We start from the raw sequence: 72,089 nt of genomic DNA, 5'->3' as shown, positions 1-72,089 counted from the left end.
TTCAAATATTACTACATGTGTTCAATTTATAATTATTTTCTCATAAGTTCTATCTTGCATAACGAATTTATCATTATTCAATATGTATAACTATGCCTTCTTTTACATTGTCAATTTTTCTATAGTATTTAACATAAGTAGTTTTACAATGTGCTGTATTTTGGTTAAGGAGATCTAATAAACAATTCGGTTTTCCTCGAATTTGACAAAAATTATCAATAGTTTTATTATTACATTTTTGTAACAATTTAAAGTGGCTTTCTTTTTTCTAACAATTCCGTAATCAAACTGTAAATTCTTATCGTTTTGTATTACAGGTGTTATAAGAAATTTCTGATAAAATCCAATTACTCTTTGATAGTGTATTGTGAAAAAAACCGTTTCGTTATTTTGCAATACCTAAGTAGTGGCGGCCGCCGTGGCCGAATGGGTTGGTGCGTGATTACCATTCGGAATTCACAGAGAGAATGTTGGTTCAAATCCCGGTGAAACACCAAAATTAAGAAAAACATTTTTCTAATAGCTGTCGCGACTCGGCAGGCAATGGCAAACCTCCGAGTGTATTTCTGCCATGAAATAGATCCTTATAAAAGTATCTTCCGTTCGGAGTTGGCTCGAAACTATAGGTCCCTCCATTTGTGGAACAACATCAAGCACACACCACAAATGGGAGGAGGAGCTCGGCCAATCACCCAAAACGGGTGTACGCGCCAATTATATACAGGGTGAACGATATGAAGTGTTACAAACTTCACACTGCTTGTATCTGTAAAACTATTCATGACATCAACGTCAAAATTGTTCTAATGACACTTCAATATATTGTTTATAAGCCACCAAAAGCATTTCCGTCTCAGTTTTGTTCAATTTTTTTTCCCGTGATTGAATTCAAACGTAATAGTTTGATTTCGTTATATTTGGCTGGAATATCACAACCAGCCATTGTTCGTGAGCTCAGTCACCTCAAAGTGAATAAAATGTTGTGCGCACTATAAAACGTTACAATGATACTGGTAGCATTGCAAAACGCTATGGAGGTGGACCAAAAAAAGCCGCAACAACGCCAGAAATGGTTCGGAAAGTGAAGGCTCCACTTGAACGAAATCCACGTCGAAGTGGAAGAAAAATGGCCAAAGAACTGAAAATATCGCAAGACAGCATTCAACGCATATTGAAAAATGAGCTCAAGTTCTAAAAAGCACACGATCTTTCACCCCAGGAAAAAACGTTCGGTGCATAAGAGCAAAGGAGTTGTTGCGCTTGCACGAACGTGGCGAATTTCCTAACATTGTGTTTTCTGATGAAAAAAAATTCCCAATTGAGCAGTTGATAAATACTCAAAACGATCGTGTTTACTTGACCGTACGCTCATAGAAGAATTTGAGCCTACGTATGGCCACTCGAAATAATTTCCCATCGCAAGTAATGGTTTGGGCCCCAGTGACCGCTGATGGACGCTCTCCAATCGTTTTTATCGAGCCTGGTGTCAAAGTGAATGCGACTTTTTAACGGGAAAATGTTTTGGAAGCTGCTTAAGAGCCGTGGGCACGCAAACATTTCGGTCGCAGACCATGGACGTTCCAACAGGACTCGGCACCGTCTCATAAAGCTCGTGTGAACCAAGAATGGTTAAAAAATCATGTTCCGCACTTCATTTCGTCCACACAATGGCTTTCGAATTCCTCAGACGCAAGTCCGATGGACTATTCCATCTGGTCCATTTTGGAGAGCAAGGTGAGAACTAAACTATATGCCAGTATGGATGCGCTGAAAAAAGCGATTATACGGGAATGGGCCAAAATACCTCAAGATCACATTCGAGCAGCATGCAACTCATTTTTTGACCGTTTGAAGGCTATAGTCATGGCAAAAGGTGGTCATATCGAGCTAAAATGAATATATGTTAAAATTGTAATCATTTTTGAACAATTTTGAATTTGAAATCAATAAAAAAAAAATTTCCCACATTCATTTTTGAACAATGTTGTCTTTGAAATCAATAAAACCTAATTTCACACAAAAAAGTGATGGTGTTTTGAAAAGGTAGCACTTCATATCGTTCACCCTGTATATAATATAGATATATATTGAATGTATATACATATATATTCTAATATGATTATATTAATTCCATGTGAAATAAGTCCAAATATTTTATTTTCATTAGTTATTGAACTATTGTTTTTTAGCTTTTCGTTATCTGATAGTTTTTATTTAAAATTTCTGCATGTATGATTAGCTGTTCGTTATTTGATGCGATTAGTGACTCAGTTTTTATTTTAATTTGGTTAAAGTCATAGAAATCCGGTGTACCGGCGACAAATTTAAATGCCGATCCCAACAAGTTTATACTCCGTGCATACTAATGATGCGAAGACACTGATAAACAAAGCCTAGGGATGAGGCTTTGTCATGAATATATATTCAGTATTGCCAACGCGATAAAGTGATAAATAGCGCCATCTGTGTGTCACCTTTAAAACTAATTCAACCTCCCAATAATATATTTACTAGCCTAATTATTTGTTGTTATTTCGATTGCTTTCTGTTATGCTGGAAATGAGAAACTTTCTGATATCACTGTGGAACAAATTCAGGTTAGCAAAAATTAGGTCCATTCTGAGAGTGGCGGGTGAAAATAGAGGCGAAATTAGAAGACCTGTATCGCGCCGTTTTTTTATGTTAGTTCGAATTTTTTTTTAATCGGCCTTCGAAGTTCGAAATCGGAGCAAAATTGTTTATATGGTTTTTTGGCTATAACTCGTCGACTAAGTGATATTTTTTCAATCTGTAAAAGCCAAATTATTGCTAGAGACCTGTGCAACAATTACAATTTTTGAAAAAATTGATTTCGAAAATTTTTGTGGTTGGTTGGTTGGTTGGTTAGAGTGGTGATTCATCCAGAATCCAACTAGCGCTTCCGCACCATTTTGTTGCCACATCCTCGTTACCAAATTGTTTAACAGTTATTTGCAGCAGGACTATATCCAGTCTGTGCAGTTTAGGAACCTTATTAGGTTGTTGACGTCTACGCCAGATAGTTGCTCGAGACTCTCGAACAGCGGTTTGCCCAGGGTTAACATTCTGTCCTTCCATAGGGCAGGGCATTCACAGAGAAAATGGAAGATTGTTTCTTTTTCCTCCGGTTGTTTACAACTATGACACTATGTGCTGTGAGGGATGCCCATTTTGGCGGCTTGTTCTCCGATAGACCAGAAGCCAGTTATGACTGCCGTAAGTCTGCAGGTGTCCCGTCGTTTCATGTTTATTGATGTCAACGATTGCTTGAGGTTGTAGGTGGGCCATAACGTTCTGCTGATTTTACATTTCGTCTGGTCTCTCCATCTACAATCTGCAATTCGAAGGAATTTTAGGGAAATTGCATTCTTGACCGCACCTAGTGGAGTGAATACTGGTACTGCAAGAGCGCTATTCATGGCAATACGGGTCTTCTAATTTCGCCTCTATTTTCACCCGCCACTCTCAGAATGGACCTAATTTTTGCTAACCTGAATTTGTTCCACAGTGTATTTGAAGGTTTCCGTGGGCCATTTCCACATAATCATTTAGTCGCGTTTTATGTATTAAACATTTGGTGCCATTATAGACTGCGATTTCTCCATCCTCTTTAGGTTTATAAAAAGACTTAGATTAGTCCATAATCTTCGCCGAAGCAATTACTCTCTCTACGGAAATACTTACCTATTTCCTAACCTCTTGTTTACTTTCAGGTAAACAATATCTCCATTTTTATATGTTTCGTATTTAGTTTTTTTCTTATGAAAAACAAAATCACATGCCTGTGTTTTTCTAAGCTTTTCCTCTATACCCTTATTTGATGTTTCTTTCCCGTAAATTACATCGATTACCTATGGTCTGTGACCGAATGAATTTAATTATTATATTTAATTGTTGATAATAAAATCATTTCCATGGCATCGCTCGAGTTCCCTTGGTGTTTTATGCATCTGGTAATATGTGTTAATGTGCTATGAAAGCGCTCCACTTGCCCATTTCATTTGTTATAGTAAAGTGAAACCTCATATTGTTGAATACTGCAATATGTATAGATATATATTCCTAATATAATTTAATGGTTTCTGACTTAAGAGGTGGCTCGTTGTCGCATACTATAATTTTTGTGTTTGGGAATATATTTACTAGTATTTCCATAAGACATACTTTTATAGTACATCAAGCATAGTTCGCGTTTCTAATTTTTTTACTATTGCAAATTTGGACAATTTGTCAACACATGTTAACAAAAATTTTTTCGACGTCGCCGTAAAATTTGGGATGGGAGTTTCTTCTATTTTGTGTGTCTCTGATTTCCTATTATATTTTGAGAGTAAACAGGTTTTGCATGATTAAGATAACTTCTTCTTCTTAATTGGCGCTATAACCGTTTACGCGATTTTGGCCGAGTTTAGCAAAGCGCGCCAGTCGTTTCTTTCTCGTGCTAACCTGCGCCAGTTGGACACACCAAGTGAAGCCAAGTCCTTCTCCACCTGATCTTTCCAACGCAGAGGAGGCCTTCCTCTTCCTCTGCTACCACCAGCTGGTACCGCATCGAATACTTTCAAAGCCGGAGCGTTTGTATCCATTCGGACGACATGACCCAGCCAACGTAGCCGCTGGATCTTTATTCGCTGCGCTATGTCTATGTCGTCGTAAAGCTCATACAGCTCATCGTTCCATCGTCTGCGATATTCGCCGTTGCCAACGTGCAAAGGTCCAAAAATCTTACGCAGAATCTTTCTCTCGAACACTCCAAGCGTCGCTTCATCGGATGTTGTCATCGTCCAAGCTTCTGCGCCATACGTTAGGACGGGCATGATGAGAGTCTTGTAGAGTGTTAGTTTTGTTCGTCGAGAGAGGACTTTACTGCTCAGTTGCCTACTTAGTCCAAAGTAGCACTTGTTGGCAAGAGAGATTCTACGTTGGATTTCAAGGCTGACATTGTTATCGGTATTAAGATAACTGGTTTAATCTTTTCCTAATATTTGGGAAAAAATCCTTTTTTATTTGATTTTAGTTTTCCCCCGAGTTTCTATGTGCCCTATTGTGCTCCGTAACTAAAATTTCCTCCTGATCGTCTTTGTTGGTTACATCCATTACGATTTTACATGTGCGCCTAAATCAAATTCCCGGGAAATTTTGTCGTAGTATTCTCTGCACTTGTACAAAAATCTCTGCTTGACAGTAAATTGCATTAGGGTAAGGCTTTCTCAAGTGGGTCAGAGCGAATATTTTTCGATGAAATTCAGCCAGCACTGAGTTCTATCATCCAAAAGCACACTCAGAAAATTTTGTTGCAAAGTTCTAAATAGTTTTGTTTTTATTAACTATCGAAGTTTTTTTAAGCGATTGAATAATTATCACATTTCTCGTAAAGTAAGTATCCGATTACAACGATTTTTCAACTGCAGATTGATAAAAGATGATATTTCCCAATACTTTATTTTTGTTCCGAAACTTGATGTTTTGTTGTTGTAAATAATTTTTTCTGAGTGTGCTTCTGGATGGTAGAACTCAAAATATTCACTTTGGTAATTTTGTGGCCCACTTGAGAAAGCCTTACCCATTAATAACGTTTGGTTTAACTATTTCCCTTAGCAGTTGGATTAGGTTCTGTTCACCTACAAAATTTTTCTCATGTCGAATATATTTTTGAAACATAATTTTCGTGTTATTTCTTTTTCCCTCCATATGGTAAATTAAAATCTAATTTTTAAATCAGTTTAGGCATGTTTGCACCATTTTTATGGATATCTGATTTTTATCTGACATCGATAACGTAAGATGTCCATATAGGTAATTTCTTAAACTTTTAATAGCCCAAACTATAGTCAGTAATTCTTTCTCATTTACTGCACAGTTGACTTCTGTTTAATGTTTTTGAAACAAAGGTGATAGGTCGATTATTTTGGGATTAGACCGCACCAATAGCCTGAGATGACGCATCAGTCGTCAAGTCAAAGGGATTATTAAAATCTGGGTAGATAAGTATTACTTCTTCACAAGTGAGAATATTTTTTAATTTCTGAAATGCCTTCTATCCTTCTATGTCTAATTCAACCGGCATTTTCTTCAACTGGGTTGCACTTACATTGCCGTTTTCGCCTCTAAGGAATTTTGTGAGAGGTTTTGCTATATCAGTGTACTCGTATCCTTTAATGAATATTCTATAATAACCTGTCAGATCTAAAGAAGCTCGGAGATTTCGAACCGTTTTTGGTTCTTCATATTCTAGGATAGCCTTCACCTAATCGGGTGATGTTTTAAGCCCATCCTTCGATAAAACAAATCCTAAAAATTTCGTTTCTTCTCTAAAACACTTTCACTTTTCTAGATTAACCTTCATGTTTGCATTATTCAGTAATGTCGAAATTTCTTGCAAATGCTTGCTTCTTCCGTATATATTATTATGTCGTCTACATAGACATGACATGTCTTTCCTATTTTGGATCTTCACACATCGTCTATGGTGTACTTGGCGTATTTTTGAGCTCTAATTGCATGCGGCAGTACTCATATTTCGTGCTATTTATATTAAATGCAGTAGTTTTCCTATCTTTTTCGTTTAGCAATATTAGATGTTATCCTGCTTTGAGATCCACTGTAGTGAAAAATTTTGCCTCACCCAAACTAGACAGAATTATCGATGTGTCAGGAATAGGATATTTTTCATTTACAGTAATGCTATTTAGTTTCCAAAAATCAATAACCAATCGTGGTTTTCTTTGTCCATTGTCATCAGCTCCTTTTTTTTCTACCATACTACCGAAACAGGGTTATTGTAAGCTGATCTGGAAGGTTGTATGATTCCATCCTTTAACAGGTTTTTAATTTCTTTGTTAAAAAATTCTTTAACTCCCACTGAGTATGCATAGCCCTTGCTATAGACTAGCTCACTATTTGTGGTATTAATGGTTGGTATAACGTTGATATTATACAACAATTTAAAGTCCGGGTTCGCAATAAGGAAGTTCTTATTTTCTTCTATAATTGCATAAAATCTTTCGTTTACACATGAAGGGAGAGAATTAGCTAATTCTTATTAATTAATTTCAGCACAGTTTTTAAATTTAAGTGGTTCTACGCCATACAATATCACACGACTGTTTATTTAAGCCTGATATAAACACTCGAAGTGCGTCCGCCCTCAACAAGTCCATTGTTACCCGTGCTGTGTGGTATGTGGCACCGTCTTGCTGAAACCACATGCCATCCAAGTCAAGCTCCTGCATTTTGGGCAAAAAAAAAGTTGGATATCATTTCACGGTAGCGCTCACCATTCACAGTTACGTTACGATTCGCAGCATCTTTGAAGAAGTACGGTCCAATGATACCTCCAGCCCATAAACCGCACCAAACTGTGACCTTTTCTGGATACATTGGTAGCTCTTGCAATTCTTCTGGCTGATCTTCACTCCAAAATGGAAAATTCTGCTTATTTACGTTCCCATTGATCCAAAAATGAGCTTCGTTGCCGAACACAATTTTTCGATAAAAAAGTGGATCTTCGGCCAACTTTCTAAGAGCCCATTCAACACAAATTCTGCGTTGCGGTAGGTCGTTCGGCTTTATTTCTTGCACCAGCTGTATTTTGAAAGGCTTAACACCTAAATCCTTTCGCAAAATTTTCCACGTTGTGAAGTAACAGAGAGCCAATTGCTGCGAACGGCGACGAATCGATAATTGATGGTCATCGTTACCACTGGCCGATACAGCTGCGATATTTTCTTCAGTTCGCACTCTACGTAAGCGTGTTGGTGGTTTGATGTCCAATAATGTAAATTTGGTTCTAAATTTAACTGACCATAAAATGGAAGAAGCGGGCGATAAACTTTCTTAACAGAACACGCGTTTTTATAATAAAATTCAATGATTTGCAAGCGTTGTTCGATTGTAAGACGATTCATGGTTAAATTAAATACCAAACTGAAGATGTTTGAAACAGTGAAGAGTGAAACAAAACACGAAACGTGCGTCAGTTAAAAAATCACCCGTTACATATATCATCCGGCGGCTGTTAAACATCACCTATCCTTACGTTCATATCGCCCATTATGCAAAGATTTTTCTTCGTGCTTTCTTTCAAGTACTCCCTTAACCTTGACGCTTCTTCGTGCCAATCTGCTCCTCGGATACATTGAGGTATGAACGAGAAAAATTTGTCTTTTATGTTGATTCTTAAAATATCTGTACGGTTTTTATTTATAAAATTATACTGGATTCCTCTTTTCTTCAATTCCTTATTATCGCCATACAGACACCCACCACTTGCTCTTCACAATATACTGTTATGGCTTGCTGCCTTCCAAAAGATATGGAAACCCATGAAATATTTTTTAGCCTGGTTGATTTTTTCGTCAGCTAAATGTGACTCTTTCAGTAGGAAAATATTATGATTTCGAATTTTGTCGAAGAATTCGAGACCATTAATGTTGTACTGGGTTGCACATATTCGACGGACCCATGTGCTTCGTAACGTAACCCATGCATTTTCCATAGTTTTATACGACGTTTCCACCAAAAGCAAACACGGTGTTTGCAGGAGTTGTGTTTGGGAGAACTGTCAACTGTTTCCACCGAAAGTTTGGGAGAAACTGTGTTTGAACTGTCTTTTGTTGACATTGTGAAATAAGAATTATAAAAATTGATAAAATTATAAAATGGTGCATAAAATTCAATTTGTTATGTTGATTTTATCATTTTATTTTAAAATAATTGATAGTGAGTTGGTCACATATTATTTAAAAAAAAGGTTAAGGGAAAATAAAATAATTTTAAGCGTTGCTGCCAATTTAATGCGTTCGCAAAGTGTATGGTCTTTGGTATGGTAAACAGATTTATGATAAATTATTTGTGTATAATGTACATGTATATTTTAGGAACATTCCAGTACCTTTTGGGAAGTAGACTGCCAGAGTAATGGGGACAAGTTTTTCAAAGATAATTTCCGAATGGAAAGATCCTGCTTTGAAAAATTGTGCAGCAAACTTGAAAAAATAGCCAAAAGAAAAACGAACTATCGAAACCCGATTTCACTAAAAAAGCGCGTGGCAATTGCTCTGTATGCACTAGGATCTTCTAGTGAATACAGATCAATTGGACATTTGTTTGGAGTAGGCAAAGCAACTGTTTGCAAAATACTCATCGAGTTTTGCAATGAAGTTGGGACATCTTTGGCTCCAATATATTTGAAAAATTTTCCACTGACAAGGGCGCAAATTGAGAATGGAGTCGCAGATTTTAATGCAATGGGCTATCCACAATGTATTGGAGCAATAGGTAGGTTTATAAGTAATGCGATAAAAATAACGTTTAATCAAAAGCATCTTTATTATACAGATGGATGTCATATTGAAATTCATCCAAGAAAGGAAGAAGCCATTGATTACTACAACTACAAAGGGTGGTATTCCGTAGTACTATTGGCTTTGGTAGACGCAAAATATAGATTTGTTTATATACATTGCGGCAGTCCTGGAAGATGCAACGACTCCGGAATTTTTGAAAAACCATCGCTAAAGCGCGAGTTGCAAAGTTGTGCACTTCTTGATGAATTGAGCTTGCTGTATGGATCCACAAAAATACCAGTCCATATTATAGGGGACTCTGCTTTTCGTCTCTCTCAGCATTTAATGAAGCCATATCCTACAAAGAGTCCAATTGGTTTAAATCTGAAAAACAACTTTTCACCAGAACAATAAAATTTGTAATACATAATTTTATAAAATAACATTTTATTCATTTTTGATTTCTTTATTGAAAATAATTTGTTTATATCGTTAATCTGGAAAAAGCGAATTTAATTATGCATAGACTCATGGATACGAACTTTAAATCAGACGGCAGACTATTATCCTTTTAAATTTGGTGTTCATCTGGTTGCCCGATTGGCCACTTGATAATGCTTCCACTCTTATGATACAATTTTCTAGAATTCGTGATCTGAGCATCCATTGACAGTGTATGAACCATATTGTAAAAAAAATCGCCACAACTGCTCGTACACATATGTAGCGTATAAAAATAATTACTCTTATTTTCATATTAATTAGCTTTTTTCATTTTTACTCATTATTAATGTCTTATTTTATTATGTTTATTCTTTTGGTTCCATTTCTTCCATATGAAACTATGTCATTCCTAAATGGTTAGCAAACAATAATTATGCTTTTATGTCTAGAATGAAACATAAAAATTGTCTCTTCTTATTGCTCGTTACATGACATACCATACCATATATCTCTTCATTTATTGTATAATCATTTGGCTTTTGAAGAATGCCACAATCTCTGTGCAAAGCGCAATGGTATGCCCATTTTAAGCAGCTGTGAGTGGCCATTCAATTTGAGATTTGGTCTGTAATGTAACACTGCCTCCCAGCAAATTTCACTTAATAATGGTATGGTCATCCACATTTTATAAAGGTCATTGCACCGTCGTATACGTTTTTCATCATATTCAATACCACCGAATATGTACATACAACCATTTTGACTGTGCGCTGCGGCATGGAAGTACAAAGCTTTTGGTAGAGAGGCTGTTTTTATAAGTGTCCATTGCTTAGTAGTAAAATTTAATCTCCATATATCTGAAAAATATACTTGATCGGCCTGCAAATGGAAAAGGGATATCCAACTTCAAATATAATTTAATAATACTAAATTTAATTATTACGCACCTGCAAGCCTCCCGTAATGAATGCTTCGACCTCACCATTCGATTTCGTGTGCTGTACGCAGGAAAAGCACTTTCGTGGGTTTGGATATCCGGAATTTTGTCGCTCGATTGTTAGATTTGTTTGTGATGTTCGATCGGGTAATGTGACGAAATATTCCCATCGGTTTGTAATTAAATTAAATGCAGGGATGCGTTGTAAATCATACACTAAATTCGATGTACCACCACCCAGCACATATATGTATTGCCCATCGTAGACAACTTCGTGACGATAACGACCCTCTGGATCTTCGCGTATATCTGGACGACAGATATATACGCATTCCCACACTCGTGTGCGCAAATTTAAGCGATGCACTTCACAAGAGTAATCATAACCAGTTGTTCCCCCAACCGTATATAAATAATGTTCGTGTAAAACTATTCCCGGCCCATATTGCGGAATTGGCGCATCACCAGTAGCCTCTATTCGCTCAACACTCGGTTTTTTACCTGTTGTTTGATATATATAACAATCGTTTGAGCAAGATTCACCAAATGGATAGCCGGTGCGTCAATCAAATGTCATATTGACAAATTGCAATCATTGTTGCCATGTTTCGATAAGAATGCAATAATAAATGAGGAAAATGAGCAACATTGCCACCACTTAATAATTAAATTAGACGCAAACCCAACAAAACACGCTTTGAAAAGTGGGTTTAGGTATGGAGTTGTGTTTTAATTTTGTATGGGATTTGACAGGTGTTTTGTTTCGTGTTTGCGCTAAGAACACGATAGCGGCAGAGAACACGATAGCGGCTGCGGTGGAAACTTAGTATTAGCTTACATTTTGGCTGGAATAGCGGCTATTTCCTCACGGATGTTGTTCTTGAGCTCTTCTATGGTCCTTGGCTTATTAATATAAAACTTTGATTTTAAATATCCTCAGAAGAAGAAGTCAGGTGGCGTTAAATCGGACGAACGCGGTGGCCAGACGAAATCGCAATTTTTCGACATCAAACGACGAGAAAACAATTTCTAAAAAAAATCGATTGTGGTGCGAGCTGTGTGTGATGGAGCGCCGTCTTGTTGAAACCAGAACTACCTCATACGCTTTCTTCTTCTTCTCCTTTTCACAATTGACTTTTTTTGTTGAATGTAAATTTCAACAATTTGGGAGCGCTCGCGTGGCGTGTACTGTTCCATGGTAAAAATCTGCTTAGACTGACGCTTCTAACGCGGTATGTCATTAAGCAATCTGACGTCTCTGTCAAAAGATACAGGGTTGCCAGATGGGTCCGTCGAATATGGGCAACCCTGTATGTTATTACTGTAGGTTATATCATTTAACCCTTACAGTACGGAATGGGGACATTAGGTCCTCCAAGATTAGTTTTTCTTTAATAACTCGTAAATAATTTATTTCTCTCTTTTCCCCTTTAGGTAGTGGAGTTTTATTTTAAATCCTGTATAAAAACTTGTCGTTTTTTTAATTTACTAACAGCCTTTGTAATATTAATAGACTAACTTATAAACAAAGCAAAACAATTCTTGTGTGGGGGACTTTAGTGACCCATTCCGTATTTTATGTTATCCGTACTCTAAGGGTTAAATTTGCATTCTTGTTCGAATTTGCTTCGCAAGTTGACAAAATTGTTTGTCAATTTTCGATCGGTTTGTGAATTGATGTGTGTGGGGAATCTGTTGAAATTTCAAACGATTGTTTCGATTTGTTCTCCGTTTGTAGACTGCATTATTTTATTATGTGTAGTATATTACATGGTAGTCTGCAGCACCAGATTTTCGCATAAGGAGATACACCAAGCTACTTGGCTGTATCCTAATCGAAAAACGCGAAACCGAATCTATCATATTGTGATAGAAGCAAGACACGCTTCTAGCATATTTGATGTACGTACGATTTCCTCGTTGCAGCCAAACTGCGCATACGCCACTGTGCAGCAAAAAACGTTCATCTACCTACGTAAAGAATGTTCGACATCGAAAAGCTGCAATCGCAACAGAAGATTCGACACTGCCAATAATCCGGCAATGGAGCAACATTTCTCGATCTCTACGTACCACCGCTGAAGAAGAAATCGGATTCCAGCGAGTACGAAAAAACAGTTGGAACGACGAGGAATGTCATGCTGCCGCAGAAAGAAAAGATGCTGCCTATAGAACCACTCTGCGATCGGGCGCAACGCGAGCTATATGGGATCGCAACTGAGAGCTAAAAAAGAAAGAGAGACGTATTATCAGAAGGAAGAAACGAGAGGCCGAAATAAAGACCTGAGTGCGAGGAGTTTGAGATGCTGGCCAATAGGAACAACGCTCGAAAACTCTACCGTTCGTCGGCTTACAGAAGGTTTTGCGACCGGGGCGTTTTTCTGTAAGAACAAAGACGACGATCTGGTGACTGACATCCAGATCATACTTAAATTATGGAGGGAACACTTTTCGAACCTGCTAAATAGTGATAGCTGCGCATGTCACAGAGAATGTGAAGATCCCGATACCCAAATCGTTGACGACGGAATATTCGTTCCGCTACCCGTTCTCATATCCGCTGTTGCTTGTACTGTCGTCACTAACCAGGAAAAACTCAACTGGACCTACACGACCAACTAAATGGTGACGGCTAGAGAGCGTTACTTGAGGCCTGCCAGGGCTTTAACGGGACGGGGTCTATCGTGACATTGGCCCAGGAGCCTTTTCAGTAAGGTGTTACCCTTACCTACTAAAGTCCTAGAATACCGCGAATAACAAAATCCTTTCCTATTGCCAGTTTGCCATAATTAAGATCTTACTGGTCTCGATCTTAATGGGGTCCCCCGCCGTTTTTCTACTTGTTTTGGTCAGACTATTGCCGTTGAGTTAATACTCGAAGCCAACAGACTGAGCTGTGGATTTTAGCCGCCTCCTACGACAGGCATCCCTTAAAGCGGGCAAATTCTAACCCCGTAACCCGCTGGGGATTGAACCATTGAATAAGTAATAAGATAAGTTTTGGGTAAAGGAAAAAGCCACAGGAGGCTAAATTCGGTGAATACGGAGGTTGTTCCATGATATTTATCGAGTTTTTGTCAAAAAAATGTTCACAATATGAGCCTTGTGAAACGGTGAGTTATCATGGTGCAAGATCTATGAGTTTTCTTTCCTCAAATTGGGCCGTTACCTACTCACATTCTCTCTCAAATGTCGCATAGCTTCCAAATAATATTCTTTATTTATCGTAGAACCATTTGAAACGAATTTCGAGTGCACAGCACCATGACAATCAAAGAAACGATTGGGTCCGAGTTCACTTCTTCAAGCATGTCTTCAGCCACCTTCTTCCGATGAATTTTTTGAAAGAAATTCAACTCTCTTCGAACGAGTCTAGCACCCACGCGGCCCTCTCACGAGCTACCTCCCTCAAATTTAGATGTTGCTTTTCCAGCACCATTTTCTTGATTTTGTCGACGTTTTCATCCGTTGAAGACGTTGATGTGCGTCCAGATCGGGGCAAATCTTCCACGACTTCTCGGCGCTCTGCAAAAGTCTTATACCACTCGTAGACCCGTGTTTTTGATAAAGCACACTCACCATAGGCTTTCTGTAACATTTTCATTGATTCGGCAGACGAAATCCCGTTCAAAACACAAAATGTAAGACAAATTCTTTGTTCAATGTTTGTATCCATAGTCAAAATCGCAGAGCACTCCTGCGGTTGACTGATATAATTAAATGTCAAAAACAAGCTAATTGTAAGATCACGCTCAAATTTTGTACCAACATTCCAGGAAAAGAAATTCCCGATATTTTTTCTGACGGAATGTACATATATAGCTTCAAAGTTAGAAACTTACTCTGAAACCAGGGTGCTGTTTATCTATAGGTTACTGTTCATATAGTCAGCCTTCGGATGAAGCCCAAAGGGCCCAATATTTAATACTGAAGCTCCTGTGAGCTGTGCAGCACTGTTCATAATAACAGGGCCAAAGCCGCAAATTGGTAAACTAAAATGTTTCAGTCAACATACACTTTTTATTTCTAAAATTACATTCTCTTCTTGTTCAACATTAAAAACATACATAATTTTCTTCTTAAACATTAAAATAATAATAATAGTAATAGCAATAAATCAAATAATAATAAAAAATACTATTTTATAGTGAAGGTCTAAAAAGTGGTTTCAGTGTTGTAAGTTATGAAACAATTTTATTGACGCTTCATATTTCATAAATTTTGGCACTATGCTACGCCTATGAATGTGCGCTGGATTCCTTGAAAGTTTTAGCGAATAGAAATATTTGTGCTGTGGCAAGTGCACGCAGCCCCGGATATGTATGTATATAAACTCACATATTTGAATTTGCATATTCCATCTTCCTGTGTGCCTGGTAATAAAGCGTTTCTCTAGAATGTAGAGTACCTCCACTCCACTTTCAAACTTCTTTCGAATTCTTTAAATATATTTTTAACACTCAAACTCAAATTATGTAAACCATTTCAATTTACTCTACTCTTCAATTTCAATGACAAAAATTCTTTTCCTTTTTTTTGAAACCCGAAACATAAGTAAACACATGGCACACACCAAATACATTTTTTTGTCATATGATACCCCACTCCAAAGCAAAGCCATAGCTTACTGTGAAGTAAGTTAACCTAAACAAAATTTAAGTCAACCTAAGCAGAATTTCATTTGTATAGTATATTTAAGTGTTTACAATTTTGTTATTGATTTTTACTTGTAACAATGTTTGATTGTAATTATGTATATTTTATTGATGACAAGGCAAAAAGAAAGTATAAAAATAAAGCCATTCTATCAGAAGGCAGCTCAGTCTCAACCTGATAGTTGGAAGGCAGTCATTTGCCCTAACTGAATAAAAATCTTTTATTTACAAAGGAATCTTTAGTCGGCAGGTTTGCTCTAAAGCTCTTCCATAAAAAAAAATAACACTTATACATTGACGATTCTGCAATCACTTTACATGGCGATCCTGCGGACGATCCTAAACGCTAAATAAATCATTAGTGCGGATGATCCTAAACGCTAAATAAATCTTTAGTGCGGACGATCCTAAACGCTAAATAAATCATTACTGCGGACGATCCTAAACGCTAAATAAATTATTAGTACGGACGATCCTTAAATTTTGAAATACATTTCAATTTTCAACCAAAAACGTGAATTTTTTTTTTAACAACTTCATGGAAGGTCCAAAGAAGCTTTCTATACATCAGTACAGAAATAGAATTGAAGACAACAAAGATACCCATCGTGTGGCCATCCCCAAGGAAAATCTGAAGCTTAAAACCCGAGGAGGATATAAAAACGCCTTACAGTGGAAAAAGCTAAACTTCTTGACATGAAAAGAAGATCAGTGAACCAAGAAGCAAGAAATAACTTCTCAAGAGCGTTAGCAGCTGACCATGCTCTAGAACAAGTAAACAAAGAACTTAAGGCAAAACTACAACAGAGGAAAAATAAAATTTGGGAAATCATAGAATATACAAAAAGCTACGTTTATGGGGAACTGGTGGTCAACAGAAGAGAAGGAGGAAATCATCCTCAACCAAACAGCAGCCAACAACAGCAGCTTTTTAGAGAATAAAATAATAACACTCATTTTATTCACCATCTTTATAATAATTTTATACATTGTACACAGAATTAACAAATATTATAAAACATACTTACACAAACACTTGAATAGAAGTAGGCAGATAGTTTAAGAAAAAAAAAAACTGAAACAAAAATGCTAAGCAAAAAAAAAAAAATAAAAAAAAAAAAAATGCATATATATCGTACAATAAAATGAAATCTACAATTACATTTTAAATGGAAAATATTGAAGAAATTGTAAGGACTTTGTCAGGGATATTAGAGAACATAAAAAAACAGGGAGCAAAAAAATATAAAGTAGAAACTTTATCACAAAAATTAAAAGACATAGAGAATTTGAAAATTGAATTTGAAAAACTTGAAACTAGCCCTGACATAGATTACAAAGAACTCACGATCGTAAAAACAAATTTTCAGAAATTGTACACTGAGACAAAAGGACGATTAATAGAACAGAAAAACTATCAAGACAAATTAGAACAGAGCGGCTCAAATAATATTTCAACACAAAACATGTCAGAATTCGATATAAATACATCGTTAAAAGTAGTCCCAGAATTTACTGGAAACTACAGGGACTTACCATCATTTTTAAAAATCACAGAGTTGATCTACAAGACACTAAATGAACAGAGTAAAAAAACATTTATAGAATTTATTAGGGAAGTAAAATTGAACAACAAAGTAAGGACAGCAATTGGAATTCTAGACCCAATTGACAATTTTGATAAATTACAAACTGAACTAACAAAGCTGTACAAGAATCCATTAACCATTCCAGAAATGTACTCAAAACTCAATTGCTGTACGCAGAGAAATCAAAATGTGGCTACATTCAGTGACCATATTCTGCAACTTATTTCTGAATTGAATACATTACACATCGCAGAGATGGAAGGAACTGTAACGAACGAAAGAAAAGACGACGCCATTAGAAATAACCAAAAATATGGCTTAACCATTTTCAAAAATAATCTAAACGACAACCTAAGACAAGCGATATGCTTAACCCAAACGAAAACACTACAAGAAGCCATAAACTTGGCAAAAGACCTAGAAAGAACTACCAGTACGTCTGGACAAATTATGTTTTTTAGTCAAAACAATGTCAGAGGACGAAACAATTACAGAGGACATACTAACACAAATAAACAAGGACGTAATACCTTTAACCAAAACTAATATATGTTGGACAAAATCCACACCGTGGAAATAATTACAGAGGAAATCATGGACACCGTGGGCAAAATCATAATGCAAATAACTATTTTGGAGCTAGTAATAACAATTATAATAGAAATAATTATAACAATAATTATAGATACAATAATAATTTTGGAAACCAGTACAATCGTGGGCACAACAGGGGACAAAACAATAACCGTGGGAACACTTATAACCACAGAAACTTTAATAATAATAATAACAGAATTAGAGTAATGCAACAGGGAAACGAGTTCGCCCCGGAGGAAGGACAAACGAACAAGAGTCAATCCCCGGGTACCCAAAATTAAATATTTTTAGAATTTCAAATAATGCTACGAATATAATTTCTTTAAGATGTGCAGACTCAAATACAAATCTAACTTTCATAATAGACACGGGAGCAGACGTATCTATCATAAAGCCAAAAAATCTAAATGGCGACTTATTTTTCAATGACCAAGATAAATGTAAATTAACAGGGATATCAAGCGAAATTATTTACTCAAAAGGAGTAACAGACATAAAATTAGATTTTGGAGAGAAATCGCATATCCAAAAATTCAATATAGTAGACGACAAATTTCCTATACAAACTGACGGAATATTGGGACAGGATTTTCTGAAAGATTGCCTTTGCAAAATTGATTTAGAAACATATACTATAACACTCGTTGTCGATGATGAAGAGATCATTTTACCCATTCATTCAGATTTATCTGAAGTTTCGGATATAATTATTCCTGCAAGATCGGAAATAATTCACCGAGTAAAATTAGATCTAACTGAAGACAGCGTCGTGTTCAATAAAGAAATTCAAAAAGGCGTATTTCTAGGAAACTCCATAGTACCAAGGAAGGATTTGCTCACATAAGACTACTTAACGTCAACGACAGTGAAATTCGTATAAAAAATCTAAATCTTGAAACAGAACCCTTAAATAACTATTACGTAATTAACCAGAAAAATAAAGATAATTTTGACAAAACGCGTTTTCAAAAATTAATAGAAATTTTAAATTTAGATTCAGACGACAAAACTGCAAGGGATTCATTATATAAAATTTTCGAGCAATTTCAAGAAATTTTTCATGTAGAAGGGGAATCTTTGAGCACTAATAATTTTTATACCCAACATCTGAATCTAAACGATAAAACACCTGTATACATAAAAAATTACAGATTACCTCAGACTCAGCTTAAAGAAATAGAAGAACAAGTAGAAAATTTATTGCAAACCGACATAGTGGAACCATCAGTGAGCGCCTATAATTCACCTCTTTTGATCGTACCAAAGAAAAGTAGCGGAGACAAAAAAAAATGGAGGCTTGTAGTAGACTATAGACAACTAAACAAAAAGATTATTAATGATAAATTCCCGTTAACAAGAATAGAAGACGTACTAGACAAACTGGGTCGCGCAAAATATTTTTCAACGCTCGACATGACAAGCTCATTTCACCAGATATCGCTAGACAAACACTCAAGACACCTGACTGCATTCTCCACAAGACAAGGTCATTACCAATTTAAACGCTTACCATTTGGACTCAAAATATCTAGCAATAGCTTTCAAAGAATGCTCGCAATAGCTTTGAGTGGTTTAGATAGCAATGCATTTTTATACGTAGACGATATTATAGTGTTTGGCTGTAGTCTAAAACACCACAACAGTAATTTAATTGCAGTTTTTGAAAGACTACGAAAATATAACTTAAAGCTAAATGCGAGAAAGTGCGTATTTTTAAAATCCGAAGCCGTGTACCTAGGACATCTGATCACGCAAGATGGCATAAAAACAGACCCATCAAAACTTGAAGGGATAAAAAAATACCCCGTACCCAAAAGTAGTGACGAGGTTAGGAGATTTGTAGCTTTTTGCAATTATTATAGACGTTTTGTACACAATTTTGCTCAAATAACCAAATGCCTAAATAATCTTGTAAAGAAAGGACAAGTACATATTTGATTGGATTGACGAATGTCAGAAAGCATTCGAATCACTAAAAGAAAACTAATCAATCCACCTATCTTGCAATATCCAAATTTCGAGCAACCATTTGTGCTCACAACAGACGCATCTAATTTCGCACTCGGTGCAGTACTTAGTCAAGGAGAAATAGGAAAAGATTTGCCTATATCATATGCAAGCAAAACTTTAGTAAAACATGATATAAATAAATCGGTCATAGAAAAAGAACTACTCGCGATTCACTGGGGAATAAATTTCTTCCGTCCATACCTAATGGGTAGAAAATTCACCGTGGTAACGGACCACAGACCTCTTATCTCCTTATTTTCACACAAAAATCCTTCATGATGACAAGGATTAGACTTGATTTGTCAGACTATGATTTCGAAATAGTCTACAAGCAAGGCAAAATGAACACAAATGCCGATGCATTATCACGAATAAAGATAGACTCAGACATACTAAAAAAAAATGATACCAACGAATTGTGATGACAATAATTAAATGTTTGTAATAACAAGGGGAATGTCTGCCAAAAATAACACCAGGGTAGACAAGGAGAACTACAACTCTCATTCGAAGTCAGGCCAACTTCACATTTGGGAATGTACATCCACAGCTGATATAAGAAATATAAAAAGATTAAAATTCGTATACGAAGAAAAAATGAAAGGATCCGAAATACAGATAAATAAAAAAGGGGATACAATAGTCCGATATAGTGAGGAGCCTCTGAAATACGTTTCAATCATGGCGAAACTATCATCAATAGCGACTAAAAGAAATATAGAAAAGCTAGCGCTAGCAAAAGATAATTTATTAAGAGAAATTAATATTGAAAATTTTAAGAATGCATTCAACAAGTTACAAAGTGAAAGATTAGAACAAAAATTAAGACCCTTAAGAATAATTTTATATAAAGCCCCAAAACAAATTAATGACGAAGAAATTATAAAAAATTTAATCTTTGAGTATCACAATTCAGCACTAGGAGGACATCTGGGTATAAGAAAAACTATCTTAAAATTAAAGCAAAAATACAAATGGAAGAGCATGAGAAAAATGATAAAACGATAAAACGATATATAAACAGTTGTAAAGAATGTACTCGAAACAAACAGACAAAGTACATAAAAGAAAAAATGACAATAACGGACACACCTGGTACAAGCTTTGAAAATTTAAGCATAGATACAGTAGGACCATCGATTATATTTTAACGGTACAATGCGAACTGACAAAATACGTAATCTTATTCCCAATGAAAACTAAAGAAGCAATTTCTATCGCAAAGACACTAGTAGAACAGGTAATACTAAAATACGGACTTTTTAAAACATTAAAATCTGATCGAGGTACAGAGTTTGCAAATGAATTAATGAAAAATATATGCGAAATACTAAATATAAAGCAGACCTTTTCAGCACCCTATCACCATCAGACAATAACAGTTGAAAGGAGTCACAGAGTCCTAAATGAATTTCTGTTACACTTCGTAGAAAATCACGAATGGGACCAATGGCTACCTTATTTTGCATTTGCTTTTAATACCACGCCGAACATAGAGACGGAATTTTCACCGTACGAGTTAATATACGGAAAACTTCCACGCTTACCAACTGACATAATAGAGGACAATCAACCAGTATATAAATTAAACAATTACGCAAATGAGATGAAACTTAGACTAAAAGAGTCACTTCTTAGGGCACAAGAACTGATAAAACTAACAAAACAAAAGAGAAAAGAACTATATGACAAGAACAGTAACACATCAGAATTAAAAGTAGGTGACTGGGTATTTGTAAAACTAGAAAGTAGAAGAAAACAGCAAAGTCCATATCATGGCCCTTATCTCATAGTGGAGCGTAAAGGAGTCAATTCTGTATTACAAATTAACGATAAGCTTAAGGAATATCATAATAATACCCTTAAGAAATACAAAATCACCCAGAATATTATCATATTAAATAAATTTAAGAAAAATTTATTATAAAACATAGAATTAAAAATAGATTTATTGTAGATATACTAAGAAACTTTTAAAGTCATAAAATTATTTTTATTGAAAACTACTGAAATTGCAAAATTTAAACAAATTTTTTAGCACAGTAATTTTCAATCTTAACCATAGGGGTGTAGAGTACCTCCACTCCACTTTCAAACTTCTTTCGAATTCTTTAAATATATATTTTTAACACTCAAACTCAAATTATGTAAACCATTTCAATTTACTCTACTCTTCAATTTCAATGACAAAAATTCTTTTCCTTTTTTTTGAAACCCGAAACATAAGTAAACACATGGCACACACCAAATACATTTTTTTGTCATATGATACCCCACTCCAAAGCAAAGCCATAGCTTACTGTGAAGTAAGTTAACCTAAACAAAATTTAAGTCAACCTAAGCAGAATTTCATTTGTATAGTATTTTTAAGTGTTTACAATTTTGTTATTGATTTTTACTTGTAACAATGTTTGATTGTAATTATGTATATTTTATTGATGACAAGGCAAAAAGAAAGTATAAAAATAAAGCCATTCTATCAGAAGGCAGCTCAGTCTCAACCTGATAGTTGGAAGGCAGTCATTTGCCCTAACTGAATAAAAATCTTTAATTTACAAAGGAATCTTTAGTCGGCAGGTTTGCTCTAAAGCTCTTCCATAAAAAAAAATAACACTTGTACATTGACGATTCTGCAATCACTTTACAAGAAAGGAATTTGGACTTACATCATATTTGTATATATAAATTTTTGGATGACTTGGATAATTTAGACAAAATTCAGACATATTGGTCATAATAGAAAGATAGCCTACAGCGTTAACTCTTTGTTTCGAATCACCAACAAATTCTAATCGACTGCTGCTAAATTTACATAATTCCTTACTGTTAACTGTTGGTGAAAAATGTGTCTGTGGTAATAAGTCTTCGTGGGACAAGCGCCCTTCAAAATTCCATACGGTCCTGTCATTGAGTCTTCTATACATTAACGTTCTCTGGACATCGTTTCTGGCGTTTCGAACTTGTTGCAATGGTTCACCCTTCCTCTTCTTTTCACCCGAGCGACCGCATCAATAAGCCCTTTTGCCAAAAATTGAGTGCTTGTTGCTCTATCTTATTACTTACTCAAAAAAGCGAATTGAGTAGCTTAAATAACGCTATTAAAAATCAGTTACTTTATTTTTCCCGATTTTGACAAGTCTGACGTTAGCTCCCGTCGCAATACAAAACAAACAAAAGTTGGAGGAATTATATCTGCGGGAAAATACAGTTACTGCGATGGTAACATTGTGATTTGTGAGTTTTAAACTAATCAAACTAATGAAAACGAAGTGCCGCATGTTAAATTGTGAAAGCACAAGATAATATAAAGCTTCTAGTTTCCGATTAGCTCTCGACAAGTGTTTTTTGCGGTACTGTCTTGATTCTCCCACACGACATTCGAGCACGTGTTTCCTAAATAAATCGCGTTACTGTACTTTTTTCGCTATTTTTTTCTTTAAAGTTTTGGAAAACAAGTGAATTCAGTTAAATACGTGTGTTTTATATGGTGCCAGGGCCACCAAAACTCGGGAATAACAGATTTGCTTCGTTTGGCTCGGACTCCCTTCCTAAAAAAAACCATCGTATACTCCACTTAATTTCCCGCAATTGCCCCATTCAGGAAAATATAACGCTAAATTTATTATAATTAATGCCACCGACACAAACAAGTCCATTTCTAAGTATTCTTGTTTCGCCGTACATAAAGAAAAGAAATCATCTCAATTTCCGAATTACGTGCTGGCTTGTGAAAAACCATCAAATTGCCCAAAAATTTATTTCAACCAAAAAGTTACCCGGTGTTTGTGAAATTGAGGTAAAATATTTTGAAAGCTTAATAGCGTAAAAGGAACAATATATGCTCTCTGTTTAAATAATATTAGAGATCATCGAAAACCTGAGTTAACAAGGTGTGGCCGGAGTATTCAAAAAAAAAAAAAAAAATAGAATGTGTATCACAGTTCACTGGAATTGTATTACTTACTTTTGCCCTCTACGAGCTTCCTGATAAAGCTGAGGTATCTTGACGAAGTGCAAAAATAAAACCCTACTACCCCAATCCAATGAGGTGCTAAGTTTGCCAACGGCTTGGATATACCGCCAAACGCCGAAACAATGCTCCCGTATGTTAGTCATGCAATCTTCCTAGCCACTCTACTCCATACTCTCGCATATTTTGTGCAAACTGCTCAGGTGATCAACCGGCATCTGCCAATACTTGTCCCGAACATACGCAAATGAAGGATATATTAAAAATAAAGTACCAAAACAAATGCTCCATGCGCGAAGCACTAAATCTCTGTAAAGCCCAAACACCTTGGGTACTCAAAATACCTTGCGCTGAGGTAGCCAAAGAAGCACAAAAACCAAAAGCTAAGTCAACTCAAGCAATCTCCAAGCCTTCCCTTCCATCCCCAATCGTCTCATCAAATAAATCACCGATTAATCCTTCATTTGATATTCCATTTAGAAACTCACCTCAAATTATCTCTGCTATACCCTCAAATTCACAACAAAGCAACAACAACCAACAATCCAATACTGAGCTTGCTGTTTTACCACCTACCACTTACCGATCTCCACCTAAACACACATTTAAACTCAGTAACCACCATCCCGGTGCAAGCTACCTCTTATAAAAACCAAATAAAACAAGTCACTCAAATGAAAAAATTAACTGCTACCTCTGGTAGCTATCTCTGTTTAACTCCAAACACTACAGAAGATACCGAAAACAACACCAAAGAAGACCCAATGTTATCGACAACGGTTATTAAGTACACATAAATAATCACTCTTAACTAATTTCTGACATCCCCTTTCTCCACTTCTATGTTTACCATTTTACAGTGGAATATACATACATGGGTACTACAACAACTATACACAATTAGAACTTCTGATAAAAGAATATTCCCCAAGTGTCATTTCTCTGCAAGAGACAAACATTGCCGCTGATAAGTCTGCAGCCTCACATAATCAGTACTAAAGTTACTTCTACAACTTAAATCACAACAAAACCAATAAACAAGGCATTGCAGTCCTAATAAAAAAATGCATACCCATAGACAAGTTCCCATAAATTCCAACGTAGCCACAATTGCAATAGAAATATCAATCTCCTTTAAATTCACTATTGTGTCTCTTTATTTCCCACCCACACAAAACTTTAGTTGCGGTGAACTTAGAAACCCCTTACGGTCAGTCTCCACTCCACTTACACCGCGTTACACACATTCTGTCCTATGAACCAAATATATTTACTTTTTCGGAAAGGGGATAAAAAATAAAAATCACGTGTATCGGCGATTTTCATGTACACGTCACAATTTTTTTTTTGTATTTTATAACTTTAAACGAGCAATTCTTGTATGCATATCTGTATAGCCACACGATCTCAGGATTAGCTTAACGGATTTGAATGAAATTGGGCACACAGATAGTGTATCACATTTCTAGACTTTTCACCTAGTTGTTGCCACTGACAATGTTTCACAGGGTTGCCACCTGTTCGAAATTAAAAAAAAATTCCATGAGATATGCCGATGTGGGTATCAAAAGAAAGGTATTTCACTCCGCATTACAATAGAGATATAAACTAGTTTTTTTATTAATTTTATTATATTAAAATTAAAAATTGTTACATTAAAAATTTTAATGCTTTTAAAGAAACTTAGGCCTTTTATTTTTGCGTTTGTAAGCATTTGTGTCAGTATCGCGACAAATAGACCAACAGTATTCGCCAAGCATATGCGTAATGTCTTGTCCTTTAAAGCGCTTTTCAATAGCCGCAATGTCCTGATGGAACATTTCGCCATGTTTATCGCTACAAGCTCCTAAATCACCAGGGAAACAATCTAAATGATTGTGAAAGAAATGGATCTTTAGCGACATTAATATGCCCATTTCGCCATATGCCGAAATCATTTCTGCAGCAATATTTTTATAATTGTCAGCTCGTTTGTTGCCAAGAAACTGCTCAATAACGGCAACTGTGCCTTTTCATGCACGTTGTTCGATAGCATTCAATTTTGATGAAAATTCATAACTTCCAACTATTTTTTTATCTGCGGGCCACTGAAAACACCTTAAATTATACACATCATTAAAAAAATAAAGTTACTAAAAGCCTTCGTAAAAAAAATACCTGCATGAATCTTTGCGCCGCTCACTTTCGGAAAAATATTGCCCAAACTTGCAATCGCCTCGCCCTCACGATCCAGTTTTTTAACAAAATTTGATACGACACCGAGCTTAATGTGTAGTGGTGGCAAAATGATTTGAGATGGCTGTACTAATGGTAGATTTTCTATACTTTCTACGCCTACTTTGTAGCATGTTCGCGGCTTCCACTTAAATTCAGTGTAATGCTGATATCTTTTCCGACCTTCCCATGTACACAAAAAACACAGGTGGGTTGGAAATCCACGCTTAACACCCATGAGTAATCCGACCACTTTTAGATCGCAGCATATTTTCCAATTAGGCTTTTGGTAGTTTATCAGCTGTAATATTAATTCCATGCCTTCGTATGTTTCTTTGAGGTTGGTGGCATATGCGATCGGGACCGCTGGATTTGTTACCGATATGAAGCAGCACTACTTTAAGGCTGTTGACCGATGCATCGATGAAAAGTTACCACTCCTCTGAAATATGAGGGTAACCAATTTTTTCAAACATCGAATCAATATCACAACAATAAGCCAGGTTTTTTCCCCGATCTTCGTGCAATTTAAAAAATTCGTCATATGGAATACTGCTATGTCTATCACGAGCGGCTGTTATTTTAAAATCAGCCGCCACTATATTCCACTGCTTAAAGCGTGATGCAAAGAGTTCGGCTGTTCTTTTTGACAAATTTCCTTCTCGCACAAGGTCATTGAAGTCGGCTTGCGTTACTAAATGCGGCACTGCAGTCCCAAGTTCACTGGGTGTTGGTACAAATTCCGATACTTCTGGTTCCCCGCATCTGGCATTCGATGCAAGAAATGTTGATAGCACTGTTGGTGCTACTTCCCCTTAATTCGGGAACATCATCAAAAATCTCCATTGAAGCCGCTATACGTTCTTCTGGTGAGTACAGAACCGCTGGAATAATCGATTCTACATTAGCGTAGCGAATTTGGTTGCGGCGAAAGAATTGGTACCCTTTAGTTTGAGTAAAAGTTACGCAAAAGTAGCACAGCTCACTGCAGTGCTCCGTACGTGGTAGCCAAATTGTTGGTACAGAGTACTTTATTGTTGGCCTTCCATCAGTAAACTTGCATAAATTTCTATAGCAATAGTCGCACACGACTTCTGGAGTATACCACAAGTAAGGAACATAAACAGTCTTGAATGTTTTCTGAAACGAATTAACCACTGTTTTCGTAATATTTTTAAAATTTTTACTTGGTGCGAATAAGCCACAAACGTAACAAAAGTTATTTCGAGTCGGGCACTGCATTTTTCGTAAGATGAAATATACAGAAAGACGTTTTCGAGCAACAGAACTTAAAACAATTGTCAAAGTATACGTCTCCTAGTAGCGCAACTGTCAGAGGATCGGAACTTCCGGAGCTGTAACAAACACACAAACGGCACAGAGTGTGTTGTATGAAACTATAAATTAAAGGTTAATAAGTTGTTTAAAAATTTGGAGTCCCTTCAAGTTATGCCGAAAATTTAGAAAAACATTTTTTTTTAGAAAAAAAAAAAATTCAAGAAAATCTGAGAATTGATAAAATTTTTTTTTTTTAATTTTACATAATAAAAACATTTCCACGAGTCTACCTGCAGAAATTCAGCACGATTGGATCACGGAAAAAGGGTTAAAAATTGATCCAAAGTTTTTCACACAGGCGGACTACGAGCTCTATATTTTATACATAAAAAAAACAATTCTGACGTGTACATGAAAATCGCCGAAACCACTTATTTTTATTTTTTCTCCCCTTTCCGAAAAAGTATATTTGGCTCATGGGACAGAAAAAAAGTTCGTTTTTGTAACGCAGTGAGCAGGAGCACCATCATGGAAGATCTAATACTATCAGAAAATCTCACCTTGCTAAACGATAACAAGCCAACTTATTTCTCAATTCAGAAAACTTTCACCAACGTATATCCCACAATCTGTTCATCCAATATCTCTCCCAAATTAAACACCAATACCCTACCGCACCTCTACGGTAGCGACCACTATCCCATGCTCATTTCCTTTTCTTCTATTGCAACCCAAAACACCACACCAAGCCCTAAATTTCTAACTGAGAAAGTCGATTGGGAAAAGTTTCAAACTGTTGCTAGTAACGTATGTTCTCTACAATCTGGCCGCAAATCTTATAAGAAGTCCGTGCCGTACTGGTCTACAGAGTTATCCCAAGAAATTAAAAACGCTCTTACTGGACGGAATATAAATATCTTGTGCATTTACACCAATTTAATAATGTACAAAAAAGTTAACGCCTTGTTCCGTAAAAAATCGAAACAAGCTAAAAGGGATAGCCTAAATAAGTACTCTGAGTCAATTAATCATAAGACAAACCCCAAAAAAGAATGGACCGAAATTTAAAAATTGTCTGGTATTTACCCCCAACGGCCATCAATCTCCTTATGTAGCCACTCTGGACTAATCACAAGCCCAAAAGAACTGGCTAACCATTTCGGAACCTATTGGTCTGAATTCTCGCAGGATTCAAATTTCCATACCCCCTTCATTTTAGAAAAAGCAAATATCTGAACTATAACTTTAATAGCCCTAATCCATATCAAAACGTCACAGATTGCAAAATAGAGTTAGATAAGTTAGAGTTTATACTGTCCTCCCTATCTGGAAAAACTGCAGGGGCCGACAGAATATTCTGCCCCATGCTGCAACACAGCGGAGCCTAATGTCAGATGAATTGACATGTACAATAACATTTTATACCAAGGCATATATCCACAAACCTGGAAAAACGCCGTCATTATCCTCATTCAAAAAACCAGCAACCCAGCAATAGAAGTATCAGACTTCAGACGAATTTCACTACTCAGCTGTTTAGGTAAAGTTTTTGAAAAAATAGCCTAACGCATCTCTCGACATATTTCAAACAACGATTTCATAAGTCCACAACAACTAGCTTTCAAAGAGGGGTAAAACACAATTCACGCACTACTTCTTCTTGAACACCACGCCTCCATTGCTCTCTCTAGCAGAAGTCACCTCTCAACTCTAAGCATTGACTTTGAGAAAGAAAGTCGGGGCTCTCGTCATTTTACGTCAATTGAAGCTATGGAACCTTGGTTGTAAAATACTTAAAATAGTCCATGCTTTTCTCACCAATCGTAGATTTGTTTCCAAAGTAAACAACACATGCTCCGAACTATTTTCTTTATACAATGGTATCCCTCAAGGCTCTCCACTTTCTGTGGTTTTGTTCATAGCTGCTTTGAATGAAATTAATAAGATAAGTATAGAAATTTTTCGTATATATGCTATGCAGGTGATCTATTGTTGTATTCCAAAATAAGTAACCAGAATATTGTTAAACAAGGCTTCACTAATATACTTGCTGATTTAAGTTTCTGATCCATATCTTCGGGCGCGAATGTTAATATAAACAGATGCAAGAATTTTCATATTTGCCGTAAACACAAATGTAACTACTTCACACTAGTTTATAATAATACTAAAATATTAAATACGGATAGCCTAAAGGTTTTGGGTGTAATTTTCGATAAAAATTAACTTTCAGAGAACACTGTTCATATCTAAGAAAACAACTGACTTCCAGATTAAACATTATTGAATATCTATCATCCAAACATTGTTTAATCAACTATTCTACGTTAGCTAATACAACGAAAGCACTAGTGCTATCCAAGATATAGGGGTTTTCAATAAGGGCGGGTAAATGTTGAAATGGAATAAAATGTCGTTTGCTGTGGAATAAAATGGCGTTCGAAGGGCCACCACGTCTACCGAAAAATGGGCGCAATGCGCGCAACGTTTGCGTTAATGAACACTCATTTTGATAATAAAGTTTTATCATTTGAACGTGCTGTTCAATCGTGTAACTTGCCATGATGATTTGGCATAAACAACTGAATAATGAACAAAAGATTTGACAGATGTCGCCAAAACAAAATGGCTGCCACAGGGCGCCAAAATCGACCCGCGCCAATTGAAAAACCCTTTAGATTATGAATTCCCAACCTATGGTAACTGCGCTAAAAGTACCATCAAACTGCTTTACTCCCCATATTACATGGCTGTAAGAAGAAGTATTCGCGGTTTCCCTACATCACCAATAAAATATAAACGAGTGAAAGCCGGCCTACCCACGATCAAAGAACAATATGGACTTTACGTAAAGAGAGACTTAAACCCAAGCTTTTCCTTTGCCATAAAAACAAACTTTATGAGAATGTATATTATTATCCGAGCTGCATCCGAAAAAACTTCCCAGACGCAAGTCGGGAATTTTAATCTGCATCGTATACGCCAGGGAACTCGGTATCCTTTATCCTTCTCTTCGCCAAAACGAATTGTCTCCGTCCATGAAGATAACAAAATCTCAATTCCTATTAAATTTAGAGAAGCACACGAAGAGCAGTACAAGTTCGACAGTGAACCAACAACTTTGTACGGAGCCCACTAATGCTCTCCCTCCCGAATGATGCTTGATTTTTACGGATGGTTCAAAAACCAACAGTTGTTGATTCATATGGGGACACAACCACAGCAGGTATACTTCCGAGCTATGCTTCCGTCTACACAGCAGAAGCTGCAGCAATCTTCAACGCAATCATCTTCGCAGAAAGTATTATAACAATTTAAAAGCCGCAATGTGCACCGATAGTAAACCTGCACTCCATAATGAACAGAAAGAACAAATTTTACTTAAAGCCCTGCATTTGAGGCAAACTGATTGTTAACGGCAATCATGTGAAACTTGTGTGGGTACCCGGACATGCGGACATCAAAGGAAATGAACTGGCGAACGAAGGAGTAAAGCTTTCCTCAAACCAACCCCTTATAACTTTCGAATATATCACAAAAAAAGACATATACAACTTTACATCGCATCGCATATACAGGACAACACCAAACGATCCAGCAAGCTGTCGTTGCAATAACGTCAAAGCTTACGTCCGCTTACGCCTAGGGCATATAATCGGCACACACTCGTATCTACTACTGCGTTCCAGCCCACCATTTTGCTTGCACTGCCCGAGATCGGCCTTAACCATCAACCACCCTTGGGCTAATCCCGGGAGTTGTGAGTTGCTTGAACCATACGCAGAAGGATCGTCCTGGCCACTCCCAAGTGAATGGCGATCAGCAACTTCAACCTACACATGGAACCATCCTCCTTAATAGTTTAATACATGTTCTGTGATCTTCGTCTATAAGTCAAAATAATCACTTGCAAGTCGTGCCTACAATATTAGCCCCGTTTTTTCCTAGCGCTATATACTGGAATCAAAGAATTTATTTTATCTCTAATTGTTTTTATTTCTCCATAAAACATATTTCTACCATCTATGATACATTGGTCTTGATGATTACCGGCGTCATAATTAATGTCATAGCTTTAGTCAACATTTAGTCAAAGTTTCATATAAACTTTCGTGTTACTTATATTTTATAAACTTTTTTGAAGTTATTATCTTTTGAAACAAAATGGTCTTCTTATATTAGAGAATTCAATTTATGAATTCAATCCCTGAAGTGAGAATCTGGAAGGGTTGCAAAATAACCCCATGAAAGCACAGCTACTCGATTCCTATCTTCAAAAAGGGCAATAAGAAACTGCTAGACAACTATAGGGGAATTACCTTGCTTAGCTCCGTGCTAAAACTTTTTACTAGAATACTAGCATTGCAGAAGAGCAACAAGGATTCAGACGAAGCAGATAGACAGTAGATGCCACCTTTAAGGCACTAACGCGTCGAAAAGTCTATTGAATATAAAAAAACAGCTTTTTTATGGTTTAGCTATCTGACAAAAGCTTTTGACAGGGTTTTGCTTAAAGATGTAATAAAAATTCTCGAAAATTGCAACATTGACAACAATATCCTCGCAGAAATTAGGAATCTCAACACCGAAAACACCACTTCCGTCTAGACTAATAATGCAATATCAACCCTAATACCAGTGGCCACAGGAAAAAGACAAGGCAGAAGCTTAAGCTCTATACTATTCAATTTTATTATGGACGATTATGTATATTTGCTGGGAAATGAAATCAAGATAATGTGCTACGCCGATGATGCAGTTACAATGTCGGACAACGAAGACGACCTTCAGCGGATGATGTAGCCAAAACGTAGTATGTATTTAAACTTAAAAGGCAAAGTCCGAATCAATGAAACATGTGTTCGACCAGTACTCACCTATGCAGTTGAAACCCGAGCAGATATAACTGCAAAGCAACAAGCAATGGTCAAGGTTGAGACGGCAACATTGCGATCAGCCATAGGACATACTCTCAGAAATCGTATGCGAAACGATGATATTAGAGAGATATGTGAGATGCAAAACATTGTCAGGTGGAGCCGAAGACGAAGAAGGGTGTGGAAAAATCACGTGCTACGCATGCCTGACAGTAGAATGGCTAAATCTGCAATGACGGGAAACCGAGGACTACGAGACCACCTGGGCGCTTTCCGAAACGCTGGAATAAGTGTTGGACTATTTTTACTTCTGTTTTATTTATTATTACCGAACAAATTGTATTTATTTTATAAAATTATTGATGAAGAGGATTTAATCCTATAATAAAGAAGAAGAAGAAGAGGAAGAGGAAGAAGAAATGAAACTTCACGTACGTTCATACGAAGAGTGTACTAATAAAAAGTATAGGCTAGTAGCAATGCCCTCTCTTATCGAACCACAAAACTTGAACCACCTGGTGTTTATAAAACCAATCGGTCTTCTTCTTGTTGTCGAATCTGTTGTGTTGTTATCAGGGTGTGCATTAACTACTTTGTAGCAGCAATATTACCGAAAACATTGCTCTGCTCTTGCTACTACTCTGATTTTGAACAGATGATTTCAGTGAACCTCTGCAAAAACGTATACAAAATGGATCTAACAAAACAAAAACAAACACTGCTCAAGTGGCAGCTATGGGAGTAGTATTAGCGCAACAAAAGTGAGAGTAGAGCTCTGGCCGATTCTAAGTTTTCTGCTACAGGGAGCACTGAATTTTTTTTACTAGTACTCTGCGCTACTAGCAGTAACGAAACGTAGCTTGAAGTGGAGTAAAACAACTGATCGTGCGTTTTGCGCTCCCTGGTCCACTACTCATCTCTTCAAGTTCGGAGTAGTAGCGAGAGTACAAATGAAAACTAGGAAGTAGCGGAGCAATTTCAATCCCTGGTTGTTATTCGAAATTATTGCTTTGAAGACTTTTTCTTTTATATCATCAACATTTTTCGCATCAGCGTTAAAAATTCTCACACGTTCGTTTAGTGTGATCTTCTAGATCTTCATTACCGGTTTTGTTTTTATAAAATTAAGATTGTGTTTAATAGGATTGGGATCCAATTTCGCTTTATTGAATATTTCGCAATTATTAATCTATTTATTTATTTCTAACTGCAATACTTCGTTTAAGACTGTGATTGTTTCCTATATGTTTTCTTCGATCAATGTTAAAATCTCTCCTCTATCCGTTAAATCTTTCAGTATAATATTAGATCAACGCGCTCTAATCTTTGAATTGTTAACGAAAAAATTTCTCAAAATGTAAAAATAATTTTTGTATATATGTATTATTGTTAAAACATTCTGAGATAAGTTTACTCTCCTTATTTCTAGAAAATCTCTTTTTGATGCCACGTTTACTCTGGTTCAAATTTTTTTTATATAATATTCTCTTAGTTATTGACTCCTGTTAATTGAGTTTTCTGTTTTGTCAGTCTCTGCACTGTATATGGTACTTAAATCATCCTCAAATAATTCTTTTAAATTGACTTCCGCATCGACAACGATTCTTCTCAAATTTTCTTCAATAACATTTACTTTTCCCTTTATATAAGTGATACACACTTCTATTTTGAAATCGTATTCATGTAATTTTATCTTCCATCTTTGATGTCCATTAGCGGTAGAAAATGCTGCTTTGTGTACGTCTCGTTTGCCCATTCCTATATGATCCTTAAGCTATCTTTTGATATTTTGTAAAGATTGGCAGATTCTCTAAATATACCCCTGTTCGATTTGTTAATTTATTGGGTATGGGAATATGTTTCCGCCCTTTCTTAGCCAAATATTTAAAAAATTAAATAATACATGATGTTATGTGAAGTTTGTTCCATTAGAAGCCACAACTTTAATCCATCTTTCAGGCCGCATACGGATTCCACTGATGAAAGATTCGAGTTTTGACATGATCCATTCATTGAGTCAGTTTGCGATGCTCTCGTAAGAAGTGAACCGCTGTCCAATAACGGCATTGATCGGAACAGATGGTAATCCGAAGGTGCAATATCTGGGGAATACGGTGGGAGGGGCAAGATTTTCCAATTCAGTCCCTCTAAATGTTTCTGGATCGATTTAGTAACGTGTGGCTTGGCGTTGTCAGGCAACAAAATTAGTTTGCCATGTCTACCGTCCCATTCCGGCCGCTTTTCTTTTAGAGCTCGTTTCAAACCTTTTGTTTTCTGCCGTTCAAGAATCATCTCACACGTCACCAAACGTCTCTCGATATTCCTCTCCTTCAATTGATGTGACACCCAATTACCTGGTTTCTGGATCAATCCCATCGCGAAGGTTGATCTGTCAACATCCAACTCTTTAGACATATCATCGTAATTGATAGAACAGGATTACCGTAAATAGTGATCAATATACGACACGTTTCAGCTGAACTTTTCTTTAAAAGGTAATAATGAAATATGACTTCCCGCAAATGCTGTTTCTTCGGGACAAACGGAGAAATTTTTGACGTCAGACAAAAAAGGATCTTTAAGCTTCAAATGAATGTCAACTACTGCGATGCAGGTTTCAAATATACACCTTCAAATCGCTAGTATATTACTAGAGCGAACACAAAAATAGTATCAGCAGCGGCACCTTCTTTACGAGGGTGGACATTTCTTCCCATACCCAATACTTCACTTTTATCTCTGGATACGTATATATTCTCGAATAAAATGGAATACAATGTTTTATGTCTATACGATGTTTTATTTGATTATTAAAGGTCAAATTGTCATTTTCATTTTAGAAAACTGTTTTATATTTTCTTAGAATGGTTAAAATTTTTTTTGTCGACGTCGTTTAAATATGATAGTTTATGCTAACGCTTTTGCAGGAGTTATTACTTTTATCTGAATTCGTAAAGATTTGTACTATATATCCTTTTTAACTTCAGTTCATATAAAACTCTTTATAAACAAAGAAAGTATTACGGCATTGTTAGTTTTTAACGTTCTAATGAGGTAATCAATTTTTCAATTAAATTATTATTATCAATTTTTCAATATAAATTATTCCAAGTGACATTTCCTAAAAGTCCGTCAAAGTTCTTATTAATATTGCATTGAAAAATTTGGAATGTGCCATTTTCATCTCTAAATTTATTATAGTTGGTACTCATATAGGGAAGCTGTTTACTCCCATATCCAAAAAAATTATTTGTTTTATGGCGCCTGCTGCGATTAGAGTTCCTACTTTGGCCTGAGAGCATGCAATTTTGATCAGTTTGCTCATTGTATTGCCTGCTGCAGTGCTGGTAGTAATTGCCACTATCAGTATTCCCTGCATTATAATTTCTTTTGTTGTAAGTATTTGTTTCGTCCCTGTCCTGTCTAGATTTTCCTTGAACATTTTTAAAGCTATCCTGTTGATTTCGTCAGTCGTGTAAATTCCATCGGTATGCATTAGGTTTCTGTTTCATAACCGATTTACTAATAGCGTAACGTTGTAGAGATATTTTTCGATGGTACCAATCACTTTTAACATTTTTAAGTTATCAATTAAATTGATTTATTTTTCACCAAAGTTATTTTTTTAATTCCTTTCAATTCCTCCAAGTTTCGCGGATTTGTGTACCAATGCAAAACTTGTCGCCTACACAAATTGTGTTTATGTAATCGAACAAAACCTTTTGATTGTTGGCGGCAGAATATTTCTTACTTATGTGAAAAAATAGCAACGGCAGGTGACTAATAGATGTGTGCCAGACGTTTCAGCTTGTCATTGGTGGCTCAATATTCCACCACAAGGAAACCCATAAATACGAGGTGTGTTCAAAAATTTAGGAGAATTTTAATTTTTCTCAAAAAATATTTATTTATTCATCAATTTCTATTTTATCTCCTTCCTCGGACATAATGCACTTGTGCCAGCGCTTTTTCCAACCCTGTAAGCAGTTGAGACGTGCACTTTTTGGTATGTCCTTGAGCTCTTTCAGCGATTCGGTTATTATCTCTTCAATCGTCGCAAAACGCCATTCTTTCATGGGTATCTTAAACCCTGGGAACAGGAAAACGTCACAGGGGGCTAAATTTGATGAAAACGGTGCCTGAGGCAGGATACGAGTTTGTTTTTGGCCAAATAATCTCTCCCAAGCAGAGATGATGTATTCGATGCCATAACCATATATCCATGATTCATCACCAGTTTTGACCCTCTTAAACGAGCCTGGATCATCGTTGACGTCTTTCAACAATTCCTGAGCGATGCTCATGCGTCGCTGTTTTTGGTCAAAATTCAGCATGATTTAATGCCCAACATTTAATTTTATTGCATTGCATGAGACAACTTCTCTCTTCTGTAATTGTGATTCGAAGATTCTCCATATCAATTTTCTCCACTTTCTCAAGATTTTCATCGGTTGTTGATGTGCTAGGGTGCCCAGAGGGAGCCCGTCATTCTCACCTTCTCAACCTAATATGAAAAGCTTGTACCGCTTGTAAACATTCACAAAATTTTATGAAAAATTTGTGTGATCCATTGTTTCGATAGCAGAAAATCGCCGAACACGCAAAACACTTGGTTTATGTATGTCTCTCACAAACAAACTAAACATGCTATATTGCTAAAACCATGAGCATATAGTTACATGATCACCCTATATACGTATATACTTATTCCTATATTGTACCTACTCTTAATTCTAACTTAATCTTACTCTTATATAATATTTAATTACTTATGCTAACACTTATTTAAACCAACAACTGCTTTACATACTTTCTCACACTCTACACCCACACGCTTACTCACGCACTCAACATACACACAACAACATACTCTCATTTTGACTTACTATATATTTAATTATTGTCAGGCTTTAAGCTAGTGGGTTGTTTTTTAATAAAGTTCTTTGACACAAGAAGACGTTTTACTTCTTTTCTATATCTTCGAGACGAGTGTACCAATATTAAAAAAAATAAAAAATAATAAATAAAAATAACAATTTAAAGTCGAATGTGCATAGCCCACGAAATTTGAAAATTCTCCTTATTCTTTGAACACAACTCGTACTCCTGGACTTCACCCAGTGGAACGACTCTTAACTAAATATACGATATTGCGGAATAGACGGGGAATCAACATAAACAGTGACAAGCTCCCTTCGGTCAGCCCACAGAGAGGCGGAGAAGCAAGAAGAGCCAGAAACGATAAGAGAGAGTTCGTTGAAGATCTTGCTAGAGATGTCGAAGCGGTAGCAGGAGCACCCAATATGAGAAAGATGTACCACATAGTTGGCCGCCTAACCAACCAGCAGAATTGTAGTAACCAACCGATCAGATATCAACACAGGAACGACTACGTACCGAAAGCCAGGTTGCGAAGACACCCCATCTGACATAAACCTAGGAAGAGTATAATGGGAGTGACCATCAATACATCACATTTTGCATTGAAATGGAAAACCAACGTGTGCGTGATAACCGAAATAAAAGTACACGCAAATGGACCATAAACAAGCTATACCCAGCGACGCTCCTTGCAACTATTGACGAAAATAAAACGACGATCTGTACGAATAGTACAGCAAAAACTCTAGTCAAGATAGCAATGCGATGCATTACGATAGGTTGTAACGCATCTATGCCTAAAATAGATAAGAGCAAAAAACAGAAATGCTGTATACTGGTGGGCACATGAGATCGCAAAACTTAGAGATATGTGGATCCATAAGCGTAGAAAGTATACTAGAGCCAGAAGATTGGGCCCGGCAATAACGGAAAAGACAAATGGGAAGAGCTAAGAAACGATCTAAACAATAACCCATGGGGGTTGGGCAACAAAATCGTTATGAAAAAGCTAGGAGCTAAATCCCCTGCTGCTGATATGGAAACCGAAGTGGTAAGCAAAATAGTCGACACACTCTTCCCATCACACTGTGCTGAGAGAGAAGAACTCGACTATGTAGCAACGGAACCTGTCCCATTCACATAAGAAGAACTAACGGATGCTGCAAAAGCAATGAACTGCAATAAAGCGCCCGGACTTGATCGCATAGTTGCGGAAATATTGAAACTATTGCCAATCGAACGCCCTCTTTTGCTACAAAACATGTACAACGCATGCCTAAACGAAGGAATTGTTCCATAAATATGGAAAAAACAAAAACTAGTACTAATCAGTAAGGGAAAGGGAGACCCAACATTAGACCGCTTTGTATGCTAGATAACGCAGGAAAACTCTTTCAGAAAATGACAAAGCATAGGCTTAACTAGAGAACATTGGCGGCCTGTCTGACAGGCAGGATGGTTTTAGAAGTGGCAGATCTGGATGCAAGAGTAAAGAAATAACAGTAGGTGCGGCCTATGGATCAATACTCGGACCCGAACTTTGGAATATAAGCTACGATGAAATCCGTCGAAGAGAGATGCCTGAGGATGTGCATTTAGTGGGATATGCAGAAGACATTGCAGCTGTAATAATCCCTCGAAACACTAACGAAAGCAAAAGGAAGTTAAATTAGGTGATAACCCGAGATCAGACATGGCTATAAGACCATGGATTAAAGCTGGCCACACAGAAAACAGAGTTTAACCTTGTAACCAACAGCCGTACCCCATTAGCAGTAGGTATACAAGTACTCGATACCACTTTATCGACAAAAAGAGTAGTCAAATACCTAGGAGTACAATTAGACACACAAGGCCAACTTACTGGGCGCACATAAATGATGCTGTCACAAGAACTGTCAAAGTAAGCGGCATGATTCGACGACGGCATTACTCAAAGTCATTAATATATTATCCTACCTATTAAAACCTATAAAACAAACTCACATAGCCTTATTTATATATATTCTAAGACTTTTCTTACATTTTGCACAAAATGATTTCATCATCTGTCGCTTAGCAGGGGGACAAATTGCGCAAATCTTTTTTTTTTTTGTTAAATTTTTTTGGCGATTAGTAGCTGCGGTATTTTCATCATAAGAAATAACATTTTCCATATTAGATCGCAACGACGTATCGTCTACGTCTGGTGCTTCAAGTTTGTTTGTCAAGTGACTTTGAATAAGGGCAGAATGCCATTTTTTCATAAAAGCAGGACGACTAAGAGGTGTTTTATTTGTTTGAAATACGTTGTGTGAATAAATAATGTGGTTATTTATAAAAGACATGTTCGATGTGCCAAAAAATTTACACTTTGGCCATCGGTTTGCGTTGCGTGAATAGCTCATGACACTACACATTTGGTCAAAAGTATCAACGTCTGTTTTTGTTTTTTTGTACAGTTCGATCATGTAGGATTTGTTCGATTTGGGGTTTACTGCTCCTTCCTCATTACAGGATGATAATAAATATATTACTTTACTCGGCTTCGGCTTACGAGTGAGTGATAGAAGTGTCAGTTCATAGCATAGCAAAACATTGACGTATTACAATTACGACTTTTTATATTTTTCATTTCGCTCGGAATCTCTCGCTTATTAGATCGTAGAGTTCCAACCATTGTCAGCTTATATGGTTCGCATAACAGTGATTTAGTAACAGAAATCGAACTTAACCAGTTATCCATTGTAACGTTTCTATTTGAACCATGTACAGTTTTAGTCAACTCTTTTACGTAGTACTCACCAAGTGGAAAGGTGGTTTTGTTTGATCCTTTCCCCAATACGGCATATCATCAATCAGGTATGTAGTTTGTACCGCAATCACATATCATTACCATTTTGAGTCCATATTTTGCTGGCTTCTTTGCAATGTACATCCGGAAGCTACATTTACATAGTTACTCGTCAATCGTTTAGTATTCTCCAATAGTATAGTTTTCACGGCACTTTTTTTCTAATAGCGGTCGTCCCTAAGCAGGCAATGGCAATCTATGAGTGTATTTCTGCCACGAAAAAGCTCTTCATAAAAAATATGTGCCGTTCGGAGTCGGATTGAAACTGTAGGTCCCTCTATTTGTGGAACAACATCAAGTCGCACACCACAAATAGAAGGAGCAGTTCGGCCAAGCACCCAAAAAAGGTGTACGCGCCAATTATATACATATACTATATAAAGGAAATTTGCGATGCCATTCCATTTTTCTTCGTTTCCATCACTTTCTCTATACTTTCTTCAGGTGTAAATACACCAATAGCTCGTTGCAGACCTGTTCTCTTTTTGTTGCACCTCTCGCATTAAAGAAGGTGTGCTCCGCTTCATCATACTCAATATCCCCATGCATGCAGTTTGGTAGGCTAACTTTCTCCATTCGCTACAAATATTTGCGAAAGGACCCATGTCACGACAAAAACTGTGTGAGATTTGCGCTCTTGTGCTAGAATATCTATAGGAATGGTTCCGCTGATACCTAAAACCGCTGCATCAGATACTGTTCTGTATGACGAATGCAGATGCGTTGCACAGATTGCAGAGTTTTCCGCCGTCATTGCACTCTTAGCGAATCTGCTCATATTTCGCATCCGTATAAGGCCTGCCATGAGCTAACTTAACATGCCGCAGCATGATTTTAGAAATGGCAGATCTACCTTAGGAGCCATTCAAGATGTTATAGCTAGCGTAGAACATGCCCAGGCGGAGAATCGATATTCCAAACTCTTATTATTACTAGCCACACTGGAGTTTAAAAATGCTTTCAACAGTTTAAGTTGGGAAGACGTATTTGAAGCCTTAAGGGAGGGGTCTAGGGGTTGACTTTCAAAAAATCGATTTTTTGGAAATAGCTTTTTCTTATAGTAAATCATCTCAAAAATATTGTCCCAAAATTTCAGCTCAATCGGAGCAAAACTTTTGGAGTTATAGACGTTTTTGTCCCCACTCCTCTGCGACAGCTGCGAGCGTTTGGAGCGGAGCGTTTTTTTCAAACGCGTTTTTCTCGAAACCACTTTTTCAAAGTCCGTGACTATTAGAACTTCAACAATATTTAACCGATCCTTTTCAAATTTGGTATACAACTTCTATATATAAAATACCTCCCCCCAACTGAGAGATTTTTCCCTTTTTTGTTTTACATTAAGGGCGGTTTCCACTTATACAGCGAAAAAATCAGTGAAAATCGCACTTTTTGCTTCAAAAACGCGCTGGCAACGTAAAAATGAAAAAAAAAAAATCGGAGCCAGTGGGGGGGAGGTTTTGGTGATAATTTAACCAAATAATTCTGTTTTTTTTATTTCAGGTGATACGATACGATAGTCACCGCAAATCACCTTTTGGAAAAGGCGTTTTCGGAAAAGTTACCTCACCGGCTTATTTCCCGATATTTTCTTACAAAAATTTAGTGCAATATTGTTGAAATGATGCTTTATAATGTACAAAAAGTTTAAATACATTTTCACTATTCATATCTCTAAAGCAAAGTCTCAAAAATTCATTAAAAAAAATGCTCAAACCCTAGACCCCTCCCTTAAAAGTAAAATTCAAGATCCCGAAATTCCGAATCTATTGAAGATTATTCGTAGCTGTCTAAGCATTCGCGTGCTCTTTTACGAAACGCGAGAAGGATGTAAGACTAAAGAAATAACAGTAGGTGCGGCCAATGGATCAATACTCGGACTCGAACTGTAATGACGATCATTTGAACCCAGAATCATTAAAATCGGTTCATTTTTGACTAAGTTATGAGCATTTAAAAAACAAAAAATTCTTATATAATGAAAAAAAAAATCGATTTTGAGCCGAAGAACAAAATTGCCGATAAATCTTGGAAAAAAAATTTGTCGAGCGAACAAAAAAATACGTGTCTCATTAATTTGACCAGAGAGCAACATATTTGAGTAACATCGAAATCGAAGAACATGTCCCGAATAGCCCGGTTGAATTGAAATGGAAAGCATCTATATTGATTTTTGTAGGTTTTGATAGGTAGGATAATATATTAATGACTTTGAATAATGCCGTCGTCGAATCATGCCGCTTACTTTGGCAGCTCTTGTGACAGCATCATTTATGTGCGCCCAGTAAGTTGGCCTTGTGTCTAATTGTACTCCTAGGTATTTGACTACTCTTTTTGTCGATAAAGTGGTATCGAGTACTTGTATATCTACTGCTAATGGGGTACGGCTGTTGGTTAGAAGGATAAGCTCTGTTTTCTGTGTGGCCAGCTTTAATCCATGGTCTTATAGCCATGTCTGATCTCGGGTTATCACCTAATTTAACTTCCTTTTGCTTTCGTTAGTGTTTCGAGCGATTATTACAGCTGCAATGTCTTCTGCATATCCCATCTCTATTCATCGTAGCTTATATTCCAAAGTTCGGGCCCGAGTGTTGATCCATGGCTCCTCCTGCTATTTCTTTTGTCTTACATCCTTCTCGCGTTTCGTAAAAGAGCACGCGAATGCTTAGACAGCTACGAATAATCTTCAATAGATTCGGAATTTCGGGATCTTGAATTTTACCTTTAAGGCTTCAATTACGTCGTCCCAACTTAAACTGTTGAAAGCATTTTTAAACTCCAGTGTGGCTAGTAATAATAAGAGTTTGGAATATCGATTCTCCACCTGGGCATGTTCTACGCTAGCTTTAACATCTTGGATGGCTCCTAAGGTAGATCTGCCACTTCTGAAACCATCCTGCCTATCAGACAGGCCGCCAATGTTTTCTAGTTAAGCCTATGCTTTGTCATTTTCAGAAAGAGTTTTCCTGCGTTATCTAGCATACAAAGCGGTCTAATGTTGGGTCTCCCTTTCCCTTACTGATTAGTACTAGTTTTTGTTTTTTCCATATTTATGGAACAATTCCTTCGTTTAGGCATGCGTTGTACATGTTTAGTAGCAAAAGAGGGCGTTCGATTGGCAATAGTTTCAATATTTCCGCAACTATGCGATCAAGTCCGGGCGCTTTATTGCAGTTCATTGCTTTTGCAGCATCCGTTAGTTCTTCTTATGTGAATGGGACAGGTTCCGTTGCTACATAGTCGAGTTCTTCTCTCTCAGCACAGTGTGATGGGAAGAGTGTGTCGACTATTTTGCTTACCACTTCGGTTTCCATATCAGCAGCAGGGGATTTAGCTCCTAGCTTTTTCATAACGATTTTGTTGCCCAACCCCCATGGGTTATTGTTTAGATCGTTTCTTAGCTCTTCCCATTTGTCTTTTCCGTTATTGCCGGGCCCAATCTTCTGGCTCTAGTATACTTTCTACGCTTATGGATCCACATATCTCTAAGTTTTGCGATCTCATGTGCCCACCAGTATACAGCATTTCTGTTTTTTGCTCTTATCTATTTTAGGCATAGATGCGTTACAACCTATCGTAATGCATCGCATTGCTATCTTGACTAGAGTTTTTGCTGTACTATTCGTACAGATCGTCGTTTTATTTTCGTCAATAGTTGCAAGGAGCGTCGCTGGGTATAGCTTGTTTATGGTCCATTTGCGTGTACTTTTATTTCGGTTATCACGCACACGTTGGTTTTCCATTTCAATGCAAAATGTGATGTATTGACGGTCACTCCCATTATACTCTTCCTAGGTTTATGTCAGATGGGGTGTCTTCGCAACCTGGCTTTCGGTACGTAGTCGTTCCTGTGTTGATATCTGATCGGTTGGTTACTACAATTCTGCTGGTTGGTTAGGCGGCCAACTATGTGGTACATCTTTCTCATATTGGGTGCTCCTGCTACCGCTTCGACATCTCTAGCAAGATCTTCAACGAACTCTCTCTTATCGTTTCTGGCTCTTCTTGCTTCTCCGCCTCTCTGTGGGCTGACCGAAGGGAGCTTGTCACTGTTTATGTTGATTCCCCGTCTATTCCGCAATATCGTATATTTAGTTAAGAGTCGTTCCACTGGGTGAAGTCCAGGAGTACGAGTTGTGTTCAAAGAATAAGGAGAATTTTCAAATTTCGTGGGCTATGCACATTCGACTTTAAATTGTTATTTTTATTTATTATTTTTTATTTTTTTTAATATTGGTACACTCGTCTCGAAGATATAGAAAAGAAGTAAAACGTCTTCTTGTGTCAAAGAACTTTATTAAAAAACAACCCACTAGCTTAAAGCCTGACAATAATTAAATATATAGTAAGTCAAAATGAGAGTATGTTGTTGTGTGTATGTTGAGTGCGTGAGTAAGCGTGTGGGTGTAGAGTGTGAGAAAGTATGTAAAGCAGTTGTTGGTTTAAATAAGTGTTAGCATAAGTAATTAAATATTATATAAGAGTAAGATTAAGTTAGAATTAAGAGTAGGTACAATATAGGAATAAGTATATACGTATATAGGGTGATCATGTAACTATATGCTCATGGTTTTAGCAATATAGCATGTTTAGTTTGTTTGTGAGAGACATACATAAACCAAGTGTTTTGCGTGTTCGGCGATTTTCTGCTATCGAAACAATGGATCACACAAATTTTTCATAAAATTTTGTGAATGTTTACAAGCGGTACAAGCTTTTCATATTAGGTTGAGAAGGTGAGAATGACGGGCTCCCTCTGGGCACCCTAGCACATCAACAACCGATGAAAATCTTGAGAAAGTGGAGAAAATTGATATGGAGAATCTTCGAATCACAATTACAGAAGAGAGAAGTTGTCTCATGCAATGCAATAAAATTAAATGTTGGGCATTAAATCATGCTGAATTTTGACCAAAAACAGCGACGCATGAGCATCGCTCAGGAATTGTTGAAAGACGTCAACGATGATCCAGGCTCGTTTAAGAGGGTCAAAACTGGTGATGAATCATGGATATATGGTTATGGCATCGAATACATCATCTCTGCTTGGGAGAGATTATTTGGCCAAAAACAAACTCGTATCCTGCCTCAGGCACCGTTTTCATCAAATTTAGCCCCCTGTGACGTTTTCCTGTTCCCAGGGTTTAAGATACCCATGAAAGAATGGCGTTTTGCGACGATTGAAGAGATAATAACCGAATCGCTGAAAGAGCTCAAGGACATACCAAAAAGTGCACGTCTCAACTGCTTACAGGGTTGGAAAAAGCGCTGGCACAAGTGCATTATGTCCGAGGAAGGAGATAAAATAGAAATTGATGAATAAATAAATATTTTTTGAGAAAAATTAAAATTCTCCTAAATTTTTGAACACACCTCGTATTTATGGATTTCCTTGTGGTGGAATATTGAGCCGCCAATGACAAGCTGAAACGTCTGGCACACATCTATTAGTCACCTGCCGTTGCTATTTTTTCACATAAGTAAGAAATATTCTGCCGCCAACAATCAAAAGGTTTTGTTCGATTACATAAACACAATTTGTGTAGGCGACAAGTTTTGCATTGGTACACAAATCCGCGAAACTTGGAGGAATTGAAAGGAACTAAAAAAATAACTTTGGTGAAAAATAAATCAATTTAATTGATAACTTAAAAATGTTAAAAGTGATTGGTACCATCGAAAAATATCTCTACAACGTTACGCTATTAGTAAATCGGTTATGAAACAGAAACCTAATGCATACCGATGGAATTTACACGACTGACGAAATCAACAGGATAGCTTTAAAAATGTTCAAGGAAAATCTAGACAGGACAGGGACGAAACAAATACTTACAACAAAAGAAATTACAATGCAGGGAATACTGATAGTGGCAATTACTACCAGCACTGCAACAGGCAATACAATGAGCAAACTGATCAAAATTGCATGCTCTCAGGCCAAAGTAGGAACTCTAATCGCAGCAGGCGCCATAAAACAAATAATTTTTTTGGATATGGGAGTAAGCAGCTTCCCTATATGAGTACCAACTATAAAAAATTTAGAGATGAAAATGGCGCATTCCAAATTTTTCAATGCAATATTAATAAGAACTTTGACGGACTTTTAGGAAATGTCACTTGGAATAATTTATATTGAAAAATTGATAATAATAATTTAATTGAAAAATTGATTACCTCATTAGAACGTTAAAAACTAACAATGCCGTAGTACTTTCTTTTTTTACAAAGAGTTTTATATGAACTGAAGTTAAAAAGGATATATAGTATAAATCTTTACGAATTCAAATAAAGGTAATAATACTAAGTTTCCACCGCAGCCGCTATCGTGTTCTCTGCCGCTATCGTGTTTTTAGCGCAAACACGAAACAAAACACCTGTCAAATCCCATACAAAATTAAAACACAACTCCATACCTAAACCCACTTTTCAAAGCGTGTTTTGTTGGGTTTGCGTCTAATTTAATTATTAAGTGGTGGCAATGTTGCTCATTTTCCTCATTTATTATTGCATTCTTATCGAAACATGGCAACAATGATTGCAATTTGTCAATATGACATTTGATTGACGCACCGGCTATCCATTTGGTGAATCTTGCTCAAACGATTGTTATATATATCAAACAACAGGTAAAAAACCGAGTGTTGAGCGAATAGAGGCTACTGGTGATGCGCCAATTCCGCAATATGGGCCGGGAATAGTTTTACACGAACATTATTTATATATGGTTGGGGGAACAACTGGCTATGATTACTCTTGTGAAGTGCATCGCTTAAATTTGCGCACACGAGTGTGGGAATGCGTATATATCTGTCGTCCAGATATACGCGAAGATCCAGAGGGTCGTTATCGTCACGAAGTTGTCTACGATGGGCAATACATATATGTGCTGGGTGGTGGTACATCGAATTTAGTGTATGATTTACAACGCATCCCTGCATTTAATTTAATTACAAACCGATGGGAATATTTCGTCACATTACCCGATCGAACATCACAAACAAATCTAACAATCGAGCGACAAAATTCTGGATATCCAAACCCACGAAAGTGCTTTTCCTGCGTACAGCACACGAAATCGAATGGTGAGGTCGAAGCATTCATTACGGGAGGCTTGCAGGTGCGTAATAATTAAATTTAGTATTATTAAATTATATTTGAAGTTGGATATCCCTTTTCCATTTGCAGGCCGATCAAGTATATTTTTCAGATATATGGAGATTAAATTTTACTACTAAGCAATGGACACTTATAATATAAAAACAGCCTCTCTACCAAAAGCTTTGTACTTCCATGCCGCAGCGCACAGTCAAAATGGTTGTATGTACATATTCGGTGGTATTGAATATGATGAAAAACGTATACGACGGTGCAATGACCTTTATAAAATGTGGATGACCATACCATTATTAAGTGAAATTTGCTGGGAGGCAGTGTTACATTACAGACCAAATCTCAAATTGAATGGCCACTCACAGCTGCTTAAAATGGGCATACCATTGCGCTTTGCACAGAGATTGTGGCATTCTTCAAAAGCCAAATGATTATACAATAAATGAAGAGATATATGGTATGGTATGTCATGTAACGAGCAATAAGAAGCGACAATTTTTATGTTTCATTCTAGACATAAAAGCATAATTATTGTTTGCTAACCATTTAGGAATGACATAATTTCATATGGAAGAAATGGAACCAAAAGAATAAACATAATAAAATAAGACATTAATAATGAGTAAAAATGAAAAAAGCTAATTAATATGAAAATAAGAGTAATTATTTTTATACGCTACATATGTGTACGAGCAGTTGTGGCGATTTTTTTTACAATATGGTTCATACACTGTCAATGGATGCTCAGATCACGAATTCTAGAAAATTGTATCATAAGAGTGGAAGCATTATCAAGTGGCCAATCGGGCAACCAGATGAACACCAAATTTAAAAGGATAATAGTCTGCCGTCTGATTTAAAGTTCGTATCCATGAGTCTATGCATAATTAAATTCGCTTTTTCCAGATTAACGATATAAACAAATTATTTTCAATAAAGAAATCAAAAATGAATAAAATGTTATTTTATAAAATTATGTATTACAAATTTTATTGTTCTGGTGAAAAGTTGTTTTTCAGATTTAAACCAATTGGACTCTTTGTAGGATATGGCTTCATTAAATGCTGAGAGAGACGAAAAGCAGAGTCCCCTATAATATGGACTGGTATTTTTGTGGATCCATACAGCAAGCTCAATTCATCAAGACGTGCACAACTTTGCAACTCGCGCTTTAGCGATGATTTTTCAAAAATTCCGGAGTCGTTGCATCTTCCAGGACTGCCGCAATGTATATAAACAAATCTATATTTTGCGTCTACCAAAGCCAATAGTACTACGGAATACCACCCTTTGTAGTTGTAGTAATCAATGGCTTCTTCCTTTCTTGGATGAATTTCAATATGACATCCATCTGTATAATAAAGATGCTTTTGATTAAACGTTATTTTTATCGCATTACTTATAAACCTACCTATTGCTCCAATACATTGTGGATAGCCCATTGCATTAAAATCTGCGACTCCATTCTCAATTTGCGCCCTTGTCAGTGGAAAATTTTTCAAATATATTGGAGCCAAAGATGTCCCAACTTCATTGCAAAACTCGATGAGTATTTTGCAAACAGTTGCTTTGCCTACTCCAAACAAATGTCCAATTGATCTGTATTCACTAGAAGATCCTAGTGCATACAGAGCAATTGCCACGCGCTTTTTTAGTGAAATCGGGTTTCGATAGTTCGTTTTTCTTTTGGCTATTTTTTCAAGTTTGCTGCACAATTTTTCAAAGCAGGATCTTTCCATTCGGAAATTATTTTTGAAAAACTTGTCCCCATTACTCTGGCAGTCTACTTCCCAAAAGGTACTGGAATGTTCCTAAAATATACATGTACATTATACACAAATAATGTATCATACATCTGTTTACCATACCAAAGACCATACACTTTGCGAACGCATTAAATTGGCAGCAACGCTTAAAATTATTTTATTTTCCCTTAACCTTTTTTTTAAATAATATGTGACCAACTCACTATCAATTATTTTGAAATAAAATGATAAAATCAACATAACAAATTGAATTTTATGCACCATTTTATAATTTTATCAATTTTTATAATTCTTATTTCACAATGTCAACAAAAGACAGTTCAAACACAGTTTCTCCCAAACTTTCGGTGGAAACAGTTGACAGTTCTCCCAAACACAACTCCTGCAAACACGGTGTTTGCTTTTGGTGGAAACGTAATATAACTCCTGCAAAAGCGTAAGCATAAACTATCATATTTAAACGACGTCGACAAAAAAAATTTTAACCATTCTAAGAAAATATTGACAGTTTTCTAAAATGAAAATGACAATTTGACCTTTAATAATCAAATAAAACATCGTATAGACAAAAAACATTGTACTATTCCATTTTATTCGAGAATATATACGTATCCAGAGATAAAAGTGAAGTATTGGGTATGGGAAGAAATTTCCACCCTCGTAAAGAAGGTGCCGCTGCTGATACTATTTTTGTGTTCGCTCTAGTAATATACTAGCGATTTGAAGGTGTATATTTGAAACCTGCATCGCAGTAGTTGACATTCATTTGAAGCTTAAAGATCCTTTTTTATCGTCCCGAAGAAACAGCATTTGCGGGAAGTCATATTTCATTATTACCTTTTAAAGGAACAGTATCCTGTCGACTGTGTGCGCGAACACACGTGTTTAGTGAAATAGTAAAGTAAATTACGCAAACGGAGTATAGTGACAGTGACTATTAATGATCTGACTTGTTGAACTTTGTGGTATAAATGCTGAATGTGAGAGTACTCTCTATAATTAGCAAAATATTACCAACGAAAATGGAAAGCGCGCTAATGAGTCGCTTGTTATTTACACAAAAAACAAGTACTCATACAGCCGAACAGAAAGAGTTAGAAATGTATTTAACGTCAAAAGTAAATTAACAAAACAACCACTATCAAAGTTAACACGCTGCAGTCGCATTTACAGCGACGCTCCCACGGCTGCGCGCTACACGTGCCGCAGTGTCAGCATATTTTTATTTCAGAGGTGAACAGTGGAAAAAAGGATTAAAAAAGTCTAACCAAAAATTGGAAAGTGAAAAACAGCTAAAGAAAGCAATAAAACGTGATTAATTAAATAAAAAAATTGAATCGTAAAACAGTTACGGAAAATTGTAAAAAGCTATCAGTTAGATAAAAACGCATACCGAAAATTCAGAAAACTACAAACGTGATTAGTGAAGAACCACGGCCACGAAAGGAAGAATAAGCAAAGAACGTGGAACATATGCTCCTAGCAGCCTTGTAAGCTTATAAAAACTTGTCTATTTTTTTTCTCCTCTTTTCCCACTCAGGTATGGAGTCCTTTCAGACCACAGTAACAAACTTGACGGGAGCCGTCAATGCGCTCCTCGAACAAGTTGGGAGTATGGAGAGGCGGATCTCTTCCCTAGATTCCTTAAGATCCCGGCTCACTCTCCTGGAATCTGGAAGAAGTGATAGTGGTGTTCGCGAACCAGAGGTGGAACCTCGAGCTCCGGCTACGGAGGCTGATCTAAGGGATATTTCTAGACTTCCAGACTCCGTAAAAGAATTGCAGGCATTCGACGGGAATCCTGTCCAATACGTCTCGTGGGTGCACTCTGTCGAGAGCATTCTTAATGATTTTAAAGTAGTAAGAAATAAGCCAATTTATCGGGCCATACTTCAACATATTCGACAGAAAGTACGCGGGGCAGCCGATGCTGCCCTGATATCGTACAACATATTTGATACGAATTGGATTGCTATCAAGGAGTGCTTATCACTCCATTATGCGGATAAACGCGACATCCGCACTTTGGAGTATCAACTCCACCAATTGTCTCAGAAGGATTCACGGCTAGATGAATTTTATGCAGCCGTGAACCACCAATTCTCATTAATCATCAATAAAATAAAAACTGAATCTTACTCTGAAGAAACAACGAAAGTTTTAATTGACACATATAGGAACCGTGCCATGGACGTATTTATACGTGGACTGAACGGAGAGCTTGCCAAAATGCTCCTTATTCAACGTCCTAAAACTCTGCCAGAGGCATATTCGGCATGTCTTGAAATCCAAAACACGAATTTCAGGAACTTTACAATTCACAGTGCACGTTCAAATAATCACATTGTTGCACCGGTGAATACCATTCCTAGCCGGTTGCATGGTTTTAAGGCCGACAGAACACCTCCTATTCCACCGAGGACAACTTGGCGTCCTCAAGATCGCCGAACACACTTCGACAAATATGATCGCCAGGTTACCCCAAACAAGGATCAACCATCCACTTCACAGCCACCGGTTGAGAAGATGGACGTAGACCTATCCGTGCAAAGCAAACGAGTTAATTATATAAATAGACCAAATCCATTCAAACGCAGTGCTAAATCCGAAAACTTTCCCCGAAAGCAACAGAGGCCCTACCATGTTACGACGGATGCTGTGGAGGAGGAAGATGATGACTGCGCTGCCGTCGAAGAAGAGGATTTTCTGTCCAGCGGCCATCTAGCGTACCATACTTAAAGTACAAACTTCCAGACGGCCGCGTCCTAGACTTTCTAATTGACACTGGGGCGAATAAAAACTTTATTAAACCAACGATAGCTAAGCATGAAAAACCAGTCCATAAAACCTTTAGTGTAAGATCAGCAGGTGGCTGTGTAGATATAAAGGGGAGGGTATTATTAAAATTTTTCAGTGACATTGGCCTTACTGCCGATGTGACATTTTTTGTCCTGCCTGGGTTGCAGACGTTTGACGGAATTATTGGGGACGATACGCTCAAGGATATTGGTGCGGTTGTCGATAGGAAGAAGAACCTTCTAATGGTTGGTAAATATAAAATACCTCTGCACGCTCGGGTATCCAGTGAGGTTAATTACGCAATTTCCAAAAACCTTGCACCGGAAACTGAAGAAAGAGTGAAGGGAATTATCAAAAAATTTAGCGAACTATTCTTACCTATAAATGGTAATGAATTGATAGATACCAGCGTCCGCGCAGAGATAAGGACATCGACAACCGACCCAATCTATAGCAAAAGCTATCCTTATCCTTCGTCTATGAGGGAGGAAGTGGATAGACAGGTAAAAGTCCCTATAACTCTCCAATTTGGGTGGTCCCGAAAAAGCCCAAGCCCGATGGGGAAAAACAATATCGCATGGTAATAGACTATAAAAGATTGAATGCAGTCACTATCGCTGATACCTACCCTATTCCGGATATAAATGCAACACTTTGTAGTCTAGGCCAATCCAAGTATTTCACAACCATTGACTTAACGTCCGGTTTCCATCAGATACCCATGAAGGGCTCTGATATTCCCAAGACCGCTTTCTCCACCATGAATGGTAAATACGAATTCCTGCGACTTCCATTCGGGTTAAAAAATGCCCCCGCAATTTTCCAACGAATGATCGACGATGTGCTCAAACAGTACATTGGCAAAATTTGCTATGTGTACATCGACGATATAATTGTATTCGGGAAGGACACCGATGATCACCTACAAAATGTGGAGAAAGTATTTTCAAGATTGCTTGAAGCTAACTTAAAGGTCAACTTGGAGAAGACGTGTTTCCTCGAAACTGAGGTTGAGTTCCCCGGCTATGTTATTACACCCGAAGGTGTGCGCCCTGACCCAAAAAAGGTTGAAACAATGAATTCAATCTTGCCTCCGGAAAATCTAAAGGACCTTAAAAGCTTTCTCGGTATGACGTCTTACTACCGCAAATTTATTCGGGACTACACAAAGATAGCAAAGCCTTTGACGAACCTTACGCGTGGAGAAAATGCGCAAATCAGTGGTAATGCATCGAAAAAGGTAGAAATACAACTTGATTGTGAAGCCTTACAGGCCTTTGCAGATTTAAAGGGACTACTGACATCAGCTGATGTCCTCGCTTTCCCTGATTTTGAAAAACCCTTCAATCTGACAACTGACGCTTCGAATTACGCAATCGGGGCAGTTCTGTCACAGGGGGATATAGGGAAGGACAAACCAATCGCGTATATATCCCGTTCGCTTAACAAGGCCGAGGAAAATTATGCCACGAACGAAAAGGAAATGCTTGCCATAGTGTGGGCACTTGATAGTTTGAGGTCTTATTTGTACGGCTCAAAAAAAATAAAGATATACACAGATCATCAACCGCTGACCTTTTCTATGAGCAATCGCAATTACAACGCGAAACTTAAGCGGTGGAAAGCACGGATAGAGGAGTACAATTGCGAGTTGATTTATAAGCCAGGAAGGACGAATGTGGTCGCTGATGCACTCTCCCGTCTTAAGACGGAAGTGAACGCACTCACAGACTCAATCGTCGCTCAAGCGCCATGTACCGTAGCTGGCTCACCATCCGATACAGATACTGCATTGGAAGTTACGATGCATTCCGCCGAACAAGATAGTTCACACCTCATACCACACGTTGAGGTTCCAATAAACGTATTTAGAAACAAATTAATCTTCAGGCGGGGGGCGAGTTGCGAGTGCACAGAGGAGCCTCATAAAGGATACAGAAGATATTTTGTTTCTATGCCACTGTTGAATGTGGAAGCTCTGTTACCTGCCCTCAGGAAATACCTCAACCCAAATGTCATAAATGGCATTAAAATTCCAGAGGATGATCTTCGTTATTTGCAAGCTGCATACGTTGATAATTTTAGTAGGTACAAAGTAAGGATCACACAGCGCATGGTAGAAGGCGTAACGATAGCAGACAGGATTTTCAATATAATAGAACAGCAGCACAAGCGCGCGCATCGGAACGCTCGTGAGAATAGGGAACAAATTCTTGAAAAATTTTACTTCCCAGCTATGTCTAAACAGATTAGGGAATATGTTCGTCAGTGTGACACATGTAAGTTGAACAAGTACGATAGGCATCCTTCAAAACCATATATACAGCCAACTCCTATCCCGAATTATCCCTGTGAAATCCTTCATATTGACATCTTTGAAATAGAAAAGCAAAAGTACTTGAGTTGTATCGACAAGTTTACTAAATTTGTTAAACTTTTTCCGATCCAAAACAAATCTTCCATCCATTTGCGATTGAAACTAACTGTTGCGTTACATTACTTTACAGTGCCACGGGCTCTGGTCATGGACAACGAGCGCGGCTTCTTAACCCCGCTTGTGCTAAACTACATCAGGTCTCTAGGAATAGAAATATACCAAACGCCGACGCAACGAAGTGAAGCCAACGGTCAGGTGGAGAGATTACACTCTACTTTGATTGAAATATATCGCTGCCTCCGCGTTGAGCTCCCTAGACTAACACCTGAAGAGCGCGTTGCTATAACTGTAGACAGATATAATAATACAGTACATTCAGTAATAAAACGAAAGCCCGCTGATGTTTTTCTCAACAGGACTGCTAGGATAAATTATCAAGGATTGGCAAATTTTAGGGAACGAACTAATGAGGTCATAAAGGCTCTTTTACTGCACGAACAAGAAAGCAGGAATGCAAGAACTAATAAAACTCGGTCGCCCCCTCGCAATTTTGACAGCGGTGATGAATTGTTCATCGCCAACAAGCAAATAAAAAGCAAACAAAAGCCGCTTTACAAGAAAGAGGCTATAGCCGAAAACAGAAATGTAACTATTGTCACAGAAAGTGGAAAAAAGTTCCACAAAACAGACATAAAAAATGTCTAACAAGTAAAGGTATTGCCTAAACAATATGAAATTAGCATTGGTCAAGAGGCAAAGAAAACTTATGCATAGCTCCCTAAGCCCCAGTGGCCTGGGTACAAATTAAATTTTGTATTCGATCTGTCGCATTGGTTCAACTCCAGTTTTCTCGGCGGTCGAGGCGATATCAATCGAAGTGGTTCAATTCCTCCTTGGGACTATTGGCTTTAATTGTCGTGAAGCTACTCGTGCCATGAGTAGGCCATTTGCAATTATAAACGCTTATGGCTAAAAGGGATTAACACGGGCCTTCCTTCAGCTGGGTTTACGCCTGTGTCGCAATGCAAATCACGAAATAATGAAATAAAAGGTTAAATACCAAAACAAAAAATAAGAGAAAGTCTAATTCTCAACAGTACAAGCAAACTTCGCTTGTATATAAGCATAAACCTTTAAGGGTTCAATGAGCAAAAACCATGGCAAAATTTTAGTTTCATTAGAAGCAAGCAAAAAAAAAAAACAAAAACAAAAGCAACTTACTAATATTTTCTAACAAAATCAATTATAACTAAAAAACTAACTGTCAGTAAATTCCACTGTTAACACCACTTCTGGGTCCTCACGGATTTCCGATAACCCTTATCCTCCCGGACTCCACTCACTAGTAATAGTATTAGAAATTTAAGCTCTTATTACTAAGTTGAATTGTCATTGAATGGAAAACATATTTTTGAATTTAATAACTGTATAACTCCAGTAAATTTCAAGTAACTATAATTAAATTCAATTACATTTTGTTTAAGCGATATGTACATTTAATTTTCTCCTTGTCGTAATTTCAAAAAAACATGTAAAATTTATTTAAGGAAAATATTAGTGTTGTAGGCTATGCTCAATATATAAAACAGAAAACTGTGTACGATATCCTATTTAAGCTATTTTCGAAAAAATATTAGAATTAAGATGATACTCTGTAATTCAATTTGTAGAATCTGCCTCTGTGCAACCGCACAAGCATATGTCGTATTCAACGTAGATTCACCTATTCTAACTGTCCGTGATGGATACCGCTGGATAATCAATGGACACTTCAAACTGGTTCACATCATCGACTTAATGCGCTACGAGAAAATTGTAAATCGGTTACAATACCAAACTGCCAGCATGAAAGGGACCAATTCAATCACAGAAGTCCTTAACTATCAGTTACAAAAAGTTCGAAATCAACTTGAAGACCTAAAGGGACCTGCAGCCAAAAGACCGAAGCGTTCAATTAACTGGATTTGGTCAGCTTGGAAGTGGATTGCTGGCTCACCTGATGCTTTAGACTGGGATGAAGTCCTGCGAAGCCAAAATGAATTAATAGTCAACAATAACCAACAGTATAAGGTAAACTCTGAAATTTTCAAAAAAACTGGAGAGTTATTACAGGTTGTGAATGGTATTACAACGACTACGAATGACATCCTGGGACGTACCCGCCAGGCTGAGGTTCCACAGGAGATTCAGCACAAATTGATGATTCTCAAGGATGACGTCAGTGAACCCGTACGGGCATGTCAAATGGCCAAAGCAGGCGTAGTGAACAGCAACCTTTTGAACAAGGAAGAAATAAATAGTCTAATAAGCGAAATTGAAGTCCTTCCGTACAGTAACGTCGTTGAAGCCATCGAATATAGCGAACCATCAATCTAGTCGAATGGAATTCTTCTCCTTTACGTGCTGTCAATGCCGAAGGTGGATCAAACGGGGTTTAATCATTTAATCACACGATCTGTTTTGAAGGATGGTCATCGAGTTGATCTGAAATACAAGACGATACTGATGAATAAGCAACTGACATACGGCATAAAAAATAGCTGTCTCCACCTAGCCACAGCCATGGTATGCAAACAGGAAGCCCTAGATTTGTTGGCCGAAGAGGAATGTCTACCACGTCTCCTAAAGGGTGGACAAACCAGTTGCCGCTACGAGATCGGCATGGAAACTACTATAGAGGTGCTCAAGGAGGACACTATATTCCTAGATAACTTCAACGGCAGTATATGGTCAGGTGGAATACCCAAACATCTATCTGGCTCTTATATCCTGCAGATGGAAAACGAGACTATTACGATAAACAACCAATCCTACTGGAGTACGAGCAGCTCAGGGGTGCAAGTGCTTCCACCCGTGCTGTCCACCATAACGAATAGAAGCTTGGCGCTGAATCTCAATCTCGTCCATGAAATGACCTCCGGAAACATACGACTTTTGGGTCACTTGAAAGATAAGACTAACTGGTTTGCAATGTCTGAAGCCCTAGGCCTTGTTTTGTTGATGGTGTTCGTTTTGCTGATTTGGAGGAAGCTAACAGGAGGAGCAAAATTTCCCGAGGTTAAATTGTCTATACTGCATCGGAATCCTCGTCATTCAAATGAGAAGGACGCCCCTGCAAATAAGGATCTGCGGGACGCAGACTTTTAAAGGGGGAAGAGTTAACACGCTGCAGTCGCATTTACAGCGACGCTCCCACGGCTGCGCGCTACACATGCCGCAGTGTCAGCATATTTTTATTTCATATTTACCTGCAATAGAATATTCCCACGATCGGTTGCAACACACGCATTGCATAAGTGACCAAGCCGGCATCCGGCAATCCGACACTCTTGCCAAGGCCAGGGCCAATAGCGTACGCATTAGAATATGACGGTGTCAGCACTCATCATTTCACACGATTGTGAAATGATACTCATATTGTACCTGTGGAAGTCAAGGCAAAGGTTGGTCGCAGACGTATCACACAACAACTGCATCGTCGCTGTTTTAATCATAGGTGTAAAGGAAGCGGCGGCCACCTCAAGCGGTCAGTCGAGTTCGGGACGGGCTACTCATCATTACTTAATACTTAATTAAGAATATTATAAGCTAGTGAAATTAGAGTTATATTAAATTGTAATTTATAAAAAATCAAGTGTTTCCTTACTGGGCAGCTGGCCCAATATTTTTTTCAGTGCTACGGACAAGAAGTCCGTTTCTTCAATGTTCTTTGTTGATTTGGAACCAAATGCCAACAACAAACATTTAAGTAATGCCATTATTAAAATAGAGCCTCCTAGGAAAACAAATGATTTAGTACAATGTTATAGATGCCAAGAGTTCGGACACACTAAAACATACTGTAGAAAACCATATAAATGCGTTAAATGCAGTCTGATGCACTCAACATCAGAATGTACAAAAACCAAAGAAATTGTACCTACGTGCAGGGCCGTGGAGAGAGTATTCGGGCCCCGGGGGAAACTTGAGATGCGGGCCCCTTCAAAGTTTTTTTATTTATCAAAATGCTTATTATGTTATAGTGATATAACATTTAAACCTTGAAAAACTCATTGATAATATTTTTGATAGAACTAATTATGAAATATTGATTAAAATGAATTTTAGAAAACTCTTCAGCAGATCTGAAATAAAAAACGCAGCTGAAAGAAGTTAAAATTTTTTATTCATTTTGTGAGCCTTTCAAATATTTGGAAATGACTGCCACGATGCTTAGAATTTTGCTTTTCTTGCTTTAGCTGAGGCAAAAGCTCTTATAATATCATCGAAGTCGAGTTTCCTTGCTAACTCAGATTGCAAATACAAAGTTGCCAATCCTGTTACTCGACTCTGAGTAGTAGTCTTTGATCCTTGATGGTAGTCTTTGATCCTTGATAAAGCGCTGAACGATCCTGGCAGGGTGCAGAATATTCGCAAAGCAATGCAGATGTTCGGGAACAGAGTATCCAAGTTTTTAGCTGTGATGGCATCAACAAATCGAACGGAGGCAAACAACATTCCGAGTTTCTAGTAAAATTCGCCTTGTACACACTCTTCAAGTCACACATCTCAATTGAGATTTCTTCCGACACATCAGAAGGGTATTTTTTAGCAAAATTAAGAGCTGCTGTCTGAAGTTCTGCTTTTTCAATTTTAGGAAATAGCCACAGGAATGAGAAAATGTTGCTTATGTTTTAATTGCTGTAAAATTTAATCTAATCATCACTATAATTATTAATTACCTCATAAATCAGTAGCTTAAAACGTTCCATTTTAATAAGAGCTCAATAATATACACTTTTGTATCACCATATTATATTTATTCTTCGTAATCGTGATCATAACATTCGATATGGTGACACCAAAAAAAGTCTGTGACGGAACTCTGGTAGAAGTATTATTTACTATATTTTTTCAAGCTTCGAATCACCCTCGAGTCCGGGCCCCTCTGAAAACTCCGGGCCCGGGGGAAAAACTCTGTCGACTGGTGAACCTACTTATTGGCCACGTGACCCACTTAAAATTCCAGTTCTTCTTGACTTTGCTGTATATAACGGTATCCAGACTCCATTTCTAGATATTACTAGCTCTGAAGAACTAAGCTCAGACCACTCGCCTGTCATAATAAGCTATACCGGTCATATTAACACAAAGCGTCGGAAGTATGCTGTGTTAAACAATCAAAGTCAAATCACTGCTTTTCAAGGACATATAGTATAACACAAAATGTGATACTAAACACTTCCATTAAAAGTCCAACAGAACTCGACAATTCAGTTGAAAGTTTAACCTCGTTGAGCACTACCAACACACCTCGTACTTATGTACATGTATCTGCAGAAGTTAGGCCATTGATTCGGCACAAGAGGCAATTACGAAAGAAATTGCAAACTAACTAGTAGGAATCCAAGGAATAAAGCTTTATTAAAATAAAGCTACAAGCGAACTTAAAGCAAAATTGAAAGATTTTAAAAATAAATCGATAGCAGACTATATTCAAAGTTTAAACGATAATAATAATGATATAAAATATGGAAAGCTACGAAATACCTTAAACATCCGAAAAAGAGAAATGTACCTATAAAAGATTGCAATGGCATATGGTGTAGAACAGATAAGAGTAAGGCGAATGCATTTTCTAAGCATTTAGAAACAACGTTTACACCTTTTGTAAAAAATAATACTGATTCAGATGTTATTTAATTTCTTGATGCTCTAAGTCCATTATCATTGCCAATCAAACATATTACTCCTAAAGAAGTTTCTACAGAAATCTTAAAATTGTCTAAAAATAAGTCACCAGGGTACGATAAGATTGATGCTAAAGTAGCTAACTGCTCACCAAAGAAAGGTATTATGTTTTTAACACTGATATTCAATTCTGTATTAAGGTTAAGCCATTTCCCTCGCAATGAAAATGTGCAGAAATACTGATGATTTCGAAACCAAATAAACCAAAAAATGAAATAACCTCCTATAGGCCTATCTCTTTATTGATTCTGTTCTCAAAAAATATTTGAGAGAATATTTCTGCGTAGAATTTCGCCAATATTAAAAAAAATATATGTAATACCTGAACATCAATTTGGATTTCGCCGACATCACGGCACACCTGAACAATGCCACCGAGCTGTAAATTTTATTACTGATTCTTTTAAACGAAAAGAATACTGTTCAGCTGCTTTTTTGGATATACAACAAGCATTTGATAAAGTTTGGCATGATGGTTTGTTATACAAATTGAAAGAAATTTTCCCCTTACCGATTTACTTAACTCTAAAGTCAGAGCTTATCGATAGATCATTTTACGTAAAGGTAAATGATGATACTTCTAGTATAGCGTTCATCAAAGCTGGAGTACCTCAAGGAAGTGTTCTGTGCCCTGTCCTTTATACAATTTTTACATCAGATATACCTGAAACCATAAACGTATTAATTGCTATATATGCTATTTGCGACACTGCTTTATTGGCTTCCAATCAGTGTTCAACCAAAGCTTCTAATTTAACACAGAAAGAATTGAATGAGATAGAAATCTGGATCGACGGATGGAAAATTAAAGTAAATACAAATAAATCTGCACATGTTTTATTCACATTAAGACGAAATGATTGCCCTCCCTTGCGAATTAATGGCAGTACGATTCCAAAATGTTAACATGGAAAAACCATATCAAAGTAAAAATGAATCAGTTGAAACCCAAAACTAAAACACTTTATTGGTTACTTGGACATAAGTCACCACTATACCTCGAAACTAAATTACAATTGTACAAAGCTATATTAATGAGAATATTAAAATAGCTAACATATTATTATTGATCTCACTGGAGATCACAATAATACAAGTATATATAGATATATATAATTGGCGAGCTCCTCTTCCTATTTGTGGTGTGCGTCTTGATTTTGTTCCACAAATGGAGGGACCTGCAGTTTCAAGCCGACTCCGAACGGCAGATATTTTTATGAGGAGCTTTTTCGTGGCAGAAATACACTGGGAGGTTTGCCATTGCCTGCCGAGGGGTGACCGCTATTAGAAAAATGTTTTTCTTAATTTTGGTGTTTTCACCGAGATTCGAACCGACGTTCTCTCTGTGAATTCCGAATGGTAGTCACGCACCAACCCATTCGGCTACGGCGGCAAGTTATTTAGACAAAATGTTATATAATTTGCTTATTGTTCTATGAATAGGTTGCAAATAAAGGTATACAAAAAAACAACCTTTTAAAGAAAAGTTCAGCTGAAACGTGTCGTATATTGATCACTATTTACGGTAATCCTGTTCTATCAATTACGATGATATGTCTAAAGAGTTGGATGTTGACAGATCAACCTTCGCGATGGGATTGATCCAGAAACCAGGTAATTGGGTGTCACATCAATTGAAGGAGAGGAATATCGAGAGACGTTTGGTGACGTGTGAGATGATTCTTGAACGGCAGAAAACAAAAGGTTTGAAACGAGCTCTAAAAGAAAAGCGGCCGGAATAGGACGGTAGACATGGCAAACTAATTTTGTTGCCTGACAACGCCAAGCCACACGTTACTAAATCGATCCAGAAACATTTAGAGGGACTGAATTGGAAAATCTTGCCCCTCCCACCGTATTCCCCAGATATTGCACCTTCGGATTACCATCTGTTCCGATCAATGCCGTTATTGGACAGCGGTTCACTTCTTACGAGAGCATCGCAAACTGACTCAATGAATGGATCATGTCAAAAGAACTCGAATCTTTCATCAGAGGAATCCGTATGCGGCCTAAAAGATGGATTAAAGTTGTGGCTTCTAATGGCATAAACTTCACATAATATCATATATTATTTAATTTTTTAAATATTTCGTAACTTTGGCTAAGAAAGGAAGGAAACATATTCCTATACCCAATAAATTAACAAAGCGAAAACGGGTATATTTAGAGAATCTGCCAATCTTTACAAACTTTCAAAAGATGGCTTAACCGTAGAACACACACCCAGAAAATACCACGTAAACACACACCCGGGATACGTTTGTACCCGGGACCTTATTTTCCGGCTTTTTTAATGCTTATTCAACCGATTTCTATGATTTTTTTTTTTGAAATGTATATTTTAATATATAACAAGTATTTTGTCTTTTGTTTCATTCGAATATTCCTACTGGTTCCAGCGATATGGGCAAATAAAGTCAGGACATGCAACAGTGGATTTTTGTTTTTGTTGTTGTCCTGATAAATGGAAAACAAAATAATATAATTTTTAATAATATACTTGTAGAGTAACAACGAATACACATTTTGGTTTTTATTTCATTGAAATATTCTACCTGGTTCAAAAGATATGTGCAAAAAGGTCGCGCAAGGTATGGGTACGTAGGTAGCAAATACACTGGTATAACTGGTTTTTGTTGGGTTGTTTTCACACGAGGTGTTGTTATAAATGCTGCCTGTTGATATTTTCATTATTGTTTTGGTGCTCAAAAGTGTAAGAAGTGAAAATATAAGTGAAAATAAATATAACTGAAACTATAAATAACTGGATACGAAATGACTTCAAGAAGAAACGAATATTTATCAAGTGCAGCATATAGAAGGTAAAAAATGTAAAATAAGCAACAATGTAAACATATACTAATTTTTTTTATTATGCAGGCTAACTGAGGAACAGCGAGAATCATATATCCAATCTTTATTTGATGAAATTTGTGACGATGACGCTCCCTATGACTTTGACTCAGAAGATGAAGAAGAAATTCAATTCAATGACATTGAAATTGCTGATGACGATGCTGAAGTTTCGTAAAGTGCCGCAGAAGTATTACCTGATTATGCGGACTATGAGGATGATGAAGAAGACGATGAAGAAGAAGAAGTAGAAGAAAATAATGAATTACCTGCTAGTGGCGAAAAATTAGTTGCACGTGATGGTACTGAGTGGATGAAAGAACCAAATGTAAGCCGTCAGGTACTCAGACAAAATATTATAAGAGAACGTTCTGGACCAGCTAGATGCACTGAAATGTTGTCAATAGAGCAAACATTCAAATGTTTCACGAACGTTGAAATGGCTGATATAATTATGCGCCACACAAATAAGTTAGCAAAAGAAACTTATAATGCTTACAACAATGCGCATCCAAACACAACTCCTAAGTCATGGACGCCTGTGTCAATAACAGAGTTGTATGCATTTTTTGGCATACTTATTATGACTTGAGCGAACCATAGCAATGGAGAACATGTTCGAGATTTATGGAGCTTCAAAAACTATCCTTTATATCGCGCCACAATGGGAGTCAACCGTTTCTGTTCGATATTGCGGTTCCTAAGATTTGACGATAAAAACAGTCGTGCAACACGCTTACTAACTGATAAAGCAGCACCGATCAGTGAGTTGTGGACGATGATGAACAATAATCTTGCTGCACATTACAAGCCCAGCTCATGCTTGACGATTGATGAACAATTATTTCCTTACCGTGGACGCACACGGTTTACGCAGTACATACCGTCAAAACCTGCTAAATATGGTGTCAAGGTTTGGTGGATTTGCGATGCCACAAATGCATATCCACTGCATGGACAAATATATAATGGCCAAGCAGAAACTGGTAGGGAAACGAACCAAGGCGAACGAGTGGTGAAGGATTTGTCTGCCAAATACCAAGGAAGTGGCCGAAACATTACAATGGACAATTGTTTTACGACCTTGCCAGTTGCAGAACTGCTTCTCACCTGGAAACTCACGATCGTAGGAACTTTGCGCAAAAACAAATCATATATTCCTCAAGAAATGAAGCAGAACAAAAACAGGACAATTGGTTCAACGACATTTGGCTTCAAAAATAATGTGACAATGTGCTCTTATGTTCCCAAAAAAAATAAAGCAGTAATTTTGTTTTCGACCATGCATAATGATGCTGAAATAGCTGACAGTGGGAAGCCTGAAATAATTAAATATTATAATCGTACCAAAGGTGGTGTTGATCGCATGGACCAAATGTTTGCGGAATATCCAACACAAAGACAAACAAAACGATGGCCACTAGCGATGTTCTTCAACATGTTGGACATTACAGCTCTTGCAGCCTACATTGTCTACGATTTGAATAACCCTATGTTGCCTTGGAAAACAAACAACAAGCGTAAGCAGATCCTGCGCAGCTGAGCTGAAGCATTGTGTATGCCCATTATTGAAGCCAGAGCCATAAATCGTCAAGTGACGCGAAATTTTTCGACTAAAATTGCTATTGAAGCATATTTCAACCGACCGCTGGAATCAATGGCGTCAACAGCAGCATCAACATCTGCCGCAGCGCGCACGCCAAAACCTGTGTCCGGATCTTGCTACAGTGCACTCGGGAAAACGTCAACACTAGTTTACGTCAACATCCCAAAACGTCAACCCTTAATTTTTTACATTGTCTACTCTAAAACGTCAACCAAACCACAAAGCTCTAAAACATCAACTTTCAATAAATCAAAATTTTGAATTAAGCAACAGTTAAAATACACAGTTTTGATCACACACACACATTTATTTCATGAAATTAGTTCAGAATTCGGGTATTCCCCTTATATTTAAGTACATACATATTTATGTATGTAGAATAGAAAAAAATTGGAAAGGAAAAAACAGCAGAAAAAAATAACCGATTTTTTTTAGATGCATAAGTATGTATGTGAAATGTGATCTCTTTTGAAATGCGTTCCTTTAGTTTTAGTTAGGCTGAAAGCCTTTTTTGTTCTTTTTTTGTATTTGTTTATGTTTAGTTTAAGTTTATAGTCAATAAAAACGTTTAAAGCACACAATCAATATGTTTTTTTATTAAAAGTTTCTACATTCATAAACGTCAACAATTTGTTAAACGTCAACACTCGTGGTTTTAATTAGTTGACGTTTTCCCGAGCGCACTGTATTTATATTACGCACAAGAGGAAAAACGCCGTAGGAAAACCAGAAAGCTGTGCGCCAAATGTAAGAAGCCAATGTGTCTTGAACATTCGGTCACATCAACAAATTGCTCTATTTGCCATGATTTTCCTTAGATATAAGATGCATTTTTATAATTTTTATAATAAAAGTCAATAATATAATGTGTGAAATGAATATTTTTAATTTTTCAAATAAAAAAATAATATAAAAAATGTTTTTTTTTTGATTATTATGAGGATTTTTACTATTGGGGTACAAACGTATCCCGGGTGTGTGTTTACGTATATAATGTGTTTGGAAGGCTGTAGCTCCTGAACCAATGGTCCGATCTGGTTCAAATTTTGAATTTGAACTCAGAACTAAATAATCTTCCTAGATCCGAAGTTAGCGGTATAGAGGTACAGCGGTTCAAAAGTTACAACACTTCAAAGTTGAAGTGGATACATTTGTACCCGGGTGTGTGTTCTAGGGTTAAGGATCATATATGAATGGGCAAACGAGACGTACGCAAAACAGCATTTTCTACAGCTAATGCACATCAAAGATGGAAGATAAAATTACATGAATACGATTTCAAAATAGAAGTGTGTATCACTTATATAAAGGGAAAAGTAAATGTTATTGAAGAAAGTTTGAGGATAATCGTTGTCGATGCGGAAGTCAATTTAAAAGTTGCGTTGCAGTTATATCTGCTCAGGTTTCAACTGCATAGGTGAGTACTGGTCGAACGCATGTTTCATTGACTCGGACTTTGCCTTTTAAGCTTAAATACATACTACGTCTTGGCTATATCATCCGCTGAAGGTCGTCTTCGTTGTCCGACATTGTAACTGCATCATCGGCGTAGCACATTATCTTGATTTCATTTCCCAGCAAATATACATAATCAGTTTTGTTGATTTTTTTTTCTGTGATGGAACTCAAACGTAATAGTGTTGGCTGGAAAATCACAACCAGCCATTGTTCGTGAGCTCAGTCACCTCAAAGTGAATAAAATGTTTGTATATCGCACTATAAAACGTTACAATGGTACTGGTAGCATTGCAAAACACTATGGAGGTGGGCCAAAAAAAGCCGCAACAACGCCAGAAATGGTTCGGAAAGTGAAGGCTCGACTTGAACGAAATCCACGTCGAAGTGGAAGAAAAATCGCCAAAGAACTGAAAATATCGCAAAACAGCATTCGACGCATATTGAAAATGAGCTCAAGGTCAAGGCTTACAAGTTCCAAAAAGTAGACGATCTTTCACCCCAGGAAAAAAAGTTCGGTGCATAAGAGCAAAGGAGTTGTTGCGCTTGCACGAACGTAGCGAATTTCCTAACATTGTGTTTTCTGATGAAAAAAATTTCCCAATTGAGCAGGTCATAAACACTCAAAACGATCGTGTTTAGTTGATCGAACGCTCATACGAGAATTTGAGCCTACGTATGGCCACTCGAAGCAATTTCCCATCGCAAGTAAGAGTTTGGGCCGCAGTGACCGCTGATGGACGCTCTCCAATCGTTTTTATATTCCTGGTGTTAAAGTGAATGCGACTTATTATCGGGAAAATGTTTTGGAAGCTGCTTCAGAGCCGTGGACGCGCAAACATTTCGGTCGTAGACCATGGACCTTCCAACAGGACTCGGTACCGTCTCATAAAGCTCGTGTGAACAAAGAATGGCTAAAAAATCATGTTCCACACTTCATTTCGTCCACACAATGGCCCTCGAATTCGCCAGACGCAAATCCGATGGACTATTCCATCTGGTCTATTTAGGAGAGCAAGGTGAGGACAAAAAAATATGCCAGTATGGATGCGCTGAAAAAAGCGATTATACGGGAATGGGCCAAAATACTTCAAGATCACATTCGTGCATGAGTTGCATAATTTTTTGACCGTTTGAAGGTAAAGTCAAGGAAAAAGGTGGTCATATTGAATTAAAGTGAATATATGTTAAAATTGTAATCATTTTTGAACAATTTTGCCTTTAAAATCAATAAAAACTAATTTCACACAAAAAGTTATGGTATTTTGAATAGGTAACACTTCGTCCTGTATTAGTCTAGACGGAAGTGGTGTTTTCACTGATTAGATTCCTTAGTATTGCCAGAATACTTTTGTCAATATTGCAATTTTCGATCATTTTAATTACAGCTTTAAGCAAAACCCTGTCAAAAGCTTTTGTCAGATCGCTATGCCATAAAAAAAAGCTGTTTTTTATATTCAATAGACTTTTCGACGCGTTAGTGCCACATAAAGATGGCATCTACTGTCTATTTGTTCCGTCTGAATTCTTGTTGCTCTTCTGCAATGCTAGTATTCTAGTAAAAAGTTTTAGCACGGAGTTAAGCAAGGGAATTCCACTATAGTTGTCTAGCAGTTTCTTATTGCCCTTTTTGAAGATAGGAATCGAGTAGCTGTGCTTTCTTGGGGTTATTTTGCAACCCTTCAGATTCTCACTTCAGGGATGGAATTCATAAATTAAAATCTCTAATATAAGAAGACCATTTTGTTTCAAAAGATAATTACTTCAAAAAAGTTTATAAAACATAAGTAACACGAAAGTTTATATTTCAGGATGAAAATGTTGACTAAAGCTATGACATCAAGACCAATGTAACATATATGGTAGAAATATGTTTTATGGAGAAAGCGCGAGGAAAAAACGGGGCTAATATTGTAGGCACCACTTGCAAGTGATTATTTGGACTTATAGACGAAGATGACAGAACATATATTAAACTATTAAGGAAGATGGTTCCATGTGTAGGGGGAAGTTACTGATCGCCATCCACTTGGGAGTGGCCAGGACGTGAGAAGGCGAAGCATTCCAGGATAACTGGTTGTGCGCTGGGGTTAGGACCAACCACTTAAAAATCCCCCTAATGAAATATATACAAAGCCTCGGATAAGAACTACATTTACTTAGAGGACATATGCCATCTGGTCCGGGCGACTTGTAGCAGACAAAAAATTTGATGGCAAATCGAATGGCGGTCTCATTCACCATATATCTGGCAACGTACCAGTCACGACGAGAAGGTGTATCAGCTCTGACAACCGCCTATATCAATAAGGGCTGTTGCCGGCTGACGCTAGTCTGATTACCACGAAAGTGAGATTCCATCAACAAGCTGAGTGTCTCATTTTGCCGCTCCGTTAAGGAGCCATCGGATTTCCTAAGTGACCCCAGCTTTGCAGTTGGGTCCCTCTTCAGGATCCTAACCGATTTCTCCGTGTCACTCAGAGATTCAAGACCGCGGTAGAATTCCCTACATGAGGCTCTTTTCGATTCCCGAATAAGCCTCTTGTAGTTCTTCTGAACCTCACGGTATCGCTCTCAGTTTTCAGTAACTTTAGTCTTGAGGGCCCGGTTTAGAAGCTTTCTCTACTCACGCCTCAACATCTGGAGCTCTCGATTATACCAAGGAATGGGAGTCCAGTTAGGGAGAGGTCGAATTGGACAGTCTGACTCAAACATTCAGTTAGGGCAGCGTTGAGTGTCCCAACAGCCGCTTCAATGTCCTATTCTTTCCGAAGTCTTGGTGGCGTTACGTAAAAGTCCCGCCAAACCCTCCTAAACTTCTGCCAGTCTGTTTTTCTGGGGTTTCCAGAAGGCAATGGCATTTGTGCCTCCTCGCCACACTGAAACTCAATGTACCTATGGTCTGAGCGAGTCTTTGGCAAGGACTCTCCAGTTCCTGATTGACCACCCAGGTTTTGAGTTTGATAGGGTGAGATCAATCACCTCCTGCCTTCCAGTTGTTACAAACGTTCGCTGTGAGCCCTTATTATGTATGTCTAGGCAAGAGGACGTGATAAATTCGAATAGTCGAGAGCCCCGACCATTGCACTTGCTGCTGCCCCAGATTGTATGCTGGGCATTAGCATCGCAACATAGATTGCTCAAGACCCGTCCCAGTGCGATGGTATGATACTATAAAACCGGTGCTAGGTCTACTCGAACTCTTGTCATATAATAACGTGGGTCCTTTCAACGCGCTTTAGCCTCAGAGGCGGCCCCTAAAGATACAGTGCTCTTGCACTGTTGTTATGTGGGTTAATGTGTGCAGCTGGGTAAGCCTTCTACTTAGTACTGCGGTAGCGGCTTTGGAATGCTGCAAGTTAATCTGCGTCACTGTCAAAGAACGGTAGCTACAGGAACCGTCCGAGCCAATTATTTGGGAAAGACCTGAAAGCTGACCGCCCCAAAGAAGAGACTCAGACGGTTCACGTACCGTGAGTGCATGACGTCACCCCTGGCCTCATCCACAAAAGCAACCCCTTCCCGGGTTTTGCTCTTGGTGTACGACAGGACTTGCCAAAGTCTCGTGCTGATGTCCGCATTCTGGACACGTAGACAGGATAGGACATCCGCCGTAGAGAGGTCTGGATCCGGAATCCAGCAGATGGCCTTCCTGAGGGGTACACTCTCTTCACTGTAGACTGCGAAGCGAGTGGTCCCCATGGAGAGCACATTGTTGACCACGGTCCTGATCCACTCGAAGTTGGCCCGAGACGCGCACGTCACCCTTATGGCGCTGTCTTTTGTCTCATAGCCCTTCGCGTTGGCTTCAGGACCGGAGGCAATAACCTGACGCATCAGTCGTGGCTCGGCCATTGGCGGCAGCTGCAGTGCAGGGAGGTGTACTGCTTTCAGCTACCGTTCTTCTCTGATTACATCCAGAGCGAGACACCTTGGGTGTCACTTCCGCCGACCGAGGTCTTTTGGAAGACCCAGACGCAGAAGGGCTGGCAGATCCACATGAGGATTTCTCACGCATGAGCCTTGCCTGCCGCTTTCTCTTCTTCCAATCTGGCAATCTTCGATTCCCGGCTTCTTTGGGAGGTCGTACAGCCACCAAAGAGGCCTCACAACTCAGGCCCTCCGAAACAGGGAAACGTTTTTCAGACTCTGAAGAAGAAGAGATTGCGATAGCAACCCCTGTCTCATCCAGGATGTGCTCTCGCTCATAGAGCTGAGAGACTTGGGTAATTGTTGGGACCTTCAGAATCCATGCCCCTGCCGCCGAAGTGGATGGATTGCCACTTGTGCGGATTCCACCTGGAGTAATATCCTTTGTGTTGTCCATTACTTAGGATGGTTTTATTCGGGACACCTCCCTAGTCAGTTCGGTTCGCGGTTGATTACCCTGATTCTATGCCAACTTAGAGTCATCACACGAATGTCGAACCCACCCCATCAGGGAAGGCCACTCGTGTGATGTCAGGGTTTCCCTATCCACCACCTGGGACGGGAGATCAGGCAACTCCTCACGGGAAGTAAAGCCGGTTACCTACAACTGTTATGTAAACGAAAAAATGGACAAGGCCGCGCATCGTAAAGTTTTGCAAATTTAAGTTTAAAAATTGGGTTTATAAATATTTCCGCGACACTGCAGCTCCTCGAATTCGGTAGAATCATCATTTAACGATGATTTTTCATTCTAAGTGGCGTTTTCGTTTTTTTGTTTTGTTTTTCCGGGGTGACGCCCGTGAGTACCGGCATAGCAATATTCACCACTTGTAGCCTCACAGCTACAACTAAGTACTAAGTTCCTCTCCAAAATCTTTCCTCTCCCCACGGAACTGCCTAAAAGGTATTACCTCACTGGGCTTGCTCATAGGCTGCTAGTTATTATGTCGACGGAGCTCCGCACGTCTTAAATTCCTATATTTTGCATGTGCGTAGAATCGCTTCCAGTTGTCAACCAAATTTCAGCATAAAATCTATATATCCTCCGTTTAATATGCCACGTCTTTTTTCTTCAGCAATATCTTTACGCCTTGCTTTATTGCTGTATTCGGATAACTTTATATACATCCTCTGCATGTCTATCGCCAAAATGTCTACCGGGATTAGTCCTGCAATAACGAAGAAGTGTCATCCGGAATTGTACGAAAGCCGTAGATATTCCACAAAGCGCTTAGCCTATAGACGGCTATCAGCTTATTTGTGTAGCTATTTATATTCAGAGCATCAGTCAATATCGGTGAGGGATACAAAAGAACCGTGCATATGTGGATTAAATACCACTACCTTCTGCGAAGGATGATAACCTGTAGCAAATAATTCTCTAAAGAATTTTTCCTATTGTGTCCAATAAGCACATCGGTCGGTAAGGCTCGTATTCGCCAGGCTTTTTGAAACCCTTGGGTAAAACCGCAAGTGTTTCCATCTTCCACCTCTTTGCGAAAGTCCCTTTGTTAAGAAAGGTTTGGAATAGTGCTAAAAATATGTCTAGGCGCTTGAAAATCGCTAATTTCAACGCTCTATTTGGTAAATTATTTGGACCTGGAGCTTTCTTAATTTTAATTCACGCCGCTTGGAGTTCTTGTTCGGTGACACGACGAACGTCATCTGCATCGTGTTGTATATATATATATATATATATATATATATATATATATATATATATATATATATATATATATATATATAATTGGGGCGTACACCCTGTTTGGGTGTATGGCCGAGCTCCTCCTCCTATTTTTGGTGTGCGTCTTGATTTTAAGCCGACTCCGAACGGCAGATATTTTTATGAGGAGCTTTTTCATGGCGGAAATACACTCTGAGGTTTGCCATTGTCTGCCGAAGGGCGACAGCTATTAGAAAAATGTGTTTTCTTTTAATTTTGGTGTTTCACGGAGATTCGAACCCACGTTCTCTCTGTGAATTCCGAATGCTAGTCACGCACCAACCCATTCGGCTACGGCGGCCGCCAGTGTTGTATGCAGTACGGCAAAATGTTTTTAGATCTTTGAGGAAGAGAGTAGTAACAATTTCGTACGTACTTACTCAGATTTCAACTACAACCGATAGTCGGTCGTGGCCACAACCATAATGTTGCGCCAAACGCCCCTGCAGTTAGAAACACCAAGGGCGGTCAGATCATTGTTAACTTGGCCTTTCCAACGTAGATGAGGACGTCCTGTTTTGCAGGTTCCACAAGTGCATTTCGAAAAGAGCGCCTTCTTTGATGAAGGGTTATTCTTCATTCGCTCAACATGGCCTAGCTAGCACAGCCGTTGATTTTTGCTTTGAATAATATCACCCGTTAAGGAATGTCCCTGGGGTTGATATCAGCTTCCTCACAAAGTTTCTTGAAACTTTCTTGCGTGCTACGTCTAAGTCGAGGTATTCAGATCAGAGTGACTTGATGTTTTCGTTCCACCAACAGCACAGATATATATGTTGGCGCATTACTCGCCTGGGCATGGAGGCATCGTAAGTCTGTCCTAGTCCCTAGTCCCAGCAGGGGGTTCACGTTGTTCAATCATATATTTAAGGACTTCGCTTTCTCCTTCTTCGCTTCTCGTCCTTCCACTTTGGACCTGTCAGCTTGGGTGCAACTTTAAGTCTCCTTTTGGGTAATGTCCATTATGATAGGCTGATGGTCACTGTGGGTGTAGCCTTCACTTAGTCTCCATTTGATCTTTTGAGCAAGGGAATCATTTGCCAGGGTAATATCTATGACTGTTCTCTTATTTTATTTGTGCGCTGGCTGCCCTATTCGGCAGCTCCGGCATTAAAGTCACTCTCTATGATTACCGGCGATTTCCCAC

At 37.7% G+C, this 72,089-nt stretch overlaps 3 protein-coding genes and 1 pseudogene across 5 annotated transcripts; 2 read left to right on the top strand and 2 right to left on the bottom strand.

Moving 5' to 3' along the window:
• Nucleotides 1–7,701: 7,701 nt before the first annotated feature.
• LOC128869532 (uncharacterized) lies at nucleotides 7,702–9,767 on the top strand. 2 transcript variants are annotated; one of them, XM_054112098.1, is made up of 3 exons: nucleotides 7,702–8,840; nucleotides 8,898–9,297; nucleotides 9,358–9,767. In XM_054112098.1, exons 1-3 carry the CDS (start codon nucleotides 8,679–8,681, stop codon nucleotides 9,717–9,719), a joined length of 924 nt encoding a protein of 307 aa, XP_053968073.1. In that variant the 5' UTR covers nucleotides 7,702–8,678; the 3' UTR covers nucleotides 9,720–9,767. The 2 variants fall into 2 exon arrangements, with proteins under 2 accessions (XP_053968073.1, XP_053968072.1); XM_054112097.1 differs by having other exon boundaries at nucleotides 8,898–9,767.
• Nucleotides 9,768–9,928: 161 nt separating this feature from the next.
• LOC128869753 (kelch domain-containing protein 10 homolog) lies at nucleotides 9,929–11,248 on the bottom strand (the record flags this gene model as incomplete). Its single annotated transcript, XM_054112357.1, has 2 exons — nucleotides 9,929–10,628; nucleotides 10,697–11,248. Coding segments are annotated over 2 exons (903 nt in total), but the record flags the coding sequence as incomplete, so codon positions are not given.
• A 30,557-nt stretch (nucleotides 11,249–41,805) lies between these two features.
• On the top strand, nucleotides 41,806–47,480 carry LOC128869752 (kelch domain-containing protein 10 homolog; annotated as a pseudogene).
• A 161-nt stretch (nucleotides 47,481–47,641) lies between these two features.
• On the bottom strand, nucleotides 47,642–48,641 carry LOC128869531 (uncharacterized). Of its 2 annotated transcripts, XM_054112096.1 has the most exons (3): nucleotides 48,569–48,641; nucleotides 48,112–48,511; nucleotides 47,642–48,051 (listed from the first exon to the last, which is right to left on the bottom strand). In XM_054112096.1, exons 1-3 carry the CDS (start codon nucleotides 48,593–48,595, stop codon nucleotides 47,690–47,692), a joined length of 789 nt encoding a protein of 262 aa, XP_053968071.1. In that variant the 5' UTR covers nucleotides 48,596–48,641; the 3' UTR covers nucleotides 47,642–47,689. The 2 variants fall into 2 exon arrangements, with proteins under 2 accessions (XP_053968071.1, XP_053968070.1); XM_054112095.1 differs by having other exon boundaries at nucleotides 47,642–48,511.
• Nucleotides 48,642–72,089: the final 23,448 nt, after the last annotated feature.

Source organism: Anastrepha ludens, chromosome X, assembly GCF_028408465.1.
Source record: "Anastrepha ludens isolate Willacy chromosome X, idAnaLude1.1, whole genome shotgun sequence".
Taxonomy (NCBI): Eukaryota; Metazoa; Arthropoda; class Insecta; order Diptera; family Tephritidae; genus Anastrepha; species Anastrepha ludens.
Note: the sequence above shows the minus strand (reverse complement) of the source record. Positions and strands in the feature narration are given on the sequence as shown.

Excerpts from the sequence above, each read along its gene's own strand:
- LOC128869532 (XM_054112097.1), top strand. The coding sequence starts at position 8,679 with ATGGTGCATAAAATTCAATTTGTTATGTTGATTTTATCATTTTATTTT. Across the intron at positions 8,841-8,897 it reads CGCAAAGTGTATGGTCTTTG|GAACATTCCAGTACCTTTTG; the intron begins GTATGGTAAACA and ends TGTATATTTTAG.
- LOC128869531 (XM_054112095.1), bottom strand. The coding sequence starts at position 48,595 with ATGCGTTCGCAAAGTGTATGGTCTTTG. Across the intron at positions 48,512-48,568 it reads CGCAAAGTGTATGGTCTTTG|GAACATTCCAGTACCTTTTG; the intron begins GTATGGTAAACA and ends TGTATATTTTAG.